A 71,628-nucleotide genomic window follows, 5' to 3' on the forward strand; every position below is an offset into this window, starting at 1 on the left:
CAAGCAAAAGTAAATGCTTAAAGAATTTACCTCTGTGTATACTCCTGCAAAACCACTTAGAAGTGCCATGACCTGCATAGGAATTACGGATTGGTTACAACAAGCTATTACAACCAATGACAACAATCAGGCTTTTCGGCACAATTCAGTTGATTAAGCTTCAAAATTGATATCCAAAAAAAAAAAGCTGAAAAATTCATCAACTCACAATGGCCATCACCCAACCTTGAACAGGAGTTTGAAGGACTTGATCAGAACTGCATATAGCCGCAATCATTCATAAGAAGCCATTGAAGAAAGAGAAAGAAATTTGAACTGATATAGAAGTCCAACAATCGAAACCAAAGCGGCATTTCCTTTTTGTCAACCAAGGTAGCATGAGTAAAGAATCCAAGCCGATAGAGAAATGAATTTCGGGTATAAGCAGAACATTAGCAGTTCAAAGTTCTCTCTGCAATTGGCTACAATCCAGGCAGCATATCATAATAGACTAAATGTGTTCCAACAAAATCCGAAATAAAATTTGAAGAACCCATGAGAACACAACTACAAGATAGTCAGGATTGAGGATCGCTCTTACGAAGAATTTAGTTGTGCTGTGGTGCATCCTGCACATAATAGAATGAAACCAGCCCATTGAATCTCGCTTAACCTGAAAGAAAATGACAATTAGATTAAAATATCTAAGCCCAATTGTCCAGCTCACTAAAGCATTTCTTATCATGTAAATTTCGAGGTTTTGACATTTTGTTCTTTTGTAAGTACTCGTTATAGTTCTATTTATAGATTTTAGTCCTGATCAGAAAAATAATGCCATTGGGGATATCTGACAAAAATGATAAATTAGCTTTACTTATTCAAAGTTTGGCCCCTCTTTTGTATAAAGACCATAATTCCCAGGGTAAATGGCAGAAAGACTTACTTCTTCTTAAGAATGATCCGATATAACACACCAGTGCTGATAATATTCAGGTTTTTCAATATTTGATACCCCGGAGCATCGACATAAGCAAAGATGTAATACTGCAAGTTAGAGTCATCTTTTAGAGACCAAAATACTAAAGCTGTCTACCTGGGAAAGAAAAAAAGAAAGAAGACGACTAAAGCTACTATTAATCTACTGCATGAGACCGAAGGCAAAAAAAAAATTACTTGAAGCAAATTTTTGACGAGGTAAAGTGCCGCAGGTATTGGGTAAACACTAACTTCATCCAGCGTCGTACTCAACCTAACAATATAAGGCACAAATCAAAGTTTTAGTCAAACCAGATTTTTGGAAGTTTGAAAACTCAGGGACAGAAAAAGAAACAAAAGATGGGAGGGAGATAGATGAAACAAATGACCTGTTATCTTCAGTAACACCTTCCCTTCTCCAGATTCTTAACAAGGCTGCAAGTGATAACGTACATTTCAAAGCCTCTACCTAATTCCAAAGAAGAAAACCAATGCTCAAAATTAAATTCTGTTACAATTAACGAAACAGCCACCATAGCTAACAATTTAATATATCTTCACATCTTGAAAATGTTGCATAACTGTCGCTCCAAGGATCTGTTTATGTCATTTAAATAATCTTAAGTGGAGAATAGTACTTCCTCACCGAGAAATTCGCAGTTGTAACACTGTACTCGTACTTTCCAGCTCTCTTGGACCAGACAATAAGGATTGCCTGTGAACTTGTAAGAATAGTCAATGCAAGTGTAACAATGGACCTATAACAATAAGGAATTGGCAGTCAACCAACTATTTTTTTTATCCTTTGCAATAGACACGATGCATTTAAACTAGTGTTATAGGCACATCTTACTTGCGCTTCCACTTAGATCGTTCACTAGAGATGCCTCCGAAGTTAGCAACATTACTAACCGAAACTGCAATGTCAATAGTTACTATGAGGACTAAGGAACACGCCGCGTAGCCTATTTAGTTCAAGGTCGAGAAAACGTACCACCCGGAAGAGCTTTCCCACCTCGGTTCTCTATATCATCACCAACTTCATCCTGCCAGTATCACATACGACCGTCAAAATTCAAGGTGCAAGCCGAATCTGACCTAAGAACTCAACCTTGAAATGGAAGACAACTCAAACAAAGCACATAAGCATAACAAGCGTTGTGCCTGCGCGATGCACGAAATATACATATTGACTCAATTGAATTTTTTTACTACTTCTTGTTTCTTTGTTCAATTTTAATAATCACACACTCTCAACCCAATTCCCCACTCCCTCAGGTAACACTTTGCCTTCTTTCAAAAAAACAAAACCGTAACTCTCTCTCCGTGTGTGTGGGCACATATCTCTCTCTCTCTCTCTCTCTCTCTCTCTCTCTCTCTCTCTCTCTCTCTCTCTCAATTTCAAAAAACAAAGACAGCAAAAGTCTTAAAAATTAGGTATGGGAGTTTAGAGGCTTGAGAAGCCCACTACATTTGTATATAGCATAGATAGATAGAAATTCTTAACGGAAAAACGGAGTTTTACGGGAAAAAAATCTCCCTTCTTGAGCTTGTGCAGGTTTTTCTCCAAGAGTCATTACACTTAAGAGCAAGTTTTTTTAAGGGTATAGAATGATTCAATATGAACATAAACAAGCGGAAAAAAAATCTTCTCTCATAAAATATTGTAAGGTATCAGAAACCAATCTAGGAAAACCAATAAGTACGGCACAAAAAATGCAAGCGAAGTCAACCTAAACTCATTACTCTAAATTTGGGGGAGCTGAAGTTAACCAGCATCCAATCTGACCCCAGAGAGAGAGAGAGAGAGAAGAGAGAGAATCAGAGTTATGCAAAGTGATAACGAAACTGAGAGAAAAGAGTATCGAGTACGAAACGGTAGATGCGCATTTCTAGGGTTTAATTGATTGGTGCAATCAAACAAGAGTACACATTGTATAGAAAGAATTACGGCGAAAAGAAAAACCTGATCTTTGATCTTTCGATACTCCATTGAAGCAAATCTGCTAGTAAAACTATTACTCCCACAGCAAAACCTGGTCTCTGATCTCTCTCTCTCTCTCTCTAACAATCCCCTTTCGCAATTCTGCGGGGGTTTGTTTCCCAGTTGTCGGTTTTGGAAATCAAAGAAAGAACTGAGTAGTGGAAATAGAGAAGCGGATCAAAAAAAAAAAAAAAAAATAGAGAAGCAAAATTCAGGTTTTCCTTTTGTCAGATCCGGAACTGAATTTTGAATTACTTGTAAATTGTTTCACTTTTAAAAATTCAATTTGTTTCCTTCCTTTTTGTTTTTTTTTAAAGGTTGGTAATATCCTTTTTCCATTTTATTGCTACTAACATGGAGTATCATTATACTAATACCCAAAATATATCGTTTTAATTCCCAAAAGATTTGAGGACATATTATTAGCTCGAAATGTATACTCATGGGTTCTATGAAACTATTACATTACAAAATCCCTTCCTCCGGGAAGACAATATGCCGAATAAATTTTTTGGGTAGCGATACAACCTTAGATTCAGATTTGTTTGATAGTCTTTTTTCTAAAATATCTTTAACGTCATATCGTACGATATAATATAAGTATGAGATAATAAAGATTATAAGTTTTTTTTTTTTTCATTCAAGAATGACATGAGATGATTTTACTCCTATCATTTATTTTTATACTTTTCAGATTTATTTTATAGTACATTTTTTAAAAATCCCAATCATTGTCTACGATATAATATAAGTACAAGATAATAGAACCATTGTTTCCATGTCTCATTCACTAAAAATCAAAGGAATGCCAAAATTCTAAATAAAAAAAACGCTAATTACCCCAATAAAAAAGAATAGTCATTCCATCAGAAAATTTAAAGAATTCCGATTGCATTCTCTTCACGGCAAAGATCGATGTGCTCTCTCTCCTCTCTCCCTTTCTCTACACCAGCTCATATACATATCTTTCGCCATGAAGGTGGATTAGTTTTATACTTCCATAAAATAAAAGAGACATCTCTATTTCTTCGTATTTCAGCTTTTATGAAGTTTCTTTCTAGTCTCGGGTAGACAGTTTCTATGGAGCGCCGTAGACCTTCCAAAAGGTAACAGAGATGTATAAAGGTTTTCTCGGTCCAGACGGAGATCAACCCGTGAGTGTAAAGGCAGAAGGGAGCTTGACTGTAAGACCCACCCGTTAGATTACAACATTCTCTCTTCCGCGCGCGTCACAAATTTCTGGGCCGGGCATCATCACGTGATGCTCCAACATCTCACAATATCACATTTTTTGTGGTACACAAAATATGAAAAAAAATAACAGTCATTTCGACCTTATACAATTTCATTTGCTTTTGATCTCCATTCCATTCTATTCCAATGTCGATTCTATCGCAATCAAGCATAGTGGTAGAGTATCGAACTCCATTATCTTAAATTGAAGAAAAGTAAACATAATATTAATTGAGATCTAATATTTCTTTTAGATGAAATAGAAAGAAAAAAAAAAGTGTATGGATTGAGATCCTAATGTAAACTTTATTTTTTCCCAAACGTAAGGGGAAAACGGATTTAATTCTTGAATGTTACTCAGGTAGCAATCTTATGAGTTAGCATTACGTTAAATTCAAAAGTCAATTTAGTTTTTTTCAGGTTTTCTCTTTCAAAATTATAAATAATAACTTCACTTCATATTTTAGAATAGAGCTAGCACTTCTCCCATTAAAAAAAAAATACGGGAGAGGTCCGGCCGGTTTCAATAATTTCAAGCTGTTTTCGGACTCATTATTGCAAATTTCGTAGAGATGTATCATGTATGAATCTTTTATAATCATTTTGATAGATATTGATTTGATATATAATGAAAATCATTTATCTTTAAATAAACGAGTCATAATTAATTTCAATAGGCGTCAATAAATTTTTTCCAATATCAATTTTATCCACTCATGTATTTCATGCTATCTAATTAATATAACTTTTAACATGATCAAACTTCCCAACAGATTTACATTATGATATGCAAAATTTTGATCGTTAAAGTAATCCTAAAAAGGAGGTCAAAAAGAAAACGAGTAATCCTGAAAGGAGCACAAAATTAGCACAAGTGGACCTCTATGGTCGTTTTGATTGTGTTCTCTTGATCTTCATAAAATTCGGGTCTAACTTTTACACATTTTTATTTTTTTTTAATCAATGGGGGAAGAATTCACAAAGTACAAGAACGTAGGCCCAGGTGAGAAAGTTCGTATAGGAGTCTTAAGACAAAGAATGACATTTTGTCTTTAAGATGAAAAATATGATGCGAATTTCTGTTTGACCAAAAGATGAAAAATATGATGTGAATTTCTGTTTGACCAAAAAAAATATGATGTGAAAATTTAATCTGAATTTTGTATTTATTTAGAGAGAATTAAAAAAAGACTGTGCCAAAATATAAGTGGTCTTGGAGCACAGATACATAATGTCCTAATACTTTTATCCATCACATATTGCTATGGGATTCATTATCAAATGCATGAAGCTCACAAAAATGTGGGGCGAATAAAGGTGGTGGCCCCCCAATGAATAATTACCCCTAAAGTTTACTGGGGCCCGACGTGTTGTCTAAGTGATACACAACACAGTGTAGTACATCATTTAAGCCGTTTGTTCGATAATTCAATAGTTCAGATTTTATCTCGACAATGATCGGTTCAAATGCTACACAATATCAAGATAAGATCTGAACCGTTAGATCGCCCAACGAATAATTGGAATGGTGCAGAGTATCGTGCTAGCTAGGCACCACAGCACCATCCCAAAAATTAGGCACCATCCCAAAAATTAGGCGGAGCCGCGGAGGAGGTAAATGAATTAGAGTGAGGTCAAACTTGTCAAAATTAAGGACCCCACCCCCCTCCACGTGTTCACACTCTCCCTCCCTCCTCCACCCCCGGAGGCCCGGAGAGAGAGAGAGAGAGAGAACGAATAAAAAACAGCCTGTACTGTCAGCTGTGACCAGCACATCTCACCTCCCTCCCCCCTCTCTCTCTCCTCCCCTTCTCTCTCCCTCTCCCCTTCTTTTCCACTTTAACACATTCCCCATATCCTCCCTACAAGATTCATTCCACTCTCTAAAACTTCCATTTCACTCTTCCATTCTCTTCTCTCTTCCTCAAAATCTGAAAGTTTTTGTGTTTCTCGCCCTGCGTGTGTGCTCAACACCCCTAACCAAAGACATGACCTCCATTTACGAGACCTTTCAAAAACGAACCACCTTCAATATCCCCTCCATGAAAAACCACTCCCTCCCCACATCCCACTCCCCCACCACCACCACCACGAAACCCGTATCCCACCTCCGCCGCCGCCTCTCCTCCTTCTCCCTGAACCTCCACCCCTCCCCGGACCGGATCACCTCCACCACCTCGTGGGTCTTCCGCCGGTCCAAATCGGTCTCCTCGATGGGCGAGAGCGCGGGGAGCTCGATCAAGGAGTGGTGGGAGTGGGGAGTGGGCTGGATCCTGTCGAAGAAGCCCACGTTCGCCAAGGACCTGGAGATGAACGAGCACGAGTCGTCGTTGCTGGGGTTGAACGCCAAGGGGACGTGGAAGCACGTGTTCTATAAGGTCAGATCTGAGTTCAGGAAGCTTGTCGGTGGGGATAACAACCTTGTTCTACCTCAAACTTTCAGGTACGATTCCGTTACTTAACTACGTACAACGGTTTTGGTCGGTCAATCTCGTACTGTACCAGCCGGTACCGTGACAGAACATGAACGGGCTTTATAAAATTATGTTCGAGCTTGACTTGTTTATGAGACAAACCGATCTGAAACGAGCCATAATCAGGCTGATATCGAGTAGTTGAATTTTTTAAACAAACTTATGAGCAGAGTAGTAGTTTATTCGAACTTGGTTCAAAAGCTTAACAAGCTCTCGTAAAGGCGTTCGAAATTGATTAGTTTATGTAAAATGTTGGCCGTCCTCGAACTTTTCAGGTACGATTCGGTGGCTTATTCGAAAAACTTCGACGACCGGAGGAGCAAAATGCAAGATTAATTCATTCGATCGATCTCCATCCGATCTGGGGATAGTAATTCGTTCTGGGGGATAGTACGTACCCACATATCTTTGTAAGTAATTCACCGTGATTCGGTTCGTAATTCGTGAAAAAAAATAAGGCTGTGAAGATCGATCGACTCTCCAAAATGGATCTAGCTCAACTGCTCAAGCACGTTTTTTGCATGCCATATTTTTCCTTTTTGTTTTCTTTGTATTTTTTTTTTGGTTATAAGGGACCTGTAAATTAGTTGTGTTGCCATAAATCTGGGATTAATTAAGTTGTACGAGGATTTATGATTAATTCTTTCATTTACTTGATTTGGTTTGTTTATGTAATTTTCTTTTAATTAAGTTTTCGCCTGCAATTTTCATTCATTGGTCCAACTTTGTTTTGCATGTATTGCTTTACTCTGCTTTTTGGCAGTTTTGCTTTCGGTAATTCGGATATTAAACTTGCTGAATCAGGGGCATCCGTCGAGTGGGGCCCGTTCCGATCACACTCTAATCTATCGAAAATGTTCATTTTGTACAGTTCGTTGAGTAGAACAAGTGGCTTTGAAGTTATCTTAATCTCGAATATTATTAAGTACCTGATTGAAACACATGTATATAACTCAGAAATAATGGGTTTCAAGAGATTTGAACTCGACAGGGCAGCACGGTGTTGCCCCTCCAAAGGACAGCACGTCCCTGATTCCTAAAGTTGCATACCCTATTATGGAAAGCGATGGATCCTCTCTCACTCAGATAATCTTTCAAAAATCAAAATAGCTTGTGTTTCTATTCTGAACCTCAGATTGCAAATGAGCTCTCAATTCTTGCGCTCGCGAAATTTAGTACAATTTAGAATGTGTTTCAGCGACACATGCACGTTTGTGCTCACACATCTGCACGCAGATTATGTACATCTTCTTTCTCCACCTCCGTAAACTCGACTATTCTTTTCTATTTTTGACATGATTGTTTAGAACAGTGATGACACCTTCACAAATTTTGGTGCACTGGCGGTTGGATGTGCACGTAGCTTCGATTAACCTCGGATGGATTTGAAACACATTACTACTAGTATTGAAATTTGTGTGCATGTTTCCTGAGGAATGAACAATTTTGATTATTGAAATCTACAAATGCGGTGAACAAGACCGGAGAGCATCAATAAATGATCGATCTATTCAGATTTAAGAGATTACAAACACTTGTTTTTATGCGTTTTATACTTTCAATAAAATTACCTTTACCTAATTTCGAAAACAACACTCTCAACCAAATAGTGACTAATCATTTGTTATGATGAAGAAGCCTTTACATTTAAGGCTCCAGAGCCCACCAATATCTTAAGCTCAATAGGTTGTGATTGAGAGTTAAATCTACCAAGTGTCGGTGCAGAGCTATGTGTCGGTGCATAGCTATATATGTGTCGGTGCTCAGTGATGTATATTATATGTACCGTATATAACGTTGTATAAAGATTATACTCCTATATTGGTGACCCTTCATTTTCAATTGGAATAATTAAATGAGTAAGCAAGTACTACCAATCAGTAATTAACTTGTATTTAAAAGAAATGGAATGGGTTCGGATTCTCTCCGGTCTATGTTTTGAACTAGATGGGGAAGTCTAAATTTGAATCATACATTGAAATAATCTATGGTTCAGATTTCCTTAGAGACTTTAATTGTAGCTATGAACAATCGAAATTTTAACTATTTCATTCGATCCAAATTGAAAAAATTGAGTACACAAGTAGTGGAGTACTATCAGTCAGTAACTTGTAGGAGTATTTAAAAGGAGATAGACTTATTCACAGAGCCGCTATAAACAGGTTGTTCACAGAGCTGCGCGATCTCAGCCGTCCGTTTGGATTTTGGACAGTCCAAAACACTCTTAGACGGTCGTGATTCACCTTCATAAACAACTGTTGACGGAACCCCTCCGGTAAAAAGATTTTCTCATTTAAAAGAAAAGGCATCAATCACTAGAACTGGAGTAAAAATATCTTGAGGGGCCAACAAAGAGCCATATATGCACATGGTTTAGCACATGCTGTCATGCATGCATGATCCCATAAGGCACCTCTAACACTTAATTAGCGGCTCCGTTTATAAGTCGATCTCAAAAAGTGTTTGAACAGAGTTGTACCACTAATTAGCTGATTAAAAAAATGAGCTGCACTAATTAAGGGTAAATAAATAAGGCCACAAATTGTTTTTGGTTAAAAATATACTACTCCCTCCGTTCCTTTTTAAATGTCCTGCTTCGTAACTCCAACTTATTAAAAAGATATCATCATTATACCTTTCACATCAACTTTTTCCTCCACTTTCCCTACTTACCCATCATCATTACACTTTTACTCACTAAAATTTTCAAAATGGAATATACTTTTAGGGACAAAATAGACAATACACCAACTTTTACCCACTAACTTTACAAAATAGACACTTATTAAGGGACAGCCCAAAATGGAATACTGGACTCTAAAAAAGGGACGGAGGGATTAGCTAATTTTAACTGATATATATGACTTTAAACTAATTAATTAGCTTGCAAATGAAACAAACACATCCACGCTGGAATTCTAATCTGAACATGGCTAGGCTTGCAGTGGTGCACATTATACATTACTGCTGTATTAAAAGTTTAAAACTATTCCTAATTATATTAATCTTTATGCATGTGAGCTGCACAACATTAAATTGTGTCCCTTTAGTGTGGCATAAACTAGCTAATTTGTTATCAAGACAGTTTAGCTATAATTAATGACCGTTTATTTAATTTTTCGTCAAAATTTTTGAGATCAATCATTCGTATTCACGAGATGTATCAGAAAAATATAAAACAATGGACCAGATTGAAAAAGGTCTAGTTAAGATGACGCTAAATAATATAATTAAGATAGTAATTGTTTCAAACTTTTTTAAACAAGAACTTCAAAAATGCGAACAATAATAACAAAACGTTAATTTAGAACAAAGAGTCCCTATTAGTCAAAGAATTGATCGAATGAAAGCATGATAACAGCTAGACACCTCAGTGATCATATAAAATTAAGTAACGAGCTTAATTACTCAGATCATCATAAGTTTGCAGGTTCAATATATATTCACTCTAAGAATAGAACTCTCGGGGTTACTGAAGTCTAGAGAATTGTCTAATCACCTATTTTCAGAGCTCCAAATTAGTTAAAATATTCGTAAGTTAATTCAAACACTCCAGTTATGTATATAGAAAATAATAAAATGGTTTGGTCCCTCTGTCTCAAGACTAAAGAAGGTGACGTGGTCGAATTAGTTCCAGCAATGTCAACGACAAGATATTTCAACAATGAATGGTTTCGTATTTTTAATTGAAAATAAAAGAAAAGGAAAAAGGAGAAGGTGTGTTGAGGTGGAAAAGGACCATTAATCAACTCGCAACCCTTAACCTAAAAGCCCGGTTTGATGTTGAGTCTCAAACTGTTTTAATAAAAGAAAAGAAAAAATTCATTGGACAAAGATGTTCGAACACATATTCGGATGAAATGTGTCCTGAGTTGCTTGGTACGTACATGTAGACCTCAAATATTCATTTGCATCGACTAGTCCATTTCAAACACGTTTATATGCAAATCTGTGGGTCTAAACATATGTACGTATCCAAGAATTTATAACACTCATCTTCATCAAATGATGAAGATCGCCACCCCATGAAATTGAGCTTTCCCCACCCATTCGCTTTGTTTACAATTATCTTACCATATGCTAATTTTCTGGTTAGAGTTCTAATTATATGTTTGATTCGCAGGGGAGAAGGAGCGATTAGATTGATTCTGATTGTATTTTGGGAATGAATCCTCTTCCGTACTAACTGTTTCGAGGAGGTGTCTCATAAATATGGATTCTACAAGAATACTCTTACCGATAGAAGTATATTATATTGTAAGACAAATGTAGACTATCTAGAAGTATATTATATTGTAAGACAAATGTAGACTGTCTAGGAATGAGAAGATCTCATCCCTAACAGTTTACACCCCTAATTGAAATTACTATTTAATCTCGAATGGTCGAATACCAAAACCTCGCAAAACACGAAGCTGCCAAAGTGAATGCAACTACATTTATTGATCTAGGAAAAAAATTCACAATCCTAAACCGATCAACTTTTCAACAAATATCTTCAACGACAATTTCAGCTTCGGTAGGATAAGACCTTTTGCTATCCAAAATCTGAAACAACTGCTACGAGTCCTTTTTTTACCGTAAGCGAATCGAAACCTAACAACCTAGCAAGTTGTAAGGCATTCCTGCCCAACATGGACTCAGGACATAGAACTGACAACAACCTCCCAAATGAATCGAAAATATCAGGAAGCGACACAAATATGGCCATACGAGGAGGGATTGGGAAAATTCTGAGCAATAATGCTAGTACCGCAAAGACTTAAACACATAATTACACAAACTCACTTACATCAAATATGTGGACCCCATTTGATATGAATGAGTTTTGTGTGATTATGAACGTAAGTGTTTATGGTTATTGCATTATTGAATTCATTTCTGAGGGGCTGCATAGGAGAGGGAGCTATTGCCACGTGGCAGATCAGATATGGAATATTCTTGTGGCTCTTATTAGTGAATTATTCCTTGGCTGCTCATAGTAAAGACAAGCTTTTGCTATATTTAACGTCGTACGCAATTCTTAGTTGTACTTTCTTCTAACTGAAGCCTTTCTTGCTCTGACAATAGTCTCTCTCTCTCTCTCTCTCTCTCTCTCTCTCTCTCTCTCTCCTTTGAAACGGATTATGTACGTCTGAAGTCAGTAGCAGAACAATAAAATGGCACTAATGTCATCTGCGAGTAACAGGGTTACCAATAACTACATCCTATTCCCCAACAACAGAACCCTTATTCACAGTCATAAATTCCAGCTTCATTGTCACAAAAGCTATCTTGTTAACAGCCTCAACACTAGTTTAAGCTCTAAATATAATCGAACAACCACCATCTCCGCCGTAAGTTCCTCCTCAGCACCACCAGACGTTGTTGAAATTGATGGGAGCAGCAGCTTGATTGCTTCTTCCACCATATCCTCCAGTAAGCTCTCGTGTCGATCTCCTATATGTTTCTCTGACTTGCTGTGTTTGGTTTGTTTTTTAAAAAATAGTAGGGGTAATTAGTGGGAAGAGATAAAAAGAAATATTGGAAGTATGGGGAATCTAGATGGAATCAGGGGGAATTTTTTGAAATTTTTTTTTTGAGAAGCAAACCAAACACAGCTAATTGTTTGAGATTTTGTATAGGAGTATTCGATGGATACCCAAGTTATGTATGCATGTTTTACATATGAGAAACAATAAGTATTTCTTTCTATGATTTCGAGTATCTGGGCTAGCTTACCAGCAATTCGTCTAATCGCGGGATTTCATAACCGCGCAAATATCCAATGGCATCATGATTTTTCAATTGACACCTCAAGTGTAATGTTTTGCACCCAATATTTTTTCCCTCAAGCATTGTTAGTTATAGTTAGTGCGATTTGAACTCCTGTCGAATAAATTGCGAGTACATGGTGCCTACCACACCACTTGCTAGTTTGTAGTTCAACTTGTAAAGCTCTTACTTCTCCCTAAACTGCTATTGTTCTAGTTTTGGACCCCGTAATCAAACATTCTGATTCCGCCCCTACTGACATGCTCCTACCCAGCCAACCCCTTGGATTTGAATGAGAACACTTCATTCAGTTACTGGGATTTTATTGCACCATCTCATTCTTAATTGGATTGTGGCTGTTCTATGAAATTGGAAAACTTTCTCTTCAGAATCTAGTAAATCTTAATTCTTTCTTTATTTCCTGCACCCAATCTTCCTATTCAGCTTGATCTTTTCTCTATGGTGTGGCTGTTGCTTCTAGTGTTTCCTTGTGAATATACAGTACTAGTTCACATTGAAACTCCTCTCCAAAACCACACTCTACACTAGAGTGGATTTAGTGCAAAGTATCACATCAACTTCAAAATCCATATCCGATGTCATACAAGCACAGCATAGGCGTCACATTAGCTGGATGGGTGTCTGAATTTTCTATCATGAGTGCTTTCCTTTGTAGTGCAATTTTTGGTCTAATTATCTTTATTTTCATTCTTCTGCACTATATCGGGTCAAGAATGGGTAGAATTTGCGAACAAAGTGTCAGGGGAATGGGATGGGTACGGGGCAGATTTTTCAAGCGAAGGAGAACCGATCGAGCTTCCAGAACAAGTAGTCCCCGAAGCTTTCCGGGAGTGGGAGGTCAAGGTGTTTGATTGGCAAACTCAATGCCCAACTCTTGCTCAGCCACAAGATTTCACTATTTTCTATAAACTGATAAAGCTACTCCCCACTGTTGGATGTGAAGCTGATGCTGCAACTCAGTACAGCATCGAAGAGAGGAATATAGGAGGTGCAGATAACTTTGCCTCTGCATTTGCGTATCAGTCTAGCGGATGCTATGCAGCCGTTTGGTCAATGAAGGACCATCCCACATACAGAATACTTGAGTTGGAACATTGCTTGGTTGATCCGCGAAGTCGGGAGTCACGGGTGAGGATAATTCAGGTTGTCCATGTTGAGAAGAGTAAGTTCATGTTGAAGAATATCAAGGTCTTCTGCGAGCAGTGGTATGGGCCTTTCAGAAACGGGGAGCAGCTAGGTGGATGTGCTATTCGTGACACTGCATTTGCTTCCACAGATGCCTTGACAAGTTCGGAAGTTACCGGTGTTTGGGAAGGCCTTCATGCTGTTGCCTGCTTCCAGAATTCTCAAACTGTGAGTTGGGAAATTTCTCGCCTTCCTTCCTTTCACTTTTTCTTCGAGATATTGTCATTGAACCTGAATATGTTCTTTTGCCAAGAAGGATGTTTTTGGTCATAAATTAGCCTTCGCACTTTAGTGCGTTTTGTCTAGTTGGTGGTAAATCAGCTGATCCATAGCGTAAAAAAAATCTCTCATCTAGTCGCTTTATGACTTGAGGTTAGTGAATAAATGATTTTGCCGAGGATACAGATGATACTTTCACATTGCAATACCTTCATTCTGAATGGGGCAAATGGGCAATAGGGAGCTTTAGTAACTCTTTTACACGAATAAAGTTCTCGAAGCAGGAAGTATGTGTGAACTTAGAAGATTGGAAATTTTCTTGTCCTATAACTTCTTATTGGTTATTCCTCCCACTAGACTTCGAGTTACTCGTATCCTGTGCAGCATAAAATATGCATAGTAAGTTGTAGTATTAGTATTTCGTTCAGTCTGTTGATGCTCATGAATTTAAAGCACTTGACATAACTCTGCTGCCCAATCTGATTTTGAGCTTTCACTTGCGCCAGAACACTGTTCAAGAGCTACTAGATGACAACGTGCGGAAGTCAGTGAGGGATGAAAACAATCTGGTATTGCTTCCAAAACAATTGTGGAGTTCAGTTAAAGACAGAGAAGATGAAACTTTCTGTGAGGTGGGATGGCTATTTGATCAGGGGCATGCTATTACGTCAAAATGCATCTTTTCACCTGATGCAGGGCTGAAGGCAAGTAACGCAAACATTCACACAGCCACACACATCCGAAGTGTAATCTTTTTAAATTTTGGTCGTAGTCAACAGTGTTACTAGTTGTAAATTTCTGATGTGAAATGGTAGCGATCCTGGTTAATAGGAAAGAAGTTAGCCTAGTCTACCAATATCTGCAGTGGGTTCCTTTCTTCTTTCGGGGTCATTTGATGGGTAGGCACAATACCTTATACCAGACTTCTCTTGGAGCAGCTTTCATCCTTTTATGGCTTTCGAACGCCCTAGTCAAACGCCCTAGTCATCTGACCTGTTTTACCTGGTGTTTCAGGACCCTAAGTGTTTGGACATATGGTTTGCGCTTCCTTAATACTATCAGAAAACTAAAATACGAGAACTCAATCCAAAGTTAATATGCTGATGCATCATCCTTCTTCACACCCGTATGAATGCTAAGGTGGATTGATAGATGTTGCAATGGAGTTTGTTGCCATCCCCCTAGATAATTATGATGTAGTTGTTTTAACATTGGCTACTGTTTCCTTTGCAGGAAATCGTAATCGCACATGAAACTTCAGCCGGGATACAATAGCATCTGAATCAGCAGCTTTGGAATCAATTACCAATCCAGCAGCATAAAGCATTTGCTCCATATCAAGGAAATACAAGTATCGCTCTTTCCGATAGAAAAAAAAAAGTGAAATGTAGTAGAATGGTTCGAGTGGAAGGGGGTAGCGTAATACTTCTGCTTCTGCTGATGTAAAAGCGAAACATGTAGTAGAACGGTTCGAGTTGAGGAGGTAGCATGAAAACACCGAATTGCAAGTATTATCCTACGGCTGTCCTAAATTTCTTATCTACCCTCCTCGCATTCATCATTGTTTGCAAGTCCTGCCCTCGATGTGTACGGGAGTTTGCTTTCTTCGCTATTATAATCTGAAAGTGCCTTGTTCTTAGCTTTGTTTTTGTACTGTACTGTACACATCCCCTTAGGCGCACAAACCACCGGGTGTGGCAGGCAGCAACACTTCAATAGGTCATTTTTCCTTTGTTCTGAGGCACATCCGGGTTAGTGTCGCCCTTACGTCAAACCTTGAAACCTTACCGTCTAACCTTCACTTCCACATCGTCTCACGTGATTTATAGGTTCATGGTTTACTCAATTCAATGGAAATAGCATTAAGGTCCAGAGTCATCAACACAATCTGAAGGATGAAAAGATCAGTAGAACAATACCCACTCCCCAACAATAAGCACAAAACACCAGAAAGTAATGTCAGCCTAAAAACAGCAGTATCATTACATGCTGAAATTACAAATCACTCGTTTTTCCAGTTACCCAGCAACTTAAAAGAACGACTGACAAATGCTAAACCGTTAAAACCCACAAGAAAAATCCAGGTAACTTTGGTAACCATCAAGAGCAGGGGAGCATCCATATGTTCTCCCCAGACACTTTACTGAACCTCCTCTCCTTGCTATGCCTGTACAACCTGCAGACGTGTAAGAATATGAGAGAGCCCAATCAGTCAATCGCACTTGACAAACAAATTACCACACAGAGGTAAACATGTTCTCTCCAAATAATAACCCTATTTTATACTGATGAAAAGTTCCAGTTTACTTTATGGTTTAGTTGCTGAAAACATGGGCTAAATGGTCACAAAGTCTCCTTTTCGAGTTTCCACTTCACATTCAACATATGAACCTACGCAGGAAGAAAGTTTTTCTCATATTTCATACCGAGGTCCCTCAAAAGTAACAAAATTCACATTTCTCTTGTCATGTAGCATGAGCATAAATGAGAATGATGGAATCCAAGCAACAAAGTATGAGTTGGTTGGATTCTAGAATGCCAATATTGCTCTTCACAATATGAAGACAAGCCTAGCCTATTAATAGCATTTTTAAAATAATCAATCGCCTCCTCTAACGATCATAAGAGCAATGGAACAAACTCTGAGAACTCAGAATTGGTTTTTCAGTCTGCCAGCTGTCCATAGAACTACTGTGTAATGAATTTTAAAGAAGCAAGGTTATCCAAAGGACTGTTAAAGCATCCAACTCCAAACCAATTGGCAAAGAGTGGAGAGGCCGCCCAGGCTCATATACTAGTTTTGGAGGAGATAATTAACCGATGTGGGACAAACTCCAACACTCCCCCGCATGTGCGACCCCCGACTCGTACGTGGAGAGGTAAACAAAGGATCCATAACATTTGGATCACAACAAACAACGGTGCACTTATGGCATAAACAAGGGGAACAAATTCTCCGAAACCCTAGCTCTGATACCATGTTAAAGCATCCAACTTCAAACCAATTGGCAAAAAGTGGAGAGGCCGCCCGGGCTCATATACTAGTTTTGGAGGAGATAATTAACCGATGTGGGACAAACTCCAACACCATACTCATATGATGCAAACAGACAAAACATTCGCAGCATGCAACTGTAATGCTTTGGCACCATTTCGCTACTGTACGTCATGATGCAAGCCAATCTCAGTACAGAAAACTTGAAAACCTCCATTAGTACTCATTTGATTAGCTCAATGATAGTTTATCAAAATCATCAGATTTCTCGTGTAAAACCCAGTAGTGAAGGGTTGGGTTTACCAAACAAAATCTAGGAAGGGGATTGTTGAAATGCATAAAGCTCAAAAATACATGCAACTTACATCTCTAGGAACAAGCTAACGAGCTCCTGGTGCGTCTCTCATGCTTATATTCAAACTGTTACGCATAGTCCGTCTTCCAATTCCTCCTACATTGCCTTTTTGCATCATAGCAACAAATTCCTGATAATCGATTGTTCCATCCTGAAATAACACATCAGAATCTAATTAGATGAAAAAAAAATTCCTCCAACCTTGCGGAGACAGATTTGCACGATCATTCCATTTTGTGCAATATAACAAGTTGTTAGCAAGGGATCCATCTGAAAGCCAGACTTTTGAAACTTATATAACATGATGTTCCTAGACATTTTTGGTCAATCAAAGTACAGTTTGGACACACATAAAGAGCCTAATAATTCTGACACAAAATGTGCACAACTGCGTAATCAGTGTATAGTTCTTTACAGTTGCAACTTGCAAGTCGCTACTGGTGTTCCTTCAAATTTTTTTCTCGATAAGTCTGACTCCATACTCAAGTATCAGGACTTACATTATCTAGATCAACTTCTCTAATAATATCTTCCAGAAAAACGTCCGTCATGTTATGTTCTGCCCAAGCCTGCTGGAGCTCATCTACTGTAATAGAACCGCTTCCATCTTTGTCAAAGTACCGAAATGCTGCCATGAGATGTTCCTCACGTTCTAGTTTGTTGAGGTGAACTGTTGCAGCTATGAATTCACCATAATCAATGGTCCCACTGTGGTCCACGTCAGCCTGCAAATAAACTGTGACTGCTCAGATACATAGACAATTGTTCCACACACATACAAAACGTGCACAATGACTTTAGAGGTCAAAACAACCCTTATATCCAAAATCCCAAAGGCAAGTCTAAAACTAAAACCCTTAAAAAAGAAAAAGAAAAAGGGAGATGTGACATATATATCACAAATCATATGTAACACGCTAGGATGACATCAGGAAGAATATAGCAGTTACTCTTTCATTTTATGACATGCTTAAAAAGAATGAAAATCATGTCAAGGAAGAAGATGCACAATCTTATTGATGTGTGAACTAAACAGGCTCCCAATGGTTTTGGCATCATAATTCATAGTATCAGAAGACTCACCCTATTCCACATAAGGTCCATCAACTACACTGTGGACTTAGCAAAATATTCTACACAAGAAATAGCCAGTGATTACCAAAGCATTTCAAACATCTCAATAAACTGGCCACATATATACCCTGTCCAAAATTCCCTCGTCTGACATCATCAAATTATAACTTTTATCGAAGAAAACAAAGTAAAAGGATAAGAGTTCCCAACCTTCCTGACTGGAGATGTTTAGCTCAAGGTTATTATGCACTTCTATTGAATAAGCAAGCAGATTTCAAATGAAAAGGTTGCCACGGCACACCACCCAGGTACAAAAGCAAAACAATAACATGAAATTGACATTAACTTCTTTTTTTCTGATGAGTGATAAATATAGAGAAAAGGCATAAGGGGATGCCACCCATGTACAAATTAGAGCATAGAACGAAAGGCCAAATAGCCGAGGAAAAAAAAAAAGGAGACCAAACAATAAATAGAACCTGTACACCTCTCTAAATGCCAAAAATATCTGACATGTCAAGGAATTTATCAAGGGTTGGTTTGCGCACCCTTGACTCCCAACTAGACAAACTAGAAAGGAAAACAAATGAAATTGACTTTATCTTAACCTTAACATCTATTATTGAGCAATAAAGTACATATATACATATATCTACGCGCGCACGCACACACATGTTCAAATTCTACAGCAACAGAACGCTCTAAGTATACTTGACAACAATCTTCTTACCGCATCCATAAGGTCACGTATCTCCGTGTCCTTTAAGGTGGAGCCATACTTTCTTAAGCCAGCTTTAAGTTCATCAAACGTGATAGCACCGCTGTTATCAGTATCCATTGCTTTAAACATCTCTCTTAAACCAGCAATCTCCTCCTCTGAGAGGCTTTCAGCTATCACCTGATGGCATCAAAAAGGCAAATTTAATTTCTGGTTGTATAAATGTCCAAGTAAAAGTCCTGTTGAAGGGTTATTCCACACCAGTGTTAAAATCAAGTAGTACTACTTTCTACAGAAAAGGTCAAAAAAGTGAGTTTATGAATCAAGCCTTTAAGATCTTCCCAAATGGTTTCATCAACCAGAATAATTACAAAGATGTAATGAGTGACAGAAAAACTAAAGCAGGAAAAAACATAATATGTGAATTTTCATGAGCAGATTTATTAAGGGAGGGACCAAAATGCTGCTGCAGAAACAAATACGAGAACGACGATAATTTATCCAGAGTCACCGCGTTTTGCAGTGTCAGCGAATGGTTAAGTTTGTCTGACTATCATTGACATGGTAAAATCCCTTTCGTCATCTACAAAAATAAAAACAGTGTCGGAGAACATATGTGAGATCAAGTGCATCATCATTTGGATCCATCAAGAAGGCCAAAAATGACGGTCATAGCTCCGCCCCTCAAACAGTAAAAGTACAAACCCGTGAAGCCATCTTGTATCATGTACTTAATTTACCACACATGACTCAACTAATCCTAGGAAAATAAGGGGCTATACAATAATCTCATCTACGTACCCTTAAAGCCATCTTCTTTAACTTGTTCATAGCAGAGAACTGTTTCAGACGAGAAAGCACAGCTGGATCCAGAGCTCTATCAGGAGCAACTCCATTTTCACATATCCAAGGATGACCTATAAGATTGTGATGAAAAATTAAAAATAATAAGTCAACCAGATCATTATCTTTCTTCAACCACAAATTGGGTGGGGGTGTGGTAGGGTGGGGGGAGGGAAAAACAGGACAAAGAACACTTGCATATGAGAATGATCCCATAGTAAATGTTCATCTCCCGTGCTCAATTTCCCTGAACAAACAACGTGAATGTAATCCATAGCATGCTCCAGAGAGTGCGAACTGCGAAGGACACAATAATTCATAAAATGGGCCAGAGATTCAACGAAAGTGCATCCATAATTTAAATGTCATCTAAGCATCAATTTAAACATGATTGTTGATCCTTGCTGCTTCCATTATCCTAAGGGGAACACCAGAAATATTATGCTTCTTCTCAATGCATACACAGGTCTTCATGCATTTATGCTAGCAAAAAGCATCATGCAAGCAGCAATCATAACTTGGTTACACAATGCTTGGTTGATTTCCGAATGTACTTCATACCCAATACAGAGAGCCAGTCACCATAAGGTTGTCCAACTTGCAAGTATCCATCCAAATTGGAGAGGGTAAAAATAACAGTCTAAGACAAATAAGAAGAAAGCTGAACATACATAATACTGCATGAGCAGTCAACCGCTCCGAAGGCCGAGAGCACAACATCTTCCGAATAAGATCCTTAGCACTGTCTGATATAATGGGCCATGGTTCTGAATCAAAGTCAATATGTCCCTTCAATACTGCATCAAATATCCCCTGTTGTGTTTCTGATATGAAAATAGAAAAAAATATCAGCAAATTGCCAAGACAAATGGATCATTCCTGCTCTTGCAACTAATCTACAATAACAAAGAAGACATACCTGCCCAAAAGGGTGGTACACCACTTAGCAGGATATATAGTATGACACCTGCTGTCCAGACGTCTGCTTCCGGCCCATAATGCTTCAAAAGGACTTCAGGAGCAACATAATATGGGCTTCCAACCACATCAGAGAAAACCTCACCTGAAGTAGCAGCAAGTACCATAAGTATTTTCTCTATTTTTTGAAGAATTTTTAACAAAGATATTCATTATTCATTATTCAGTTTGTAGTTTACTATATATGATATCTACAAACTATATGTGGAAACACCACAAGAATTTGATACTCCGTCGTTTCTTTACTATCTAAAGCAAGCAGATTTCACTTAAAAAAGAGCAGGCTGTCCAGTCTCACTGAAAATTGCATGTTCAGCTGTTAGCCATTTGACAGGCATTCACAAACAAATTCAACAAGCTCTAAAGGGTGCCATGAAAAAAAGATCATGTGTACACAAAAACAAAAAATCAGCCTAACAATAGGCTTTTTAGAATTTCAAAAGGCAGGAAAAAAAACTAGTGATATCAGTTGATTTTGTGATTGTATGAGAACAAAGAAGGTGAATATTGATTTATCAAAAAAAAAAAAAGAAGGGGAATATTAGGTCCCCCCCCAACTTTTCAATTTACCTGGCTTGAAGAAAACTGAAAGCCCAAAGTCGATGGCTTTGAGAGAGAAATCATCATCCCTGTTAACAAGCAAGAAATTCTCCGGCTTCAAATCTCTATGCATAACGCCAAGTGAATGGCATGCCTCAACAACGCCAACAATAATTTTGGTCAATTGCGCAGCATTTCTCTCACTATAATGTCCCCTCTGAATGATCCGGTCGAACAGTTCACCACCACCACAAAGCTCCATTACAATATGAACATACAATGGGTCCTCGTATGCTCCCTTAATGGTGACAATATTCTTGTGACCTGCCAAATGGTGCATTATCTGAATCTCCCTCCTTACATCCTCCACATCTTCTTTGGCTATCAACTTTCTCTTGGCAATAGATTTACAAGCGAAGTCGATGCCTGTGGAAGTCTCAGTGCACAAGTAAGTAGTACCAAACTGTCCTTGCCCTAATTTACGGCCCAATGTGTAAAGATCGCGAATGTTGGGAGTCTTATGACCCAAGACATAAAAAGACTGGTTATCGGGGCCACGTCTCATGGTGTTGCCGTCTTTCCTTGGACTAATAGGAGGGAGACCGTTAGTATTATGGTTGTTGTCTTTTTTAGGGGGGTCGTCCTTGGAGAATTCTTGAGCAATGAGCTGTTGAGAATTTAAGCTGGTGAGCGAGTTATCGGTATGACTAGAATGGGTTGCAGAAGAGTGACGCTTGGAAACGGACAGATCTTCGGGCTGATTGTAGCCCTGATAACTTTTCACTCGAAAAGAACCACGGCATGTATTGCCCATGAAACAATCTACAAATTCCAACACCCTTTTAAGCTCTATAGTTCAGAGCCCTTCTGCCATTCACTGATTCCTTACAATTACGCAGTAGTAACTGTAAACAAAACAACAAGTACAGATTAAGCCCTAAATCTCAGATCACAAACTGAAGAGACATCCTCCCTTTGCATTGTGAGAGGGAGAGAAAACAAGAATTGGGTGGCTTCTAAATTGATGAAATTTGGTGAGAAAGAAAATGGAACCCCCAAAAAACCCATCTTTTATTCTTTATTTCTCACCTGCTCAAGTTATCCAAAACAACTGATGGGATTATTCTTTTTTTTTTTTTCTTAATTTCTTGCAATTCAAAGGGGTTATTCTGAAAACAACATAAACTGGGAAAAAATGGAAGTACATCACATCAGATCGGATCACTTATCATCGGGCCAATTTCCAATCACAAATGATCCATAGCAAAAGAACAAATAATCTCTAGTTGTACATAAACTGGTATCAAGAAAATCAAGAAAATGAGAGAGAGAGAGAGAGAGAGAGAGAGTACCTTTGGTGAACCAAGTATAGATATTAACCTCCATTATTCTGAGAGTGAAATACTCGAATCTCTCATCCATCAAGACCTCTCCCCTTTCTGGGTTATTGCCTTTTTTGCTTTTTCTAAGTTTTTTTATATCAAGGCGTGTTGCCCAGAAACGTCGCTGGATTGGGTTGGCGGCGTTGGGCTGCTGGAGAGGACAAGCTTTTGCTCTCTCTCCTCTCTGCTAGTACTTTCAATATGCTGGAGTAATATTTTAGCATATCATATCACGCGGCTTTACGTAATTAACATTTTTTATTTTATTTTTCTATTTAATTTTGATAATTGGATATCCGGACCAACTCACATGTGTCTTGATTAACGCTAACGACATGGAATAACCTCCAGTAGCCTCAAGATTTACAAGATTGGGCTATCGTGGAAATGGAACCCACAGACGGAGCTAGCTTGGGGCGTATGGGGGCCACAACCCCCGCGTTGTTTCGTTTTTTTTTTTTTAAATTAATATTTTTTTTTGTCAAGAACACTTAAATATTGTACTTTATGTTGGATGAGATTTAAATCCTCTAAAAATGTACTCATCTTGGGTCTCAAAACCCCATCTCTCTCTCTGCGCTACGATCTCCCATAAGTTTTTTTTTCAATTATTAATCTCATTTCTCTTTTTAGCTCTCTCTACTTACTACTTAAAAAAGCTTCCTCAAAACCTCAACCATACAAACTATTAGATTTCCGAACCTTAAAATTTCAAAATCTTGTTGTTCATAGTTCGGCCCTTGCGTTTGTGAAATTCTGGTTCTGTAACTTTATTGAAAAACACTTATTGCTTTCTCATAATCACTCAGCTAAACCCCTTAGATTAAATTAACATTTCTATTACTGAGAGAGTCGGAATCTATTTTTTCGTTGCTAATTCGGCCTATTTAGCATTGCATCAAGTGTTTTAATATTTTTGCCGTCCTAAATTGTTTGTTTACTTTATACCTCTAAAAAATAAATCTATGTATTTTAGTTTTTTTTATATATAATATAAATATTTTTTGATAAGTTTTAATTAATTTAATTAAACAATAAATTTTAAAACTATAAAAATATCATTATAAATTGTAAAATATAGATGAACTTGAAAGTGACAGATGAAGAAATTTGATAGACAAATTGAAACCGAAAGGAGTAAATAAGAGTTTTTTTTTATGTAATTATTTTAACACGAAAAAAAAACTCTTCAAGTGATTTGAGATTAGATGCTAGGTTTCTAAGGACAAGTAAAATTTGACTAGGAAAATTTGTTTGACCGTTCGCAGTACTTTTCTTTGACTTTTCTCTTCTTTGACTTTTCTCTGTTCTTTGGGAGTATCAGATTTATGTAGTGCATCTTATTAGACCCGAAAATGCTACTCCCTCCGTTCTTTTTTTAGAGTTCGGTATTTTATTTTGGGCTGTACCTTAATAAGTGTCTATTTTGTAAAGTTAGTGGGTAAAAGTTGGTGAATTTTCCATTTTGCCCCTAAAAGTATATTCTTTTTTGAAAATATATAGTGAGTAAAAATGTAATGATGATGTTTTCATAGAGGGTAAGGAGGGAAAGTAGAGATAAAAGTTGATGTAAAAGGTATAATGATTATGTGTTTTTAATAAGTTAAAATTACGAAGCATGACATTTAAAAATGGACGGAGGGAGTATGATCATGACGGAGGCTTCACCGATCATGCAGCTACAGTTAGGCCTGTCAATGAACCGGATCCGATCCGAATCCAACAGATCCGGATCCGATAAGACCCAATCCGATCCGGATCCGATAAGACTCAAATCCGATAGTGGTAATCCGGATCCGAATCTGAAAAATCCGGATCCGATCCGAAAATCCGAATCCGATCCGGAAACTTTTTTTACTTCAAAAAATTTTAGCAAAAAAAAATATTTTCCGAAAAAAATAAAAAATAAAAATAAAAATACAACTTCTTAAACATTTTTTTTTTCAAAAAAAAAAATTACTATTTTTTAAAAAAAAATTTAAAAATTTTAAAAAATAAAGTTCGGATTCGGATTGATAACGGATTTAATCCGATCCGATCTGGATCCGATCCGATCCGTATTGAATTACCGGATTCGGATTATCGGATTATCGGATTGACTTTATCGGATCCGGATCGGATTTTTCGGATCGGATCCGGATTAGATCCGGTCCATTGACAGGCCTAGCTACAGTCATGCAGGGCTATTATGGGTCTCGTACAAGAAATTTAAGCCATTCAGTAATTTTGATAAAAAATGAAAGATTAAATCGAACACGTACATATATCGGGTTAAGCTAATTTTTCATGCGACCACTCATATATATTTTTAATTATTAAACTATTTGAATTTTTTGTACGGAATCCGTAGTGGACCTCACATGACCGCCCGTGTAAGGTCGATAAAGCTCATGTCGGTGGCTGTAGAAGGGTTGTATTAGACTCTTCAAACACCATTTCTCAATACGAAATGATAATCTGTAATTTTACTAAAGACAAACATTTAAAGCATAAAATAAGAAAGTAGAAGGTGAAAGATAAAACGGGGTATCTTTAGAAAACGAAAATTTATTAACTTAATTAGGCCACAATGCAAGTGGAGTGGAGTGAAGTTGGCATCCCTTATATACTCTCATGCATACGGGCAGGATCTGATACCCGTAACTCCCATCCCCCTCCCCCAAATCTTCTAGAATAATGCAGATTAAAATTAACGAATGGCAAAAGTAAAATAAAATTAGGCCATTGGTCGGTAAGTTTGAAGGGCCTGCTAATTTTAGAGAATTATACATGTGGTTTAAATTAGTGTAGGTATCTAGACTACATATGGTTTATTTTCTGAAAAAATTAGGAGTCCAAATTTATCTCCCAAATGAGCAAAGCATTTCTAAATTACTACACCATTATTTGGATAGAAAATTGTAAAGTATGTCAATTAGTATGGTACCGTTTTCCGATCTTCAGATATCTAGGAGGAGTAAGTGCCATGTTTTTTTCTTTGTATCCAAACTTTTTACTTTTACCTGTCCTTTTTTTTCCAATATGCCCACAATTCCAAAGTCCCTTTCCTTTTTCCTGAAGAAAGAAATGGATATCTTACGGTAAGGCTGCAAACGAATCGATCTTTTTCGCGAGCAGCTTAAAGCTCGGCTCGGTTTGATTTATTTAGTAAATAAACTGAGCTCGAGTTTTGGGTTCGTTACTAAATGAGCCGACCTCGACACTTAAAAGCTTGGCTCAGCTTGCCAAAGCTCGTTTGTATAGGCTCAGCTCATTTGAAAAGACTCGTTAAGTAAATTAGCTTAAGTGCTTGGCTGGTTTTTAGCTCAAGTTTTAGGCTTGATTCGTTTGCAAAATTAGCCAATCTCGGCTCGAGTTTTAGGCTCGTCTTTAACTGAGCTCAAATACAACAAAATTTAACTCAACTCATTTGCACCTCTACCTTTTGGAAGCATTTGCAGGGAGCCCTAGGTACCAATTCCATCTTCGCCCCATCTAACTTCAGTACCCCCCTATGGACCATTGTTTTTTCCCCCATAAACATGCGTTAATCATCTCAAACAAGAGCAAAAATAAAAAATAATAATGGGGCTTTCATTAGCCGCAAGAAGGGTATCAATTAACTTTCTCAGAAATTGAACCTACAACTTGCCTTTCAAAAAAAAAAAACCTACAACTTCTTTGCACCTAGTTACAGGCTTACAGCTACACAATTATCGAATCAAGCGCATCGATAGATAGATCGAATTTCTAATCACTGAACCATGCCCAAAATAATTCCCCCCCAACGTATTTTACAAACAAATAGTTCTGCGTGCTAAGAATCATTTAACATGAATTTCCTCAGTTAAAGGAAAATATATGAAAAATGGTAGTATAAGTACCTTCCAATATATACAATTCCAGTCAACAGAATGATCAAACTAACCAACCACTCCAAAAGAATTCCTGTCAAACTTCAAACGACCTCAAAGTACACCAAACATCTTCCAAAACAAGAGGAACTAGAAATTTGGGGTAGAGGCAGAAGAAGAAAATAAAAGGGATGCAATGAAAATACCTAATCAAAAAAATTTACAACTGTTTGTTGTACAGTTGCTTCTACTGATACACAGGGAGATCAGTTACAGATTTTTGGGACTCTTCTCCAACTGGGAAGTTGCTACTTCAGGCTCCGGCCCAACTTCATCGACATTTTTGGGACTCTTCTCCAATTGCGAAGTTGCTACTTCAGGCTCCGTCCAAACTTCATCGACCATCTTCAACCATCTTCCAAAAGTAACTATACCTGCACAAGCAAATGTTTAGAACCTCAAGTAAAATGATGAGAGAATGAACAGAAAATTGATGTATACTATCGTGTGTCTGTGGTTAATTCAAGATGAAAGCCATTCGCTACCAAGTTTCCTTGCTTCAAAGCCACTATCACTTTCTCTTTGAAACCAGTACTTCCTAAATCATAGCAACAGTTAATTATGCTGCGAAAAAAACATTCAACAGTGTCTTTTTTCCGTCATTGTTTTCGGGTAGTCCATTCTTGAATGTCAGCAACATGCATAATTTTCAAAGGACTGATCCATATCTCATGCTTATCTGAGGGTTGGCAGTTCGCGAAAATGGGCTCTCTCGCCCACCTGTGCATTTCCTGGAGCGGGACCCATATATACCCAATATTTTCTTTTCCCCCAAAACCCTAAACATATCCCCCAAAACCCTAGTCTCCTATCCCCCTTAAAACCCTACTATTCCCATCTCGCGCAACCCCACACTCCTCCCACAGACCGTAAATCCCCACAATGGTGTTGTCTGGATTTTTCCGCCGCAAGACCTTACTCCGTCTGCAAATCCCCTTTCATCTGGCCTTTGCCGCCACCGTACCCCCTTCCTCCGACCTTCTTTGCCGCCGAACACCCCTCCTTCGGCCTTCTCCGCCGCCTTACTCCACTTCTCCAGCCTTCTTCGCACCCTAACCCTTCGTCTTCCGTCTTCTTGGTCGCCAAACTCCCTCCTCAACCCTTGTTGGCCCTAGAAGCATTTTCTGCAGATTTTACTTGGCCAAACCAAAGAAGACCAAGAGGGAAAAAGTCAAAATCGGCTCTCGATCAACTTGTTTAGAACATGAACGAGAGGGCGATGACCATGCTTGAAAAGATCCATTCAGGAGTCATTCTCATCTACGCCAAGCACAATAACTTTCTCACCATTCTCTGATTTTACAGAGATTTAGAGTATATTTTATAGAGTTTTTACAAATCTTTGCATTTATAAATTGGCGGCATGGTGGTCTCAAGATTTGGGACTGGTTTTGTAGTAAGCCGTTTCTGAGCACTAGTAACTACCCATATCTTGTGGCCATTTTGACCATATTTTGTGCCCATATGGAGAATTGTCTGTGCAGTGCTCGGAAACGACTTACTACAAAACCAGTCCCAAATCCTGAGTGCACCACCATGCCTCCAATTTGGGCAACAAACATATGCAAAGATTTATAAAATATACTGTAAATCTCTGTAAAATTAGAGAATGGTGAGACATTTATTGTGCTTGGCATCGATGAGAATGACTCCTGAACGGATCTTTTCAAGCATGGTCATTGTCCTCTAGCTCGTTCATGTCCTGAACGAGTTTATCGAGAGCTGATTTGGACTTTTTCCCTCTCGGCCTCTTAGTCTTATTTGGTTTGGCCGACTAAAATTTGTAGAAAAGCTTATGGGGCCGACAAGCGTTTGGCGACGAGAAGGAGGAAGACAGAGGGTTAGGGCACGAAGAAGGCTGGAAGAGTGGAGTTACACAGCGGAGAAGACCGGAGGAGGGGCGTTCGGCAGCAAATAAGGTCGGAGGAAGGGGGTATGGTGAAGGCTGGAGGAAGGGAATTTGCCGCCGGAGGAAGGTCTTGTGGTGGAAAAATCAAGACAACACCATTGTCGGGATTTAGGGTTTCTGTGGGAGGAGTGAGGGGCTGCCCGAGATGGGAATAGTAGTGTTTTAAGTGGGGATAGGAGACTACGGTTTGAGGCGATACGTTTTGGGGGGAAAAGAAAACATTGGGCATAAGTGGGCATAATAGTCTAGGGTTTCAGGGGACACGAATGGGCCAGAGAACCCATGTTCGCTAACTGCCAACTTTTGCCATGGGGATGGCTTTGAGGCTTGGATGGCTTTGAGTCCTTGAGGGCTTTCAAGTTAACCCTTGATGAGCTTTCAAGGCATTAAGAGAACGGCGCCCCTATAAAAAAAGACGATTACAAAAAGGCCCTATACCGTACCATTATTATGAGAATGATCAAAACCAATCTAAGAATCAAGACAACATCCAAAACCAGAGATCCATGTGGAGGCTACCCGTGTGATAATTTCAGTCGGTGCTCTCAATTATTTATGCATCCGTGTGAAAACTTAAGTTGATGAATGTATTTGCTATTCTATTATTCCCTTATGTTTTACTAACATTTTATTCTTTTCTCTGTACCAAAAATTTTTTTTTTTTGTCTATTTATAATATCCATTGCGAAAAGAGTTTAGTATAAGCATAGTATGACATTGATATTGGTTTATTAACATAATTTTATTTATCACGTTCTTACGTTCACTTCAATAGCATACTCGTCGCGTGTGCCTCCACTGCTAGTAGTAACATAAGGTCTTGTTGTTTAGGAAGGAAAAAGTGTATAGGGTGTCATCTTTCACCCTAACACACACACACATATTTATATTACTTAGAGAGAGAGAGAGAGAGAGTTACATGTATATTAGATAGGCGATGTGGGCCAAACCCACTTATTCTACTAACACTTCTAATAGGTCTCATTCTGAAAACTACTTTTATACTATGTACACCAATGAAAGAAAATATATCATTCTATAGGATCGTCAATGAAACATTAGGAATCTAGAAAAAAATTTAAAAATAACCAATTTGTTGAGTGTTAGTAAAAGATCGAGAATGTAATTTGAATTTTTTCGTTTGTGGTATCCTAATGTCACTATGTAGCACGGGCACGGACACGGACACGGGACACGGACACGATACCGACACCCCGACACGTAAATTTTCAGAAAATAGGGGAGACGACACGTTTGGGGACACGTCTATATATATATATATATCAAGAATAAAAAAAATTCAAATAAGATAAAAGTTAATAATATTATATCCATATAGCCTTGTTTTCACTTTTGCAGTACATAGTTTTCCAAGTCATTACATCTATTATCTATACCTTGCAACAAAAAGAGTCCCAAAAGTGTCCGAAAGTGTCCGCCAAAAGTGTCTGGAAAGTGTCCCCGAAGTGTCCGAATGTGTCTATCAAGTGTCTGGAAAGTGTCATACTCTAAATATTGCCCAAAATAACAGGACACTTTTAGAGAAGTGTCCGACACGTGTCGGCCGCGTGTCCGGTGCGTGTCGGTGTCCGACATTGGTACGTCACCCCCGGTGGAGTGTCGGTGCTACATAGAATTTGTGAGGAAGGTTAATTGCCAATCAATTAGCACATAACTACTTGGAATCCTGCATCAACAAAGGGGCATTTTCCGTGTTTGGTTCCCTAACTTAATCCCACCTAGAGGTGAAATAAATAATCACAAACAAGGCGAGGCACGGCTTATGCTTGACTTTTACCCAAAATCCAGGAACATTCCTGGATGCACTTATGGATACATAACTAGCTAGAAAACTTAAATGAAAGCTGGGCACCGATCGTCAGGTGTGGAGGTTTGGGATGGATGGTGTCGTTTAGGGAGGTGAGTGAGGAGGGTAACGCGCCTGTAGAGCCAGCCATCACCAACTCTTTGCTCTCTCTTTCTGCGTGTCTCAGCCAAAAATCTGATATAGGCTTTGTTTAAAGGAAGAGAAGAGGAAATGTTTGAGAGGAAAAATACTTAGAAGAAAGTGTGTTTCTTTCTCTTGTTTGGTTCGAAGAAAGGAAATGGGGAGGCAGTAAGAGAGAAAGGGGCTTTCTCTTTTCCAGAGGGAAAATGAAAGGACAACTCCTCTCTTCCGGAACATTCTTCCTCCTCTTCTTTGTTCAATATTCACTTGCTTCGTTCCACTTTTGGTTCCTCTCCGTTTTCTTCCCTCCTTTTCTCCTTCTAGACTTTTAAACTTCACCCCGTCCCATTAAACACTTTTAGAAGAAGTATACGTTTTGTTCTTATTAAAAAAAAAATCGCGTTTGTTATTTTGCACTAAATTTTTGTGAATTATTTGATTCATCTTGAAGAGACGAATCGAAAAAATAAAAAAGAATTACTTTTACCTAAATATTTTGAGAAATAATCGCTTTTAAGCAAAAAAGTCAACTCTTTCTTTTTTTTTTTTTACTTAAAAGTGGTTATATCTCAAAATATTTGGGTAAAAGTAAAAGTTGACCACAAAACTTACAAACGCGGAAAAAAATTGAATAAGAACAAAACGTGCACTTTTTTTAAAAGTTCTAAAAATGTTAGTGGAACGGGGCTCGTTTCCCTCCTAACCCATGAACCAAACAAATGCATAGGCCTTGGCATATATACTAGTAGTAGTAGTAAAAGGAGAGTTGAATTTTGTTCACCCTCCACTTCAGATGATGAATATTACTCTTCTTATTATTGGTTGAAATGATGAGGATCCCACCACAAAGTGATGTTATGCTTACCAAAAAAATGTATTGCAGGGGTGAGACCTACATCATTTTAAGAAGCGTAAACAAAATTGCACTCGAAAAAAGACCATGGTTGGGTTATACATTGGGCCAAAAGACTTTTGGGTTGGTTGGGCCTCGAACTGGGCTACAACATAGTTAGGAAGTTGGTTGGGCTATACCAAAGAATTAAAATGGGCTATTTGAATCGAATTGATTAAGTGAGGTTACGGTTGAGTTGAATTTCAACTGAGGCGGGTGCGTCTGGTAATAGTAATACTACGCGACCAAACCCAACACTAAGATAATGAAATCCACAAAAATTTAGGTTTGGACCATAAATTCTTTACTTGGCTAAATCTAATTTTTTTTAATAAAGCCGAAAGATTTGGCTTTTTAGTCGGATTTTTTTCTTTATTCAAAAAAAATTGTGTTTGGATCATAATTTTTTTACTTTTCTAATTCTTCTCGTCGAGTCAAACCAATAATTCACAAAAAAATTGAAGCGAAACTAACAAATGCAAAAAAGATTTGAATAAAGACAAAAAAAAGGCAGCTAATTGACTTATTTAGCCAAAAGGCCCTTGTTTTTAAAAAGTGACAACCGTGTAATTTTGTAAGAGTTACTCAAAACATGTTATATAATGGGGTATCAAGGAACTTTCTAGAAACCGTTAACCCCAAAGAATGACCAAGTGGTTCTGATTTGGAACTTAGATATTTGCTTCGTTTTAAGAACTTCGACCCTTCTTACCTACTTTGACAGTGTAAGTTGCCTTCCAAAGCATTTTCGGCTTTGAAAATTCTTTTTACATTTTCATTCTAGGTTTTGATACCAATCTAAATAGTAAAAACTTAAAAGAATATGGGCGCGTTGGATTAAAAAGCAGGGAGTGACTTTTTCTTTTGTAAATTTGCGTTAAACCTTTTGTGACTTAATGATTCGTTTCGACGAGAGGAACCCAAAAAGTTTAAAATTTTAATCGGAACCCATAATTTTTTTGAAAAAGACAAAAAACAAGTCAAAAGGCTATATTTTTAGATCCTGCGAGTTTAAGTTCTGTTTGGAGGGGTTTCCGCTACCGCCCATTGTAGACCCTACGAAACGTTCACTGTAGTAATCTAATCTGTTCATCTTATAGGGCCCGCAAAATAACATATATGTCCACCGAAAAAATTAGCTTGACCAGATTGAATTGGGCCATAGTCCACATTGGACGTGAACTAAACCCGACAGACGTAACTGTCACTGTTCTTACGAAAATCTAGTCAAGCAACCCAGATTAGTTATAAAATAAATAGCTTCTTCAGTTGACTAAGATTTATAAATTTTTTATGATTTTAAAAATATTATTTAATAAAATTAATTGAGATCTATCAAACAAAATTCATATTAAATATTTTTAACATTATAAATTGAAAAATAAAAATAATTTTTTGAAATATCCGAAATTATAACAGGGACTATTATTTAGGAACGGAGAGAGTATTTATAGCTTGTGTGCGAAAACCGAGTTTCCTAATAATATACTCCGTAGCCTGTGTGGGAAAACCATATTGCTTTGAATAGCTCCCCCCACCCAGTCCAGGAATAATGGCAAGGATCTAGGATGATACAGGGTCGGGTTTGATGTTCTGGAGCTCCGAACGCTGTCAAGCTTTCATATATCTCTTAATCTACCGTCAGCCCGGATCTGGGGACTATGTTGTGTAGCTCCGTGCTGCGCAGCCTTGACGGCATTGGTCCAACGATCAGAAACGTTCACCACGTAGAGCTCGTCAAGTTTTACATGTGTATGAAAAATCAACTTAATTAAATATCATTAAGTGTCTCATCGAAATATATATAACTTGAAAAAAGTGTGGCACAGCGAAAAAAGTGACGCTAGACTGCGAGACCGGCAAACATCTCAGTATTAGGACGCAACAACTTGGGATTCGTGACGCGAGAATGGCGAACATCCTAACCGTTCTCGTAGAGCTTGAATTATCTCAGCTCCAGAACTCTTTATAATAAATTAAAGAGCTTGCTTAGTGCTTATTAATTTACTAAGAAGTTGGACCCATATGCCACTGTGCACTGTCTGTGTTTTTAGATTTCGGTCTCATATGTAGGAATTGGTTTTATGAGCTTTAATGGCATGACTATTAATTTTGTTTACTTATACTTTAATGGCATGAGCTTTAATGGCATGACTATTAGGGTTCTGTTAGATATTGCCCAGTGGGCATTGCCTCGATACGGGATAATTCTCCCAACTATCCCGAAAAGTACCATCTACCGGTCTTTTACTTTTTTTTTATTCTCTTTTTCTGTGAACCTATGGGACACTAGCTGTCATATTTCTAGAAATGCCAATTTTAACCCGCGCGGGCGGAAAAATATCCCAACCTATTTTCTTGTTATTTGCCTTAATTAAATAACGAAAAAATAACAAGAAAATAGGTTGGGATATTTTTCGGCCCACGCGGGTTAAAATTGGCATTTCTAGAAATATGACAGCTAGTGTCCCATAGGTTCACAGAAAAAGAGCATAAAAAAAAAAAGTAAAAGACCGGTAGATGGTACTTTTCGGGACAGTTGGGAGAATTATCCCATATCGAGGCAATGCCCATTGTGCAATATCTAGCAAAACCCTTTTAGGGTTTACATTTTCAAACTCAAATATAATGAAAATAAAAAAATAAATTTGCGTAAATACATAATTTTTAAACTTAAAATTGCATTCTTAAAAAATAAGTATTTAATCTTGAATCTGGAACGGGTCGGGTCCCTTTCAGTATCGTATCTGCGTTGGGGCCCGCCGTCTCTAACATCACATGTAGGGATACTACGTGTATCATCAGAAACTTTCTCTCTGTATTCTAATACGAGAGGTGATATTCACACAGATAAAGGGTGAACAGATCGTGCACAGATCTTAATTGGGGTTCATTACGGGTTCCACATGAATGATCCGAACCGTTAATTAAATTTGAAACATTTTTCCAAGGCCTCTAGCAAAAAATCAGCTCAATCCAATACCTAGAAGTACTTGATTTAATCATCTAACTTTTCATTCAACTTTGAACTTGAATGAAAACTTATATGATTAAATCGAGTACTTCTAGGTATCGGATTGAATCGATTTTTTGCAAAGACCCTTGGAGGATCCATAGTGGACCCCACATCAAAATCTGTGCACGATCTGTGCACCCTTTGTCTGTGTTGACCGACTTATGCTTCTATTCTAATATAGACATTAGGGTTCATTTAGATGCGGGATAAGGATTGAGGGTACTATTTATAAATACGGGATAAAATAGTAGGGGGTATTGATTAATAAATGATGACCCATATTGGTGTGATGTTTATGAAGGGGAGATTAAATAATAGTTGGTTTGGATGAAGTATTAAAAATGAGGAGATAAAATAATATTTGGTTTGAATAAGGGATAAAATGGGGGATAATGTTGTTTTGTAGTTGAAATGGAGGAGGAGGGGATATTATTTTGGCCTTATACAGGAGTATTAATTAATAACACCCACCTCTATTGTGTGTGTGTATATAAGTATTAAAATTGCGTCATGAAGCCCATATTATTTATTGGAGTAGTATTGACCGTAAATTTGCTCTACCTTAGGATGCATGGATCGGGATTTCACACAATGCGGATGCAACACTACCCACATAATTAAGTATGCTAAATAAATTTTTGAACATGAATAGTGGGAGAAGTTTAATTCCTTTAGGCTTAATGTTCAAAGTGAGATCAATTGAAGATCCAATAAAATTTTGACTTTGGGTAGTATCGTGAATTTTTTTTTGAAAAAGTCATTTTGTTTGTGAGTAGAAAAAAATTATACTTCGTAAAGTTAATGGGAGTATATTCTTGGCTTATATGGATTTTTGTTCAGAGTTTACTGGGTCAATACCAATTAGCCTTGATTTATTAGAAAACTACAAATGAAGTTGTGAGGTACTTGTGACTTTGTGAGGAGCAAGAACTAAAAGTTGGTTTACATGCATGCTAATGATGCGAAATTGATTGTTATTAAGTTTAGATCTTCTCATGGTCTAGACAAATTTAGATCGTACTATGAATGACATAATTAGTGGGAGCTATGAAACTAGCCTAGCATGCAATTAATATGGGTCTCAAAGTTGTCGATGTTATTTTGAGACCATTATTAAGTTTACTTTGGCTACAGTTTTGTTCTCTAAGATAAAGATAAAAGCCGAATAAAGAATATCGACGTAAAGTACCTCATTAAGGGAGAGAAATAGTTCATAAACACAATTCGTGACCATTGAGTATAAAGTATTGAGCTAGTTATTTCCGGCAAAGTGTTTATGTCGTGTAATGAATACATGACTTTTAGCTCCTTTCGTATTTGTTTTCTCTCATATTGATGCTCAATTAAAGTTTTGTCACACTATAAGTATTCTTAGAAAATAGAGACGTACATGTGCACATAAGGTATGAAGTACGTATATAGTTATCCGTTGGGATAAATAAAGCGGATCCTAAGTGACTATTAGTTAGTCATGATTTATAGTCAATATACTACTCCAGTAAATAATATGGGCTTCATGAAGCAATTTTTATAAACGTTATGAACAAGTACAATGACCAAGAACAATATATCGATCTTGATGCTATAGAAAGTTGTAACGCTCCGACTTTCGGAAGCAATATAAAATAAAATCTTAAAAAAATTTGCTAAATAAATATAATTTTTCAAAATAAAGTTTAGCTATTACAGTCACAAGATAAATTTACTGATTCAAGATACATTAATTTCAGAGCTGACTCTAGGCTTGATACAAATCCGAAACATACTCGATCTTCGTTCCTGATATTCTTTCCGTGTTGAACTGCACCATCTTTGAATCCTCTCCAGTGAATCCTGCGCCCTCTGGCAAATTGATCGCCGAAGCAAACGATTTGCCAAGATACAAACGTATCCGTGAGTGATAAATCACCCAGTAGAATAATCCAACCCAACTACCCCTCTTACTTTACAGATAGCAAGCAGCAGGATAAATATAGTTCGAAGAAGTAAAACAGAGATTTCTCACATAAATTGATTTATTACTATCCATTATCTCTTTGTGTGATCTAAGATCCCTCCGCGAGATCTTTCCTCCCCAACCGCTAGCCATGCTCGGTCCCATGAGATCACTTCTCTTTACTGTCGCAGATACACCTAAGTTATATACTGAGTATGCATCCCAATAACTACAACAAGGGGAAAGCTTATCATGCCTGAATCACAACTAGGGTTCGCCTATCTTATATACCACCTCACAAATCACTTCACAATCATCACTGGACACCCGCCAGTCTATCAATTTATCACTGGACACCCGTCAGTTTCATTTTCATCACTGGACACCCGCCAGTTTCATTTTCATCACACAATTTATCACGGGACATCCGCCAGTTTTATTTTCATCAAACAATTTATTACTGGTGTTTTTATCACTGGACACGCGCCAGTTTTATTTTCATCACACAAATATTCACTGGTGTTTTTATCACTGGACACCCGCCAGTTTTATTTTCATCACACAATTTATTACTGGTGTTTTTATCACTGGACACCCGCCAGTTTTATTTTCATCACACAAATATTCACTGGTGTTTTTATCACTGGACACCCGCCAGTTTTATTTTCACTGGACACCCGCCAGTTTTATTTTCATCACACAATTTATCACTGGTGTTTTTATCACTGGACATCCGCCAGTTTTATTTTCATCACACATCTCGTCACAATCACCAAAATCCGTCTGCAGGCAATCTAAAAATAAAAACTTTCCAGTTTATCTATTATCTAGCATCGTCTAGATGAATTCTATTTCGCAATACCACTCCATGTCTCTAGGGTCCAATCTAACATTCAAATCAAATATCGATGCAATATACAACCAATCAATAATAATTAAAAAATTAATAAACAATAAAATCACGCAACTTTTTATGGATGGGCCATTGCCCTTAATTCCGTATGGCCAAGACAATAATAAGAGTAAGAGCTTTTTAAAAGAATTTTAAAAAAAATATTTTTCTAGGCTCTCATTAATTAATTCTAAGATAATAGATTAATTAAAAATTAATAAACTACATTAATTAGATAAAAATATTGAAATATTTATCATGACCTAAATAAGAGTCCTACAGGTCCTACGCAACCAGTGGAGTGTCAAAAGTTGGGTTCGGAGGGTCATGAGATTTATTTAAATAAAGACGTTAAATAAAGTGGCCGAAAGTGAAGTAAATAGATAATAAATAATTTACTAATTAAAATATGTTGAGGTTAACAAAGTTTCATCTTCAGAATATAGAGAGTGGAAATAAAATTATTCGGGCATTTATAATAACGTTTATAAGGTCGTAAAGAATTTTTGATTGAAAACGCTATAGAAATAACAATAAATAGTAAATTAAATAAAAAAATATTATTTTAACAAGATATCATCTTTGAGATGCAAGAAGTCTAGAAAAAATTAGTTTGGGTGTTAAAACGTTGTTTGGAAGGTCGCAAAGATTTTTCGTTAGTAAACTTGATAGATAACTAATAAATAATTCAATAAATAGATAATTAAATAAAAAAATGATTTTCACAAGTTATGATCTTTCAGGTGTGAAAAGTCTAGAAAAAATAGTTCGGGGGTCAAAACAATGTTCGAAATGTTGAAAAGTTGTTTCGAAACATTTAAAAACAACTAAATCTACCAGATAAATTAAACTGATATTATTAATACGTTTTATACTAAGTTGATATTACATTGTAAGAAAATAAGATCAGATCAGTAGTTTTTCATAATAATAATATCAGACGGATTGTAAAATAAATATCAAAAAGGTCATCTTCTTCGAAAATAATTACAAATAAAGTGTTGGGGTCAAAAATAATATTAAATTGGTGAATACGGCAGAAAACGCTCATTGAACTATATTTTTTTCGTTCGGGACATAGGGTTAAGCATATAAACACTTAATATACTTAGAGAAGAGGTTAGAATGGATTATAATACCTTGAATCGAATCGAATTGATTTAAAAAAAATGAATCTTGAATTTTGGGGAAGAAGAATTCGGGTTCTTTGATCGGGAGACTTTGGAACCAAATTGGACGATGCTTGGTGATGCTAGGAGTAGTAGGAAGAGATTGGAATGGTCGAATTGAGTTTCGGTTGGGTCTTGGTACGAAACCCACTTTTCTCTCTCTTTCTTTCTCTCTCTAAAACTCCATGGATTGGAATTTGATGTTCTCTGGTTTTTCTCTCTCTTTTGGACTGGTGGGGCGTGGGGAATATTTGTGGTGTAAATTTCGTTGGTCAATGGGGTGGGGTATTTATAGGAGAATTTTGGTGGAAGAGAATGAGAGTGAATTTAATGGGGTTGGGTTCATGGGATTTGGAATAGACGAATTTGGCTTGGTTTTAGGATTATGGAGGAAGTAGAGACTGAGTAGGAGATGGAGAGACGGAAAGAGTTTGAGGTGAGGGAGGAGAAGGAGTGTGCATGTACGCATGTATGTGTAGAAAATTTTAAAAAAAAGAATGCATGTATATATTGTATTAAAAAAAAAGAATTGCATTAAGGAAAATAATTCTAATAATATTATATTTAGAAAAAAAAATTGGGTCAAAAATCCGGGTCGTTACAAAAGTAGAATTTTACTTCAAAATTACTACTATTCATTAGAGGGAAAAACTTTAACGTTCTTGTGGGTAGAGGTGCAACACGCATGAATTTATGCAACACTTTATGAATAAGATAAATAATCTAAACAATGAGAACAAATTCTTCATACCTGTGAGCATAGGAAAAACTTATTCTCGACTTCCAAATAATTATCTTACTCAACTTAAGTCACAAAAATAAGAACCTCCTCGCATGACCGAGTTATTATTTTTGTGAATTAACTTCAACTTCTGTGCTAATTTTTAACTGAAATAAGTAAATCCAAACCTCCCTGTGGGCAAAGGCTGCAATACACACTGAATCTTCTCAAAGTAAAATCCATAATCTGAAGACATAGGGAAATTTTTTCTGTTTTGATGTTGAATTTACCATTTTTCCCAAACAAATCAACAAAATTAATTATTTTCATGTGGGTAAAAATAATCAATTTTATCAATTCATGCTTCATGGTTGATGCCATTTAACACAATCTGCACATGACTTTACTTCATATGGAACATCGTAATATTTCAAATTGCTATGGCTAATCTCAAAATACTACAACGTTCAAGTCACTTGAAAATGCACCAACCAAAATTTATTGGTATACAATAAGGCTTGACATCCCATATGGAAATTCCACTTGCCCAAATTCATATCTCGAAATGATTAATGATTCACCCGTCAGGACTACATGAACCGTTACAAGTCTTCGTCAACGGTCTGTTTCAGTATGAATTCTCTTCGTAGTAAAACAACACAAAAGAATCAGTTAATCCAAGGCTTAAACATGGTACCGTTAATCCAAGGCCACTCTTAACAGTAAATAATGGCCAGTACTCACGACCTTTTACCAAGTATATGTGTGTCATTTCTCAAAAGACACTTAGCAACCAAGCAATGTGTCTCTTGCAATAAGTGATACCTATTGACAACAAGTCAACAACCAAGTGCCAACAATTGGAACCGTATCTTCCAAATTTCAAAAAAACGCAAACGCAATTCCGTGACTGATTTAAGTCTAATTAATAGATACCACACATTCTTACTTAGACCTGTCTAAAAGCTGCAGTGGTCAGTGGCGGCTCCAGGAATTTGTGATTGGGTGTTCAGAAATTACCTTAACTCTACTAACTGATACTCCTATATTAACTAATAATATATGTACAAAATCTCATATAATTGTATAAGTAGGGTCAAAAAACATAACTTTTATTCTTAAAAAATTAACTACGAGGCGAAATGCTTAAAAATATATAACTATATTTTTTAACAAAAATTTAATTTTTTTGAAAGTTATTGTATTTCATAGTATATTGGGTTTTGAGAATGGAGGGGGTAAAATTTTACAGTTGTCTAAGATGAGGAATTATATTTTGTGAAAACATTTAAACAACGTATTAATCTACTAAAATCTTTTCGAAAGAAATTGTAGCGAGCATTTTGGAGTTAATTTTCTTGAAAATATGTTGTTCTTCAAAATGACATGATGAGATTTTCTATTGTAGTCTTAAGTTTGAAGAAATATTATTCAAGTTAACAGGATTTGCAATGTAGTTGAATTTTTTTTTTAAAGCTTTGTCCATATTTTTATAAGCTAATTAGAAAAAATAAATAAAGTAGTTATTGTCATGAATGCAAAATTAATACATTTAGACCATTGAGAATAAAGATATGGAGAGAGAATGCAGAACATAATACTTACACCAATAGATTTTTCTTTTCACTTTCCTTTTACGATTTTTTTATTATAATTATGAGCTTTATTTAAGGTAATGTGTTAGATGTTCAAATATGAATTATCTGGATAGATGGGCTGTAATTGTGTTGTGATTGAGTGTTCAATTAGTTTTGGATTAGGTGTTCAATTCTTTTTGGGTTAGGTGTTCAATTCTTTTAGACTTGGGTGTTCATTGATATTTGCATTGGGTGTTCAAAGAAATGCTAGCCCATAATTTTCACATGTATTCTAAACAAAAAAAATTTGTTCGGGTGTTCAGTTGACCATGGAAGAGTGTACATAGAGCCGCCCCTGGCAGTGGTCAAACAGAATCACATTTACCCTTCAAGCATCCAAATTCTCAGGGATAGCAATAGAATAAAGAATGAGAAACGACAATGCTTCGCCTTCAAATATAAGGTTTAAAACCCCAAGCGTAGGGCTAGGTCGTCGGTAGCATAATATCCGAAAGTCCGGGATCGTACCCACAGAGAATTCGAATGTAGCTTAATCGGATTGTAGGTTTTGTAAGGTGGATTGTGGCGTTTAAGACGGCCAACTTGGTTTTGCTTTGAAACGATGAAAATTGCCAAGGCAATTGACTAGGATAACGCTTAATAAACGAAAAGGAGGCAAGTCTAGGGATCGTCTAACCTTTGACTTAAGCCGTTACCGGTTCTCAATATAACTCAGGCGAGAGCCACGACCGCGTGCTCACGCCCGGAGAATTTAGCTTTAATGACTACGTTTATCAAAAGATGTGATTAACCGGAATTAAATCAACCTATTTTTGCTAATGTATCTAACACGTAGGGGGCCACGAGCCCTCAATATGTCGCTTGCCAAGACCGCTTGACTAAACTTCATACCAAGGAGTTAACACGCCTCGCTTAGACCAAAAAGGCTAGATTAATGAAATTCCGAAAACCAAGATTTTAAGCCCGAAGGTTTGAGAACCAAATAACCACCTAAGTACTCGGGAAAGATTACCCCGAGACTTGGCCTATCAACTACTCACACATAGCTAAAGCATGAAAGAAAGCATAAAATCGAGACATGACTTTTAACCGATGAAAACGAAAACAAACTTGATATTATAAAAGATCTAGTCCGTAGGAACAACTTTAATAAACGAGAAATTAACAAACGAGAATTACTTACTTGAGTTCTTAGAAATTACACTAGAAAAGCTTGAAAGAACATTAATGGAAGAAAAATTAAAGCTATTAATTAACTACATAACAAAGGGGAGAGAGGAGACCCCTATTTATACACAATGGGTTTCTCTCTCCTCAAATATCTAAAAACATACTATAAAAGGCAAGTATTCCATAAATGGAAAGCCCAAAAAGCAGCAAATATCTGGCCGGAAGCTCTCCGTATCGATACAGAATAAGCAAAGTATCGATACCACAACGTTAAGCTGAAAAGGCCAATCTCCCGTAACAATCCCGTATCGATACAGATTATGGCCGTATCGATACGGGAAGCTCTGCTTGGAAAGGTAACAAACGCGTATCGATACGGTCCAAAATCCGTATCGATACGGGGAGCTTATCTCTGGTCTTCAGGCCAGCCTCCCAATCTTGACACCCGACGGCCGTTGGCTTGCCCGATGCTTCTCACCTTCGTTCTTTGGTCACTTTGGCACCAGTCCCACCGGGCGATGATTCTTGAATTAACTTGGGGGTTGGCTTTGCACTCAAAATACGCCTTTTAAGGGCGTTTTGCCTGAAACACTTAACAAACTACCTTACGAGCAATATCGAATAAAAACGACAATTAAAAGCTAAAAACACTTCTAACTAACGGACTTAAGCACCACGATCAAGCAATCTTAGGTGCGTATCAGACAACACTAATTCTCATTGCCGAAAGTCACGTAAATTTCAGTGAGCAATATGAAGAAGCAAAACAAGTGCTTCGATTGACTTTATCGGCAAACCCATGATGCCCAAGACCAATACTGAAATGGATTGTGATACAAAAAAATATTTCGTCTATATGAATTCGAAAAAGCAGTGAATGTTTCCGATAAGTTTCGATAATCAACTAATTCATACTAAACACAATGACATGAAGGTTGGCTTTGATACCAAATGATAAACTTATGTGGGAGAATCAAAATCGATACGCAGCGGAGAAATACTTACCTTCTACCATGGTGTTTAAGTCTTAAGAAGTTCGGAAACCGTTTCGATCTTGAACCAATATGGTCCACCAACATAAACTCCCACTAAATGATTTTGGAGAGCAATGGGTAGGATTTCCAATCTAACCTATATAAATGTTTTCCACACATGTAACTTGATGGTAATCACATGCCTTTATATAGATAGATCATGACCCTTTTTCCAATGGACACAACCCTTCATACTTCCTTCCATCAAAGAAGTAATAAGACATCTATTCATTAATAGTGGCAACCTTACACATGAATGGTCACTAAACCCATTCATGGATAGTCACCACATCTATTTACAAATAGTCACAAAACCTTTTCATGAATAGTCACCAATTATATATAGGCAATATTTTATTTAATAATACCTATATTTTAGTTACGAATATAAATACTATAATATATAAATAGGATTGATGTGGCATGTGAGCCACATAAATAAATTTCAACATTTGTGTGTGCTTGTAGCATTATTGTTTGAAAATGGTAGAAGTAATTTACTTGTGAGAAAAAAAACTTCTGCTTCAACTTTTTTTAATTTGAAAAGTGTATTGTTTTTCTACTATGTTTTAACAGTGCTACAACTGCAAATAGTGTTGGAATTATTCAACACTATGTCGCACGGTTTTAGATACAATCACATCTGTATTTACATACAAACTACGGAATATCATCATCTTAAAATTGGGTTCTTTTTCGTACCCAATTTCATTCTAAATTCGAAAATTGGGGGGTTTTTTTCGTTTCGGCAATCAGCGGTTGAGATATATTTTTAATCTTTGACCGGTAAAAAAAAAGATTAACTTTAATCCGGATCGTCCAAAACACTTTTAGATGGCCGAGATGCGCGTCTACTTTAAAACAACAATGCTACAAACACACACAAATACTTACATACACACACTCATAATAGAGGTGGGACTCACACACACTGACTTTATTATGAGTATGTATAAGTGTTTGTGTATTTGTGTGTATTTGTAACATTGTTGTTTGAAAATTGTAATTTACTTGTAAGAAAAAAACTTCTGCTTCGACTTTTTTTAATTTGAAAAGAGTATTGTTTTTCTACTATTTTTTAACAGTGCTACACCTGTAAATAGTGTCGGAATTATTCAACACTATGCACGGTTTTAGATACAATCTCGTCTGTATTTATATACAAAATACAGAATATAATTATCTTAAAATTGGGTTCTTTTCCGTACACAATTTCAATCTAAATTCGAAAATTGGGTTCTTTTCCGTTTCAGTAATCAACGGTTGAGATATGTTTTCAATCTTTGACCGGTAAGAAAAAAGATTAACTTTAATGTAGATCATCCAAAGCATTTTTGGACGGCTGAGATGTGCGTCTATTTATTGCGCTTCGTAAATAAGTGATTGGAAACGTGAAAACTTTATTTTAACTAGTGCATGCCCGTGCCTGAAGGCACGGCGCAACGTATCTAAAGGCACGTTGCTAGTACATGCCTGAAGGCACGACTCCACGATCAACACACTGCAAAATAAATATTGGATATTGACCCCAATATAACAACCTCGGGCCAAGAGTAAGATTATAAGAACCAACATTTTAAAATTTAAACATACCAGCCATTGCTCTACATCAACTAAATCAGTAGGGGATGAAAAACAATAATGGAAACTCTTTTTGGTACTGGTTTTGGCCTTTTGGTTTAATTTATAAAAATGAGAGAACAATAAGAGTAGGGGACGAAAATTATCATCCTTCTAATTTGGTGTTTTTTATTTATGCAGTCTTGTACCTGAGAAAAAAAAGATGAAACAACTATTGTTCACACATACACTGCATGGACTTACACATTTTTCAACTTAATTAAATGGATGGTCAATAGCCAATACTTGACTGCCTAATCATCAAGAACTTTCCACTTTGATATTCCTCGATTGATTAATGCGGCGTTATAGTTAGAAAAAAAAGAGCCAAAACCTGACAGGAAAATCAGCATTAACTTTCCACTTGAAAACCATTTTGAGCCACCGCTGGGCCCAACGATACTTTCCACTCAGTTTACTAGTTCTAAATTGCTTTCAGCCACTTCAAAACGATATTGCTGAATTGAAAACGATATTGCTGAATAAACGATATTAATGAATTGAAATCGATTTTGAGCCACTGGTGGGCCCAACAATACTTTCCACTCAGTTTTCTTACGAAAACTCAATTTTCTAAATTGCTTTCAAGCTTCGACGACCATTTTTTCGAACGCACGAGACTTCTCATTAGACCCTCATTCACAAATCTACTAGTGTGCAATATCATTTAAAATAGAAAAGAATTTTGTAAATAAACAATATGGAACAAAAGACAAACACAATATTTTACTATAAATACACATCAAAGTCCCAACATTATAAATATCCCCAAGTTCTATTGGAGAAGGCACACCACTCCTCTTCCCTCTAGGCTCTCATAAAGCATCTCAGTCCCTCAAGCAGAATGCTAAACTTCGATCTCAGGCTTCTTGTCCCGGCGCTTTTGAAGTTCATCCTCTACCTTGTCAACCGACAACAAGCGAACCCTTGGCTTCCTTCCGTCCCCAATTCCAATCTGGATTGGGAAATTGGGTTCTTTTCTGTTGTAATTCTAATGCTCTTCCTCATCACCTCCGTCACGCTCCGTCTTACCGTGACGCCTGAGCATATCAGAGTTCGAATCGCTGATCGCTTCTCTTTCTTCTTGGTTATTGCACTGCTGGGGCCGGTTTTCCTGCCAGAACCCGTTTTCTGGTTTGGCTACATACTCATCCTTTCTACCTTCCCTTGGCACGATTATCTTTCGGAATTATTGGCGCGATTTCTTCTCTTGATTTGGGTCGTCTTGCGTGGGATTCCTGTTCTCATTATTAGTGTCCAGATCGATCAACAAAATGAAAGAGAAACTAATCCTCCTCCTCAAGTTGAAGATGTAGCTGTTGACATTGAAATGGGAGGGAACCCAATGTTTCCCGAGCCTTGAGATTGGGGGCATTGAATAATACTCTCTCGTTCCACTTTGGTTGTTCACTTTTTTTTTTTTTTTAGGCTTTGTTTGTTCACTTTTTGATTTTCCATTATTTTTTATAAATAGGTCCATGAGATTCACTTGGGGTCTACACAAATAATCTGAGTTGTTCATTATTTTTAATTTTTTTTGAGTCACTCCAACAAAAATAAACTCAATCGGATATTTATAAATATTTAATCCAAACTTTTAAATTTTCATTTAAAATTGAGGATCTTGAATTATGAAAAAAAATTTGACGATTGAATCAAGTCTGTACATGTATTTGATTGAGTTTTTTTTTTTTACTGCCTGACTCAAAAAAGTTATCTTAAAGTTAATGAAAAACTCAGATTATTTGTGGAGACCCCAAAGTGGGTCTCAAAGATATGTCTCTCCATATAGATTTTCTGTTTTGATTTTTGAACAGCTTGGTTGAAAGAAAAAGAAAGTCGCTGATGTCATTTGTCTGTATTAGGTACACGTGGTTGTGTTTGTAATTGGTACAGTGTTTTGTTTGTAATATACTCCCTCAGTTTTATTTTTATTGTTCATTTTTAAATTACGTGTTATTTTTTAATTATTTATATCTTTTAATCTATAATATTTTTTATAATTTTGAAAATTTTGTATTATAGAACTAATCGAGATCTATCAAACAAGATTCATATTACATATTTTTCAAGATTCACACTAAAAGATAGAAGCAAAAGACATAAAAGAGATAAACAAAATAATAGATAATGAAAACGGAGTGAGTATTTCCCTTTTATTTGAAAGTAAAATATTTTTTTTTATGTAAAATTCTTTCTATGTAAAATGATTTTGCAAGAAATAAAAGTTTTTTTTTTTTTTTGATATTAGGTTGATAGTTATTCCATACAAAAAGCTTTTTTTATGAGAAAAATTTTGTCCTCCCGAAAGAAAACTGCACATGCACAAGATGAAATAATGCCCTACCGGTCTGTCGTCTTTGATGAGAAAATATAGGGTTAAATCATGCGTGAATGAGATTGGAACTTTGGGTTTGGGACTGTGGTCCGTGAGGGTCCTGAGGGATCTTGGCAAAGCACTAACGTAATTACTCGAGCAGAAAAGACAAAGTTCAGAAAATGATTTACGACATTTTTAAGGGAAAAACATTTTCAATCATATAAAATAAAAATATGTTTTCGGGTCTTTGCAAAAAAAAAAAAAAAAAGACAAGAAAATAAGAAATAACGCACAAACAAACGGAGTCTTTTGACACGTGATTTTTTCCTTTGCCAAAATCGCCTCTCTCTCTCTCTCTCTCGCTCGCTCGCTCGCTCGTGTTGAGATCTTGCGCCTAAAAGCTTCTGAATTCAACCGAATTGTTTCTTTCCAGATCAGGTCAGTCCGCCGTCGATTCATTCCTAGTGTATCGCTCTAGGGTTTGAAAATGTAGGCTTTTACTGTATTTGGCTTTGGGGATATCAGCTCTTGATTTGGATTTGCCTAGCAAGAAATAAGATTACTGCTGGATTAACTGATTTTTTTTCTTCGATTCTTGCTCTCAAGTTTTTTCTTTTGGTTGTTGTTATGAAAGTCAACTATAGGAATTGGAACATGTGACGCGTAAAACGTAGGCTTGACTGAGTTTTGATTCGTATGCCTCAATTTTGAGCATTCTAATTCAGCCCCGCTTACGAGTATTGCCTGAGTTGTTCTGTTGGATTCGATTAAGTTGTAGTTTTTTTCATTCGTTAATCATAATCTACTCTATCCTAGGGGACTTGGGAGGGGATGGGGTGCTTATGGGAATCGAACCTTGCCCATATGCATGAGAGTATAAGAGAGGCACCAACTGCACTCGACTCCACTTGCAATTAAGTTGTAGACTTGTAGTTAATTACCCAATCATTTCGTTACCTTTGATTCCATCTGATTATATGGAAAATGCAGTGTAAAATATGATATCTTGTTTCCTTAAGAAGCTGCACCTGGGTTTTTATTTTCCTCATGCGTTTGAGATTCTAAACAGTGAAGAACACGGGTTCTTATTCTCCTTCTAGTTATTTCATTTTCTATCTGCTGAGAAAACAGAAGAAAAAAAGGAAAGAAAGAGAAGAGAGAAGATGGGGACGAGACCTTGACCAATGGGTTGGTGCTTGGTTGTGTTGAGAGGTGTGAAGAGAAATTTTTGGGAGCCGGGTGGGTACCACATGGCCATGCCCACGTGGTGCCCAAGAAGCCCATCCGGGCCGTCCAAATGTGTGTTGGACGGCCCAGATTGAAACCATCTCTCTCCTCTCACCCCACCTCTCTCTCTCTCTTCTCTTTCTCTCTCCTTTAACTCTCTCCAACTCCGAGCTGTCCAAAACCGAAATGGACGGCCCGGATGCTCTGCTTGGGCACCAAGTGGTGCCCGCTCGGCACTCAAAAATTTCTCGTGGAAGTGAGCTGAAAAAGTGAGAAGAAGGACAGGAAGAAACACAAGTGAGAGAAAGAAGTGGGTGTGGAAAATGAGTTAGGTGAAACTGGTTAGGAAGAGAAGAGGGAGAGGAAAGACATAGCTGAGAATCCAATTGGGACTGGATTTAGTCTGCTCCATCTTTTTCCTCTCAGCAGCTCCATTCAAGTCTCCAACTGCAGGTGCTCATGGGTTTTCTGTTTTCCATACAAACACAAACCAATATATCTATGCATTACGTTTAATTTGGGTAAATTGTGGAGCTTTTAGATATTATTGCTGTAATTTTGATGTTGCTTGTGGTCTGGAATGTGCAAGTGGAACTGTTCAGCGGCCAAATAGCTTGGGTTTGGGCTTAACTTCTTGTTTTTCTTTCAGAGGTGTGTTGATAATAACGTAATTTTGTTTCTCTCAAGACCTTGATGGAGTGTTGAGCAGGTTTGTTTGTGAATGTTATAGAGTTTCATAGTCATACTAATTCAGTTCTCTTGGCTGGAGAGAGGATTTTTGCCCATATATGATGTTATCCTCTTCGTCACCAAATGAGAAGCTTACTACGTCATTGCAAACCATCTGTTTGTCTCCTGTTGTGACTGTAAGCGCTACTCTTTCCCGGTAAAAACCTATCTGTAAAAAGCCTTCCTAAGCTCCAGCCGTAGTAAACCGTAATTGTAATCCGTCCCCTCAACATCGGAGTAATTACCACTTCAAAGTATCTTCTTTTCTTTCTTTTAGTTGAGTTTTGGCAAGACTATCTCAAGATATAGTATCTTTTCTCCTTTTTCTTTTAACCCATTTTAGCCGTTCTTTTTCCTCCATGGAATTCAATCTTGAACCTATCTTCCTCTTTCTGGACTGAGAATACTGTCTTTGTTTCTCTATTAAGACTGGAAGTTCATCTCAAGGAACTAGACAAGTCTTCGTATACGATTTATTACTTGGTTAGAAGCAGCATATTGAATTTCGCATCACTTGAAAATGAATTTTTATGCATAGAGAATTCTCAGTAAAATGAAAGCCAATTGGATCATATGCTTCCTGGCTAGATTTTGATGCCATCTATGCTCCATGGGTACGCTACACGGGGACTTTTGTGAATGTTTTATGTACCTGCGTCGAATGTTCAGGACTGGAATGAATTCTGAGTTTTTTTTGGACATGGGTAATAGTCTAATTGAAGATATTCACAACATATACCCTCTTTTGAGTTTATCACATAACTGAATATCAAGCTGGGTATGTGAAGGCGCAGGGGAGTGTTCAATTCTCTTTCATAATTCTGTCGCGAGGTGCAGAATTCTCACTCTCTCTGCTTTTTATATTCTATGTTGATCTTATTTGTAATGCATCTCTTGGCTTTCCGAGTTTGGAACCTCAGTATTTGTATGTTTATGCTCCATGCCTACCTACCAATCTACTTCATCTGTATCATGTTGATTGTGGAAATGCCTCATTGGATTTCCTTGTGTTAGACTTATCTGTGAGTAGGGCTGCAAACGAGCCAAGCCGAGTCGAGCTTTGACATGCTCGGGCTCGGCTCGTGAAAAAATAGACCAGCTCGAGCTCGGCTCGTGGTTCATTTCCTCAGCTCGAGCTCGGCTCGCAGAAGCTCGAACATCACGCGTGAGACCAGCTCGGCGTTCAAAGACTGGTCACTTTAGTTATATAGGACTCTTTGTCTATAAATGTTTTAAAGGTTTCCAATGTGGAACTTGTGTTGAATGCCGTTCCTTTGCTTTTACTTATGACTACTTGTCCCACATCGAAAAGCTTGTGACTCTCCAGCCATTCATTTGATATAAATTCTTCCACTCCCTTTGCTTTTTTGCATCAGCTATCTGCGCATGAAATGATGACACATGGCAGCTTTGGATGATGCCCAAAAATGTAGGAAGTTAACAAGTTTACACCTTCCTAGCATTGAATAGTCATATTGACTATGTGTAGTGCTTGGCTCGCGAGCCCATCTGAGCCGAGCTCTAGGTAGCTCGGTCTCGGCTGGTTTAAGAAACGAGCTTAGGAATATGGCTCAAGCTCATTCTTTTACCATTTGAGTCGAGCTTTAACAAGCCATTCTCGAGCCGAGCTTCGAGTAGCTCGCGAGCCGCTCGGCTCATAAACAGCCCTATCTGTGAGTCAGCTATGTGGGTTCTTGCCTCTTGCCTCTTCCCTCTGAATCTTCAAATTTTAATGCGGCTTATTCCAAGTTTTTGATCTTTTAGTTCTGGATAGCTCAAATGACGGATAGCCTTGGTACAAGCACTATGCTTGGGAATCATATTTTTCAACTGCATACTTCTTCCCAACTCGAATGGCTCTTATACTTAGCAAAGACAAAATCACAATGTTGAGTGCATTATAAGTTTTTTTTTTTTTTTTGAAAACCAGAGTTGCATGTATGCTACTCCCTGACTTCAATCTGGTTTTATACTTTCAGTGGATTTCTTGCAAGTGATTTCCATCCTGGGTTACATTCTGTCTGGCGTTGCGATTTGAGCATAACTTTGTAATTATGTATCCTTGTTCTAGATCTGTGTTACTTCATGGTAAATTACTTGCTTAAAGTTTGAATGAAAGTAATACCGCTGTTTGACTATTGTTCCCCTAATTCCATCAATGCGAGGAAGTTCCACTTCAGATAGGTTGTTTTACTTCATGTTGAACCCCCCCCGGTTCACCACAACAGGAAGTATTAGAGTAAGGACAAGTGAAGAGACAATTTTCTGAGTTAAAGCAAAAGGGTTAACCACCTGAAAAGGAAAACTGTATATTGTGCTAGCCAGTATGACTTGGGAGTGAAATAGGCATGTTTTGAAAATTTGGTTTTATGTATTATGAATTGGCTAATTTGTGAACTCCATTAGTTAGCCCTTTATCTTTATCCTTTTATTTGTAAAATTTTATAGGCAAGCTGAGCTGTTGGAAAGGAAAAGATTGAAAAAGCTTCAGCGGAAGGAACTGAAAATGAAAGGGCAAGCAAATGGAGAGAAGGTAGATCTAAAGGACATCTCTGCTGATTTATTGGACAGTCCACCATCTGCAGAAATATCCAGTTAGAACGTCCTAGAAACAACCACAGAACATGTCCCTTCACCTTTTGAGCCTGTCCAAACTTGTAGGTTGTAGCGGTGAAGAACGATACTGAAGCTCAAAGTGGATTCAGCCTCGAACACTCAGATTTAGGCGCCTTTCCAAATGCTGAACGCCAAATGGTACATGCAGTGTTCTAAAAGGCGGCCGCCTAGGCCGATTAGTCCCCTCCTAGGCTCTAGGCGGTGGTCTGATGCCTAGATTAGACAGCCGACTAGTCGGGTGCCTAGTCCCCGCCTATGTGCTAGGCGGCCGACTATTCGGCACCTAGGTGCTAGGCGGCCCTTTTCCACCCGTCTAGCGCCTAGCGATTTTTAGAACATTGGGTACATGGAAATCACCAAGTTTTGGACGTAACGGCTTTTATTCAACTCAGAATCTCTAGTTCAGACCAGGAAACTAAAAAAGGAAAACGAGGGAAAGATCTTGAAATCCATATTGTTGACAGAGGATGTAGCCAAAATGGATCAACTTACCAGTGAGGTGATGATTGGTTTTATATCAGTCCCACTTGGTTACTGTACTTCCCACCGGCAGGATGATGATCTGATTGAAGCGCAAGAGCATTGCAGTACAGAGCATGCAATTTTGAAGCACACAGAAATTGATTCTGTCCATGGTGGTTCCCAATCCACGGTTAAGCTTCGGAGGCCAGTGAGCTGGCACGAAGTCAGAGGTCCATTGCCGGTCCAAAATGGCAAAGAGGACGTAATAACAGGAGGAAAGGACCATGGCCGAATGGTGCCAAGTGAAACTTGTCTATGATCTTGTGCTTCGGGTGATAATGAGGCTGATTCTCACCCCGCAGTGACCAAAAGTGCTCCTGCAGAAGGATTGCTGTTCTCCAGCAATGCTGCAAAAGCTTTTCTTGCACAGAGTATGGTTATAATTCTATCATTTAGTCCCTCTCTGCTATGCTTATAACCTGAGAATTGCTTGTGGTCCATTAGAGGATTTCCAATTCACAATGGTTAAAATAACATGTCAGAGCCAAACTTTGGCTCTAGAGTATCCAAAATGCTAAAGTATGGCTACCTTCTGTTGCTAGAAATGCTTTTCCTTCTCTGCTATACTTGTAACTTGACAATTCTTTATCAGGTTCATGATTTGTGTGTTGCTTCTAAAATCCAATGTCAATTATTTGGATATAAAAGGACGAAGCTCTCGTTGTCTACATGTTTAGTTAAGAGTGGAAAGCTGCCGATCAAAGAAGATAATGAGCGGAAAGCTGTGCATGTGGCCTTAGAGAGAATAATAGAAGACAGTTGAAGGGAATGGCGAAGATCAGTTCTTGCTTGATTATTTGATTTTAGAAGTTCTAATCTCAATTTAAGTGGGTTTCAATTTTGTTTGGTTTTTCGCATGCTGCCTCAGAGAGAATGATGATAGAAGACGCTTCAGTTGAAGGGAACGGGGAAAATCAGCTCTTGCTTGATTATTTAATTTCTTAAGTTGTTCTAATCTCAATTTAAGGGATTCGGGGGTGCTATAGTGCACCCCGTGTAGTGCATGTGTAGGGCAGTGACAACCATTATCAATCAACGGTTCAGATCAAAAATCAATTATGATCGATAAATCGTTCATAATTAAAAATTATATTTCAATCATTCATTGTTAAAATCGATGGTCAGGTGCGCACAGGATTTCCCAATTCCAATTTAAGTGGGTTTTAATCTGTTCATAATTTATGCACAGATTCCAAACGCAAAGTGTTTTGCTAAATGAATTATAGTGTCACAGATTCTTCAATTTTGGTTGGCATATCCCCTAACCTGACCCGGGGACCCTGCCGAGCGGCACCCCTGCCGAGCGGGTGCCGAGCGGCCAATCCGGCCGTTCATCTCGGAATCAACGGCCCGAATCAAAACATCTTTTTCCTTTTCTTTTTCTTTTTTTTTAAATCCGTTCCGTACCTTTACATTCGGGCCATCCAAAACACTTTTGGACGGCCGAGATGCGCTCGGCACCGCTGCCAAGCACCTCTGCTTGGCAGCATCTCCCAATCCCCCCTTAACCTGAGGTGATCTATGAAGAATGAGGATGAGGATGAGCAACATGGCTCCGTTTTGTGCAACATCCAAATGAACCATTTTTGCGCGAGTATCTAGTACACATTCAATTGTTATAATCTGCGGAAACTAAATCCCAAACTGGTCCCCTTGATTTGAATTCCCAGCCGGCAAAAAGAAAATAGCTATCTCAACTCATAAACTGGCAACAAATCACAAGTTTAATATGGGCCAAAACACCATCAACAGACAATATGTGAACGACCCGTCAGAGAACTAGGAGTGGTGGCGCAGACAGTAGAGGAGGCCGAATAAGATTCCTGCGTTGGTCTATCTCGATGCAACCAATGTTCCAATGTTCCATCCTTGCTTTTATTTTGGTCAGCGCATTTAAAAACTGAAGGACAACAAAAAGCTTAAATAAATGGGAAGAGATGAGGATCGAAGAAGATGATGAGGTGAGGACTGACTTCCTTCTTGTCCTCCCACCTCTCTCTCTCAACGACCGTTTTTCCTTTCTCTCCCTCTCTCATACGGTGTTGTTGCCTATTTGATACGCCTATTAGGCATTCCTAGATGTATACATATACTCATATATACAAGGCCCTTATACTAAGAGCACTCTTGGTAGCAGTCCGGTTTAAGTCAGGGATCGCTGATTTTGTTATGGTCTGCACCTCATTGTTCCATATCGAATTTCGATTATGGATGTCGTTTGTCTGTATTAGGTACACGGGGTGTTTTTGTAATTGGCCCTATGTAGGATGCAATCCAGTGTTACATTTGTTTTCTTACAAACTTAATGCATTTATGAATCATATCGAACGATATCTGATCAACGTGATTTTTGACGTGGTTAAAGTTCTCGACGATCTCTAAAGATTGAACGGCTCCGATCATTGTTATAGACACAAAAAGGTCCCACGAATGGTCCAAACTAGACCGAACTGGTTGGAAGAAAACTGGACGTGATCCTCCCCATCCATAAACACTGTTGCATTACCGTCATTATGATTTTCTTTTAAGAGAAAAACAAGAAGATTTACTGCGTTTAATCGTGCGTGTCCAAAAGTATTTTTAACGGTCGATATTGAAAATTAATTTTTATCGGTTAAAAAATAGAAAATACATCTCATTGCGCGAATGAACATATGAGATTGAGTATAGCCGTGAAAAAGTTTCTCTCCCTACCTTTGCCAAAATCGCCTCTCTCTCTCTCTCTCTCTCTCTCTCTCTCGCGTGTTGAGATTGAGCTCTCAAAGCTTCTAAATTCAACCGAATCGTTTCTTTCTGGAACAAGAGGGACTAGAAATTTGGGGTAAAGGCAGAAGAAGAAAATAAAAGGGATAAAATGAAAATACCTAATCAAAAAAATTTACAGCTGTTCTTTATACGGTTGCTTCTACTGATACACAGGGAGATCAGTTACGGATTTTTGGGACTCTTCTCCAGCTGCGAAGTTGCTACTTCAGGCTCCGTCCCAACGTCATCGACATTTTTGGGACTCTTCTCCAACTGCGAAGTTGCTACTTCAGGCGATCTGTCCCAACTTCATCGACCATCTTCAAAAAGTAACTATGCCTGCACAAGCAAATGTTTAGAACCTCAAGTAAAATGATAAGAGAATGAACAGAAAATTGATGTATACTATCGTGTGTCCGTGGTTAATTCAGGATGAAAGGCAGTTGCTACCAAGTTTCCTTGCTTCACAGCCCCGATAACTTTTTCTTCGGAACCAGTACTTCCTGAATCATTTCAACAATTAATTGTGCTGCGACAAAAACTGATATGATGCTACCGGAAAGCCCGTGGTTTAAAAGTCACAAACATTCAACACTGTCTTTTTTCTGCCATTGTTTTCAGGTAGTCCATTCTTGAATGTCAGCACATTTTTCCTACACCATTTCCATATTTCATGCTTAACGTGCATAATCTTCAAAGGAGTGATCCATAACTCATGCTTATCTGAGGGTTGTGCCAAGATTGAAAAACTAACAGTTGTATTTGGTCATGATATGGGGTGAGACACCAGTGACATCCACCACCATATGCAGAGAGGAAGCCCCGATTTGTCTCATCAAAAATATTCGGGTAAAAGTAATTTTTTTATTTTTCCGATTCGTCTTGATGAGACGAATCGGAAAACCAAAAGAGTGAGGCACAAAACTAACAAACGAAAAAAATTCAAATAAGGATAAAAACCAAAAAGTAAAACAATATAGATCGAGGATCAAAAAAAAAAAAAATGGTATATATCTTTTTCCTTTCCCCCCTGCCCCATGAACCAAACAACCTACGGGGGAATTTTTTTATTTTCCTTTCCTTTTCCCCATTTTCTTCAAGTTCCAAACAAATGCAGAGGCCTTGGCATATATACGAGAAGTAAAAAGACCATGGTTGGGTTATACACAGGGCCAAAAGACTTTTGAGTCGGGTTAGGATTGGGTTGGGCCTTGAACTGGGTTACAAAATGGTTAGGAAGTTGGTTGGGCTATACAAAAGAATTAGAATGGGCTATTTGAATCGAATTGATTAAGTGAGGTTACGGTTCAGTTGAATTTCAACTGATGCGGGCGTCTGGTAATAGTAATACTACGCGACCAAACCCAACACTTGGATACTGAAATCCACAAAAATTTAGGTTTGTACCATAAATTTTTTACTTGGCCAGACCTTTTTTTTTTTTTACTTTTCTAATTCCTCTCATCGAGTTGAACCAATAATCCACAAAAGATTGACGCGAAACTAATAAAAGCGATTTTTTTTAATAAAGACCAAAAATTAAGCCAATTAACTTATTTAGCTAAAATACCCTTGTTTTTAAAAAGTGATAACTGTGTGAGTAGTAATTCTGTAAAAGTTACTCAAAACATGTTACTATATATTGGGGTATCAACCAATTGGGGGACGGTATTGTGCAGTGGTGTGTGCAGCACCGCATTGCGCACCTCTGAGTCCTCGGATCGTGCATCAAAAGGCTCGGATCTCATCTCGGCAATGAATGACTCTCGATCGTTGGTTAACGAGATAAGATTCGAGCCGTCGGATGCACAATTTGACGGCTCGAACGTGTGCAGCATGGTGCTGTGCACCTTACTGCACAGTACCAACCCAAAGTCCAGTATCAACCATACGGTGTCTGGGAACTTCCTAGAAACTGAAGGAATGACCAAGTGGTTCTACCATGAACTACGAGGTTTGCTCGGTAATAAGGTCTCAAAGTTTAAATCTTCATACCAAACAATAACTCTTCTTATGGATGCCATTGGCTGAACTTCGACTCTTCTTAGCTACTAATTTGTAACTCATTTATGGTGGAACCATGGAAGCCTTAAGCAGTCCATTAGGAAGGTAATAGTTAAAAGAGATGTATTAGGCCATCCATATTGGTATAATCAAATGCCAATTGTTTTTTAAGTTAATAATGTTGGTGCAAAAGATTACTCACAATGGTATAATCAAACTTAGCAACATCCTTAGAAATAATCAAATTTTGGGCTTTGGATAATCAAAACTAACAATCTTTTTCAATAATCAAAATTTGTGAATCCTATACCACATAAGTTAACTAGTTCTAAAATTTGTATACACATGTGTTTCAACTAGTATTTTCTTCTTCCATTCTTCGCCCACCTTTTTTTTTTTTTGGTTAAAAAAATAAAATTGAAGAATAAAATTTTTATGTAGCCAAGCTTTTTCGCTACTTTATATCTTTTTCACTTCGCCAACAAACTATTTCTCTTTCTTTTCTCCAAAAGTGAAACTCATATCTCTCGATCATCTACAATTCAATTCATCGTCGCCGGATTAAGGTATTTCACTCTTCTTTCTTGTTTCTACTATCCACCCCCGAAAAAAAGAAGAAAGAAAAAATCATAATAGGAGGGAAGGAAATCACCGATTGTTTTTTCAAAATTAAGAGAGGGAATCGATATATTTTAACTCATAAAAAACGTAAATGGAGGAAAGTGAATGACGAGAAACAGGGGAGAGAGAGAATGAAATTGTAGTGAACCCCATATTTTGATTATGGACTAGAAGTGACCATTGCTTGACCGATTCCTAGACCTAAAATAATGGGTTGCCCCAAGCGTAGGGCGGAAACCGATGCAGCATAATATCCGGTAAGACCGGAGTCGAATCCACAAAGACGGTAATGTGTGCTGACTAAAAATTCGGGTTGTTATAATTTAAATGGGCTCTTAGGTAGCCACCCCTTTGTCGTTTTGATTGAGATTAATTAAAACCTAAGAAATTGATTGTACTTTTCAGATAATTAAAAGAAAGGTACGATCGTAGGGTTCATAGCACTTATAACTAGTCCGGATTAACCTGCTCAGTTTGGAGTTCTTAAAAACGTTCAATTTTACATTGAAAAAGATACCCCGTAAGATGCGAAACCCTATGGTCGCCGTATACCCATGCGCAGCGAATAATGAGTTTTGGATCCCCATTCTCCCGTTCACATGGGCTCCGACAATGCCCGGATTCGTCCGCGGAAAGTATTTTCCAGTCTAACATCGGTTTTTCATTGTTTGATAAAAGGAGCAGTGCCCGAACTAGTCATAACGTGCTAATCACCCCACGACCTTACCAAAACGACTACTCACTGATCATTATGCATAAAATAAAAAAAAACTCTAACTTGAAACGTGCTGTTATTGTGCGAGATGAAAAATAAACAGAAAATCTAAGTTAAACAAGAACCAACGAAAAACTTTTATTAAAAACAGAAATTAAAACTAGTTACCGAAATACGAGTAATTGAACAAGACATCAAAAACTTAAAAGGAAGAAAGAATACTAAACAATATTGCCGGAGCCCTATTCTTCGTTTCGTCCGTGCTTTTCTTTTTTCTTCCGAAAGCTGCTGTAGCCTTTTCCCTTTTTTCCTTCGTAACCTACTATAGTCAGTAGGTGAATTATTTATATAGGGTTGAGGGCTTTAATTACACAAAGGCCCTTGAACTTCAAGAAATAATAAATGAGCCACTCAATTTTGGATCATTTCGCATTTTTATCCCAAACGTCTTTAAAATCTTCTTTTTATCCAAAGTCTCGGACAACGGGCTCGAACAACCTATAAACAACAAAAGAACAAAATAAAAATCAATTAACCAAAATAAATGACTAACAAATGTAGTTTGGAGGGCCAAAATATGTATATTTTGGCACTTATCAACCATAGTGAAGCTTAACATTATTAAGTTTAGCAACCTCTTAAGTGAATAATCAAAAGCTGATGTGTCAACTTTTGGTTATTCTTTTTTTATTATACCACTGTGGATGGCCTTAGGACATTAATAATGGTATAATTAAAAGTCAATTGTTTGTAAAGTTAACAATGTTGGTACAAAAGATGGCTCACAATGCTATAATCAAATTTAGCAATATCCTTAGAAATAATCAAATTTTGGGTTTTGGATAACCAAAACTAACAATTTTTTTCAATAATCAAAATTTGTGAACCTCGCACCACATTAGTTAACTGGTTCCAAAATTTGTATGCATGTATGTTTTAACTGGTATTTTTCCTCATCTTCTTTTCTGCTTTGTATCTTCTTCACTTCACCCACAAACTGTTCCTCTTATTTCCTTCCAAAAAATGAAGCTCATATCTCTCGATCATCTACAGACTACAATTCAACCCATCATCACCAAATTAAGGTATTTCACTCTTCTTTTTCGTTTCTATTTATTCCTCTTTTGTTTCTATTTCACTAGCGCTTCATCTTCATCTTGCAAGTAATTTGTTTTCCTTGTTTTCTTTTGATTTTCTTCCATTTGGCTTTGGAATTGTGATTGTTATTCTATCGTTTGGGAAGGAGAGGTGCTCAAAAATTCCATGAAAAGGGAAGGAGAATGGGAGGGGAAGCTCTGAAGCTTCTGATTTTCCCTTAAATAAAGGAGGGAATCGATAGATTTCCCCCCCCCCCCCCCCCAACCCCCCCAAAAAAAAAATTAATAATAGAAGGAAAGGAAGTCACCAATTTTCCCCTTAGAAATAAGGGAGGAAATCAATATATTTTTGCTCAAAAAAAACGTTATGGAGGGAAGTGAATGGAGGGAAACAGATGGGGAAAAAGAGTGTGAAATTGGAGTGAACCTCTTATTTTGGTTATAGACTTAAAGTGACCATTGTGGACCCAACATTGTTAAGTTTAGCAACCTCTTAAATAAATACGGAGTAATCAAAAACTGATGTGTCAACTTTTGGTTATCCAGTTTTAATTATACCACTGTGGATGCCTTACAATCCACTTAGAACTTTAATAGTGTCATAGAAAAACCATTGCACGGCTACAACAGGACCCACAAAGGGTCATTCTTTATCGCGTCTAATTTTTGTTCAATGGGAATTGATTTCTGAAAGAATTGTTGTAAGGTCCATTATAGGGTTTTTATAACATGTCCAGTCCACCTTATATTTTCAAAACACCTATAATCCAGCCCATTATTTTTGTTAAAGCCTCGGGTCCAGCTTCATTTTTTGACTGGACAAAATTGCTCTTTCTTTTAAGTTTAAACGGTATCCCTGCAACTACTACATTACAACCACTACGAATCGAATCTCTCTCCTCCTCCACCATGGCTACCACAACTCTCCTCCTCGTCCTTTCTCTCATCCCTCTATCTCTCTCCTCCCCCCTCCCTACCGACGCCGTCCTCAATGCCACTGTAACGCACCCCCTCATCATTGCTCACCACCACCTTGCACCACTGATCACCGAGCCCACCACCTCCTCACAACCAAAACCACCACCACCGTAACTCACCACCACCACCACCACCACCTACAGACCTTAGTAGCACCGCTGAGCACCACTGGGTCACCACTGTCGTGCTCACCATCATCATAGCCGAGCTCCATGCGACTCCAACTTGCAACCGCGGAGTCCTGCAGAAGCACCGCCTTGAGATTTCCGAAGCACCACAGTGATCTACGGCCCCCATATACTCTTCCCTGAGCCTTAATTCGCGTATTGAGGTAGTTTCCCGGCAACCCTTAACTTGATCTACGTTTTAATGGAGTTTGGACCTATTTAAATTGTGATGTAGATGGTGACCTGTTATTAAATAAATATTTACTATTTAGTCCTATTTGTGCTAAAAAATGATTGATAGGTCCTAAATGCATCCCATAAACTGTTAGTTTAGTGTTTAAAAGTGAAATTGTAAATGTTATGAGTTGTTTGATGCATGTTCAAACACCACCACTAAGAAGAATTGAGACTGCAAATTTAGGCACCTTTTTAAATTTAGATTGCGAATTGTTAAATGAACACTAAGGCCAAGGAGAATTTAGACCTCAAATTTCGGCATTTTAGATGGTTTAGGGTTTACGCACTTCAGGATTAGGGTTTAGGCACTTCGTAAATTTAGATTGCAAATTTAGACACTTCTGTAAATTTGGACTGCAAATTGTTAAATAAACATTAACACCAAGGAGAATTTAAACTGCACATTTAGGCAAATTTAGAATGCAAATTTGGAGTTTTGACTAATGTCAAGAGAATTATTATTTTAAAAAAAACATTAATATTGGTTTATTACTATTTTAAGTAGGATAGTCACTTTGGGTTTACTTTAGGCATTTAGGGTTTAGACTGCGAATTATTGAATGAACATCAACGCTGAGGAGAATTTAGACTGCAAATTATTAAATGAACACTAACGCCAATGAGAATTTAGGCTGCAAATTTGTTAAATGAATACCAACGCTAGAGAAAATTTAGGCTGCAAATAAAGACACTTTTGTAAACTTTGCATTCTAAAAGTGCAAATTTGCAGTACACGCAAATTTAGACTGCAAATTATTAAATGAACACTAATGCCAATGAGAATTTAGACTGCAAATTTGTTAAATGAACATCAACGCCAGAGAAAATATAGACTGCTAATTTGCACTTTTAGATTGCAAATAAATGCACTTTTGTAAAGAAGAAGTAGTGGTGGTGGAGTGATGGCGGTGGCGTGGTGGTGACGGTGGTGGTGTTGGTGATGGTGGAGTGGTGGTGGTGGTGACGGTGGTGGTGATTGTGGTGGCAGCATGGTGGTGGTCATTGTGGTAGTGGCGGCGGCGTTGTGGTGGCGGTGGCGGTGTGGTGGTTGTCATTTCGGTGGTGGCGGCAACAGTGGTAGTGGTAATTGTGGTGGAGGTGGCGGCGTGGTGGAGGTGGGTGGAGGTAGCGGTGTGGTAGTGGCGGCGGCGGTGATGGTGGTGGTGGTGGCGGCGGCGGCAAAGTGGTGGTGGTAGTTATGTGGTTGCAACAATATCGAAAAAAATGAAAAAATACATTTTTTGTATTAGCCAAACAAGACCCTTATTTATTTTATATAGGGCATTTTTATTATTAGAATTATTAGTGGATTAGAAGTATTTGAAACTTTAGAAGTGAACTAAGTGGATTAGAAACATGCTATAGTGGACTTATCAAAAATTCTCCCTATAAAATTTTAGTAACACCCAACAATGTTATGCAACAAGTTATTTGTAGTCACCCCTTCGTAAAGAACAAGAGAGTGCTTACGAGGAATTATTCAACGTGAAACCCCTTTAAATTAATAACTTGCATAACTTTGTTGGGTTAAAGGGGGGAAAAAAGTGAAGATTTTCAGACAGGGGTGGCCCATGTTCCTATACGCCAACTGCTTGTTCTGTCCATGACATATTTCTGTTGATTACATGTGATAGTAAATACTAAATACAAAAGTGTTAGGTACCCAAAAAAAATATATCCCAAAATTATCTTGAATAGACTTTTAAAGATATTTATCTTGAATATTTCTTTGGAGTACGTAGCATTGCTGTAGTGAATAAAAATGTTGATGTGAATGAACCATTGCTCATGTGGACATCCCAAATAAAAAGCTAAAAACAGGTGGCATCGACATGTACAAGTTGTTATCCTACTCCTCTTAAATAAGAATCAGTTTTGTGTGGTCTCGCTTGGCTTTTTAAAGGTTGTTTTTGAGTTTTGGTGTGGTCTCACTTGGCTTTTTAAAGGTTGTTTTTGAGTTTTGGTGTGGTCTTTGAGTTTTGGTGTGGTCTCACTTGGCTTTTTAAAGGTTGTTTTTGAGTTTTGGTGTGGTCTCACTTGGCCTTTTAAAGGTTGTTTTTGAGTTTTGGTGTGGTCTCACTTGGCTTTTTAAATGTTGTTTTTGAGTTGGGGGTTGCGTGGCAGGGGGGTGTGGACATTTGTTTTTGGGTTTCGCTTGTTATATAAAAGAAGAAGACAGGTACAAGCTAATTCTTTAAAAATAAAAGTGAATGAGATGTGGAGATATTCAACGTTTTGGAAACACTCGACATACATGACAGAAACTCACAAAATAGGAGAAAATAATCACAGACGTTATTCAAAGTTGATTCGAGATAATTGATCATGTTAATTTAGTTGCGATTGACCTTGTTAATTTAGTTAAATGTCAATTTAGTTGCGATTGATCATGTTAAGTTGTTAAATGTCAATTTAGTTGCGAAAATCTAGCCACGCAACCAATCCGAGATTAGTTATAAAAAATGAATATCTTTCTCCCGTTGACAAAAACAGCAACAACAACAACCCAAGATTAGTTATAAAATATTGTTACGAGGCAGGAGGCAGCAAAACAATTCGCAGCTACCCTACCATGTACTGCCATCTGTGCATCCTACGTAAGTTCCGATTGAGGAATGGTGCATACACTACACATTTTCACTACACCATCCATTACATTCTTTATGGGATTCATTTCGGGTCTAACAAAAAATACAGAAAAATATTCATAAATTTTAAAATAATATTTAGGGGGCCTCGTAAAAAATCAGCTCTAACGGGTATCGATAAATATTATTTCTGAGTTTGTATGTTCGAAACTGCGCAGTTGAGCATTTTCACTCCTATAAATTTAGAAATAATACTTACCGATACCGGTTAAAGCTGATTTTTTGCAGGGCCCCCTAAAATATTATTTTAAAATTTATGGATATTTTTCTGTATTTTTTGTTGGACCCGAAATGAATCCCATAAAGAATGTAGTGGATAGTATAGTGAAAGTGTGTAGTGTATATAGCATTCCTGTTTCCGATTTGAGGCATGGCAGCAAAGAATAATGTTTCGACCATATCATGGGCAGTTGACTCAAATACGCGTAATATGTTTTCTCCTTCCCCCTAACATATACGAACTCTTATACGCGTAATTTGCATATACTCTTGTGGAGGTAAGACGCCATGCATGCAATCCATCACAATTGGCAGAAATGTTATGTACACAACAATCCAAATACAATACCAAGCACTCACATTCTTAACGAGAATCGAATCTCACCTTCCGTGTGGAAGGAATCAGGAAGTGTACAGACAAACTTTATGGGACGGAGGTAGTAATATTTACATAATAGACAGAATTTGTATTGCTTGGGATTCGCTAAGCACAAATCCGAATCTGTTTGCCTTACCGTAAGTCTGTCTTTTTATCCATACCGTAAGTCTGTTCACACAGACTTTTCTCATACAGATCACGCACAGATCCGCAAAATGATTTGAGTCATCATTAAATGTAAAACATTTTTTCAAGGACCCCCACAAAAAATCAGCTCAATCTGATACCTATTGGTGCTTGATTCAATCATCTAACTTTTCATTATTCTGAAATTTGAATGAAAAGTTAAATGATTAAATTGAACACCTATAAGTATCAGATTGAGCTGATTCTACGAGGGAGCCCTTGAAAAATGTTTTACATTTAATAAACGGCTCAGATCAATTATGTGAGATTCGTAGTGGATCCCACAAAAAATCTATGCAAAAAATCTGTGCATTTTTAATGTGTGTGTAGCATTATTGTTTGCCTTAATTATACGGTAATATTCTCCCTGGTAATATACTCCTTCTGTTCCTAAATGAGAGTTCACTTTCTTTTATTTTATCTTGTTTATATCTTTCAATTTATAATTTTTTTACGATTTTAAAAATTTTGCCTAATAAAACTAATTGAAATCTATAAACAAGATCCATATTTGATATATTTAGTATTATAGATTGAAAGATATAAATAATTTTTTGAAATTTTCGAAATAGTAACATGGACTCTTATTTAGGAACAGAGAGGGTATTTAATAGCTTGTGTGCAAAAACCCAATTTCCTAATAATATTATTTGATATGCCATAAATTTTTCAGTGTTAAGTGGGTACCACATGGTGCTCGCTCGGCGCATCCGGATCGTCCATTCCAGATTTGGAGAGAGAAAAAAGAGATAGAAAGAGGAGAGAGAGTAGTGGGGTGAGAGGAGAGAGAGAGAGTGTTTCAATTTGAGCCGTCCAATACACTTTTAGACGGTTCAGATAGACTACTCGGACACCACGTGGGCACGGCCACGTGGTACTCAGGTGGCATTGAAAAATTTCTCCTATGTGGGAAAACCAAGTAGTTTTTTGATCCGCGGGAAAACCAAATATTGCTTTGGACTAGTATATGCGAAGGATCTACAAGACCGGGTCGGGTTTGATGTTTTGGAGCTCCGAACGCCGTGAACCAACAGATATTATTATAATCAATATTGGACATCAAACCTTACTATCCATATTCTAATACGGATACTATAATTATCAGTAATCCTTTCTATCTCCATATTCTAATACAAAAACCTTTCTATTCATATTTTCTAATACAGAAAAAATAGTTTGTAAATACAATTATCATTGCAACAAAGTATATATTTAATAGCTTGTGTTGGAAAATCTATGCCCAATAACATACCTGAATCTGCCCAATAATACATTTAATAGCTTGTGTTGGAAAACTTATTTTGCTATATATATTTTTCGGTCAAAAGGAAATTAACTTATTTTGCTATATATACTCCATTGTGGAGAGCATTTTTCTCCACTCCCCTTCCCTCTAACTATATTTTCTGTAGTTCTCCTTCAAGCATCTCAGCAAGCCAGAATGCATAACTTCGACCTCAGGCTTCTTGTCCCCGCGCTTTTGAATTTCATCCTCTACCTCGTCAACCAACAGCTTCCTTTCATCCCCAATTTCAATCTGAATTCCAAAATTGGGTTATTTTCCATTGTAATTCTAATGCTCTTCCTCATCACCTCAGTCACGCTTCGTCTTACTGTGACGTCTGAGCGTATCCGAGTTCGAATAGCTGATCGCTTCTCTTTCTTCTTGGCTATTACACTGCTGGGGTCGGTTTTCCTGGCAGAACCCGTTTTCTGGTTTGGCTACATAGTCATCCTTTCTATCTTCCCTTGGCACGATTCTCTTTCGAAATTATTGGCGCGATTTCTGCTCTCGATTTGGGTTGTCTTGCGTGGGATTCCTCTTCTCATTATTACTTGTAATGTCCAAATCCACCAACAAAATGAAACAGAAACTAATCCTCCTCCTCCTCAGGTTGAAGATGTAGCTGGTGACATTGAAATGGGGGGGAACTCAATTTTGCCCGAGCCAGAGCCTATTACTGTTGTTGCTGCGCAGCCTTGAGATTGGGGCATTGAACTATACTCTCTCCGTTCCGGTTTATTTGTCAACTTTTTGATTTTTTATTGTATTTGATGTTTGTTCATTTTTAGAAGATCTAGAAAAAAGTTCTCCACAAATAAGTCCATGTGATTCAATTTGGGATCTCCGCAAACAATTTGTGTTGATTATTAATTTTAAATTTTTTGAGTCCCTCCAACAAAAACTAGCTCAATCGGATATTTGTAAATACTTAATCCAATCTTTCAAATATTTATTTGAAATTGAGGATAATCTTGAATTCTTAAAAAAAAAAAGTTAGACAGTTGAATCAAGCCTCTACATGTATTTGATTGAGTTTTTTTTACTGCATGACTAAAAAACTTATTTTAAAATTAATGATCATTCGAATTATTTGTGAAGACCCCGAAGTGAGCCTCAAAGGCCCGTCTGTCTTATAGATTTTGTGTTTTGATTTCTGTATTTAGACCGCTGAGTTCAAAAAGTTCCAAGAATAAAGGAAGTCGCGGGAACTTTTGATATGGATGTCGTTTGTCTGTACTTTAAGTAGTTAGGTTACACGGGGGGGTTTGTAATTGGTACAGTGTTTTGTTCGTACTGTAATATACAATTTCCCTTTCTCCCTGTGCTGCGTCGGACCCAATTTCTTCGTGCATGGCTTGGGAATCCTTGCTAGTACTGTATATGAGTGCAATGCTACGTAGGTTTTGTGGAGTATAATTTTAAAATATTGCCCTGATTTCGGTCACACACGTGGATGAGGTTGGAATTGTGGCTAGTGAAGAAGCTCTGTAAAATATAAAGTAATTAGTCGTGCAGCGAAAACCAAAGATCGAAATTATTTATGACTTTCTTAAGCGAAAAACATTTTCAATCATATAAAGTAAATTTTTTTTTTTTTTGGTCTTTTATAAGAAAAAATAACGCACAAACAAACGGAGGCCTTTTTAACACAGGTTTTTCCTTTGCCAAAATCGATCGCCTCTCTCTCTCTCTCATGTTGAGATCGTGCGCTCTAAGCTTCTGAATTCAACCGAATCGTTTCTTTCCGGATTAGGTCAGTCCCCCGTCGATTCGTTCCTAGTGTATCGCAAATGTACGCTTTTACTGTATTTGGCTTTGGGGATATCACCTCTTTGATTTCGATTTTCCTATCAAGAAATAAGATTACTGCTGGATTAACTGATTCTTTTGCTTCGATTCTTGCCCTCAAGGTTTTTTTTCTTCTTTTGGTTGTTGCTATGAAAGTCAACTATAGGATTTGGAACATGTGACGTGTAAAACGTAGGCTTTACTGAGTTTCGATTCATATGCCTCAATTTTGAGCATTCTAATTCAGCTCCGCTTTACGAGTGTTGCCTGGGTTGTTCTGTTGGATTCGATCAGGTTATAGTTAATTATCCAATTATTTAGTTACCTTTGATTCGATCTGATTATATGTAAAATGCAGTTTAAAATATGAGATCTTGTTTCCTTAAAAGCTGCACCTGGGTTTTAATTTTCCTTGTGCATTTGAGATTCTAAAACAGTGAAGAACACGGGTTCTTATTCTCCTTCTAGTTATTTCATTTTCTATTGCTGAGAAAACGGCAGAAAAAATGGAAAGAAAGAGAAGAGAGTAGACGGGGACGAGACCTTGACCAACGGGTTGGTGCTTGATTGTGTTGAGGATAAGTGAGAAGAAGAAGGACAGGAAGAAACACAAGTGAGAGAAAGAAGTGGGTGCGGAAAATGGGTTAGGTGAAACTGGTTAGAAAGAGAAGACGGAGAGGAAAGTCATAGCTGCGAATCCAAAAGGGACTGGATTTAGTCTGCTCCATCTTTTTCCTCTCAAGTCTCCAACTGCAGGTGCTCATGGGTTTTCTGTTTTCCTACAAACGGGGCAAACCAATATATCTATGCATTAATTTGGGTAAATTGTGGAGCTTTTACGTATTATTTCTCTAATTTCGATGTTGCTCGTGGTCGGGAATGTGCAAGTGGAACTTTTTAGCGGTCAAACAGCTTGGGTATGGGCTTAACTTCTTGTTTTTCTTTCAATGGTGTGTGGATAATAGTGTAAGATTTTGTTCTCTTAAGACCTTGATGGAGTGTTGAGCAGGTTTGTTTGTTTGTTTGTGAACTAATTCAGTTCTCTCGGTTGGAGAGAGAATTTTTGGCCATATATGATATTATCCTCTTCGTCACCAAATGAGAAGCTTACTACTTCACTGCAAACCATCTGTGTGTCTCCTGACATACCTTTTTGGAGTAATTACCAGTTACCACTTCAAATTCGAAGTATCGTCTTTTCTTTCTTTTTGTTGAATTAATCATCCTGTATCTTTTCTCCTTTTTCTTTAACCCCATTTTAGCCATTCTTTTTCCTCCATGGAATTCAATCTTGAACCTATATATCTTCTTCTTTCTGGACTGAGAAATCCCTGTCTTCATTTCTCCATTAAGACTGGAAGTTAATCTCGAGGAACCAGACCAGTGTTCGTATATGATTTATTACTTGGTTAGAAGCATCATCTTGAATTTCCCTTCACTTGAAAATTAAAAAATTTTATGTATAGAGAATTCTCAGTAAAAGTAAAAGCCAGTTGGATCGTATGCTTCCTGGCTAGATTTTGACACCATTCCGCTACATGGGGACGCTGCATGGGAACTTTTCTAAATGTTTTAAAAGTTCCTGCTTTGGATGCTCATGACTCGAATGGATTCTGAGTATTTTTCGGACATGGGTAATATAAGATATTCACAACATCTACCCCATTTTTTAGTTTATCACATAACTGAACATCGAAAAGGGTATGTGAATGTAGGGGTTCGATTTAGGAGGGACCTTGGCCTGAACTAGTACTTCTCTTCCGCTGCTCTGTTCCTCCGCCGCTTGAACCTGCAACAAATCACTAAGGCTGGAATAGCCTAGTGACCCTCCGACGATCAAGTTAGATGTAAGGAGAGTTGCTTTTAGGTCTAGGGTTAGGGAAAGATGGCATACCTCTCAAAGATGAGTATCCCTTTGTATTTATAGACCTAGGTTAACTTGGGCTCCAAGTTAGTGCGTGGAAGTCACGCTTAGGTAACCGCCCTCGGTGACGTCATAGATGACGCACGGGATAAGACGGTTACGAAGCACATGGGCAGACCCTGCCCAGATGATCCTTTTCGCCACGTGTCGCTCTTGGTCCCCTCCTGCTATGCTACATTCTGCCAAGAGACTCTAACGGAATGCACACCTCGGTAATTAACCAAAGTGTCAACAGGAGGTCTGACGCCGAGCGACTAAAAAGGAGAATATACACTGTCCGGTCTGATATGAGACCTCGGTTAATGGTGGTCCGGTTAGATAACCGAGGCCAGTACCGAAACCTCCACAGTGAAGGTGCAGGGCAGTGTCCAATTCTCTTTTCATAATTCTGTCGCGAGGTGCAGAATTCTCACTTGCCCTCTGCTTTTTCTATTCTACGTTAATCTTATTTCTTATACATCTCTTGGCTTTCCGAGTTTGGAACCTCTGTATTTGTACTTTTATGCTCGATTCCTACCTACCAATCTACTTCATCTGTATCATGTTGATTGTGGAAATGCCTCAATGGATTTACTTGTGCTAGACTTATCTCTGAGTAGGGCTACAAACGAGCCAAGTCGAGTTGAGCTTTGACATGCTTGGGCTCGGCTCGTGAAAAAATAGACCAGGCTCGAGCTCAAAATGAGCTGTGAAAGTTGGGCTCTATGTTACCAGGGGACTCTACTATCTTAGCGAATTACGTTTTGGTATGAACAACGGTTCATACCAAAACCTAGAACATTACGGTAAATTTAGCGATCCAAAACGATCCTCTTAGTTTTCCCCAAAATGTCAACTTATAATGGTAAAAATAGAGAGAAAATAGAATTTTGATAGGAGAAAGTGTAAAAAGTTCTTTACTCCTAGAAATGTCTTGTGTATGAATTATTTGACAAACAATGTTTAGTGGCACTGGATATTTATCGCTTGGAAAAATAAGTTCAAATTTTGTTATTTGTAGAATCCTACCCTTAGCGTACCACAATTTAAGCATTTGGTGTACCGCATTCCCGTTTCCATTCCTCATACCAGAACAATCCGCGCGTTTCAGATAACATACGTTGGGCTCAAGCTCGGCTCGTGGTTCATTTCCTCAGGTCAAGCTCGGCTCGTGCAAGCTCGAACATCACGCGTGAGACCAGCTCGGCGTTGAAAGGTTGGGCGCTTTAGTTATGAAGGACTCTTTGTCTATAAATGTTTTGAAGTTCTCCGATGTGGAACTGGTGTTGAATGCCATTCCTTTGCTTTTACTTATGACTACTTGTCCCTCATCAAAAAACTTGCGACTCTCCAGCCATTCATTTGCTATAAATTCTTGCATCATGTGCACACGAAATAATGACACATGGGAGCTTTGTATGATGCCTAAAAGTAGACGTGGTAATTTCAATTCATATTTTTAAATTCATCTAAATTCTTCCATTTATAATCCAATGCAATCCGTTCATATAAATATATATTTACATAGGTTTAGGTGGATTGAAAACGGGTTCAATATGGATTAGAATTAAAAGACTCATTGCCCGTTCTTTTAATCGGTTCCCGCTTAACTCAATTGATTTCCACAGCTGACCCACCACCCTCTCCACCGCGGCCTTCCCCATCCCCATTCCCTGGAATGTAAATGCTCCTCGATTGAGTAATTCAGCCTCGGCTCCCGCTGTGCGACGTCATCGACGACGGGGAGGCAGACCCACGCCTCAAAGCCATCAAATCCGTTGTCCGTCGCTCTGATTCTGAGCTCCACCTCGCCGCCCAAACCCTTATGAACCTCGTGAAGCGAGACCACTTCCAGGTATTAGGATACTAGTCCGGTAGGTTGACTTCCGGCGGTGCTGCTGCTGTGCGACGTCCTCCCCAAATGTAGAGAGAGAAAGTTGTGGCGGAGAATTCAAGAAACATACACAATAGTATTTGTTAAGATGGTCTATTTTAAGTATTTTCTCATCACCGCCTTGATTTTTTCACAAAGCTGGCTTTGAAAGGTTTAAACTTTAATTGGGGAATGGAGAATTTAGGCTCTGTTTGATGAATTGATATCGGAATGAAGGGTTTTGGGGTTGTGTTCTCTTCTGATGATCTTAATTCCTTAGTTTTGAAACTTGGATTTCCTTGTCGGTTATTTTGTTTTAGGAGATTATTAATGCTCTGCTTTTATTTTCTCGGATATGTGCTGAAAACAGCTTAAAATAGCCGGAAAAAAATGTAACTTTTGGAAAACTCCATTGGAAAATGAGAGAAAAGGAAGTAAAACGGGTCGTGTCTGGTGGGTTTGGATATGACTTGACCCATATTTGATCCGACTCGTTTCAATCCTTACTATTGACCCATATTTGACCCGTCCACATTCAACCCACAACCCGCCCAAACCCGCCTATTTGCCACTTCTACCTAAAAGGATTGGAAGTTAACGATTACACCTTCCTAGCTAGTTCCTAGTACTGAATAGTCATATTGACTATGTATAGTGCTTGGCTCGCAAGCCCCTCCGAGCCGAGCGGTACGTAGCTCGGGCTTGGCTCATTTAACAAATGAGCTTAGGAATATGGCTTGAGCTCGTTTGTTTACCATTCGAGTTGAGCTTGAACAAGGCATTCTCGAGCCGAGCTTCGAGTTGCTCGCAAGCCGCTTGGCTCATTTACAGCCCTATCTTTGAGTCTGTGACTATGTGGGCT

General features: G+C 37.8%; 4 protein-coding genes and 2 long non-coding RNA genes across 10 annotated transcripts in view; 3 read left to right on the forward strand and 3 right to left on the reverse strand.

Moving 5' to 3' along the window:
- Positions 1–3,100, reverse strand: part of LOC131325514 (CMP-sialic acid transporter 2-like) — a 5,391-nt gene extending 2,291 nt beyond the window's left edge. The window contains exons 1-10 of one of the 2 annotated variants that reach the window (XM_058357818.1): positions 2,921–3,100; positions 1,949–2,000; positions 1,808–1,871; positions 1,601–1,712; positions 1,344–1,423; positions 1,153–1,228; positions 923–1,023; positions 581–652; positions 209–257; positions 31–72 (exon numbers count right to left, since the gene is read on the reverse strand). In XM_058357818.1, the coding sequence (XP_058213801.1) occupies positions 31–72; positions 209–257; positions 581–652; positions 923–1,023; positions 1,153–1,228; positions 1,344–1,423; positions 1,601–1,712; positions 1,808–1,871; positions 1,949–2,000; positions 2,921–2,947 (675 nt within the window). In that variant the 5' untranslated portion in view covers positions 2,948–3,100. Of the gene's footprint in view, positions 1–30; positions 73–208; positions 258–580; positions 653–922; positions 1,024–1,152; positions 1,229–1,343; positions 1,424–1,600; positions 1,713–1,807; positions 1,872–1,944; positions 2,001–2,920 lie in introns of both variants that reach the window. The other variant, XM_058357819.1, reaches the window with a different exon arrangement.
- A 2,801-nt stretch (positions 3,101–5,901) lies between these two features.
- On the forward strand, positions 5,902–7,335 carry LOC131325515 (uncharacterized). The gene is made up of 2 exons (XM_058357820.1): positions 5,902–6,614; positions 6,921–7,335. Exons 1-2 carry the CDS (start codon positions 6,160–6,162, stop codon positions 6,979–6,981), a joined length of 516 nt encoding a protein of 171 aa, XP_058213803.1. The 5' UTR covers positions 5,902–6,159; the 3' UTR covers positions 6,982–7,335.
- Positions 7,336–11,664: 4,329 nt separating this feature from the next.
- On the forward strand, positions 11,665–15,464 carry LOC131325517 (uncharacterized). Its single transcript, XM_058357822.1, has 4 exons — positions 11,665–12,063; positions 13,133–13,773; positions 14,331–14,528; positions 15,058–15,464. The coding sequence occupies exons 1-4, from the start codon at positions 11,805–11,807 to the stop codon at positions 15,097–15,099; spliced, it is 1,140 nt and encodes a 379-aa protein (XP_058213805.1). The 5' UTR covers positions 11,665–11,804; the 3' UTR covers positions 15,100–15,464.
- Positions 15,465–15,661: 197 nt separating this feature from the next.
- LOC131325516 (calcium-dependent protein kinase 26-like) lies at positions 15,662–22,915 on the reverse strand. The gene is made up of 9 exons (XM_058357821.1): positions 22,680–22,915; positions 21,358–22,232; positions 20,729–20,872; positions 20,481–20,633; positions 19,768–19,883; positions 18,979–19,146; positions 17,675–17,899; positions 17,185–17,325; positions 15,662–16,000 (listed from the first exon to the last, which is right to left on the reverse strand). The coding sequence occupies exons 2-8, from the start codon at positions 22,139–22,141 to the stop codon at positions 17,200–17,202; spliced, it is 1,716 nt and encodes a 571-aa protein (XP_058213804.1). The 5' UTR covers positions 22,142–22,232; positions 22,680–22,915; the 3' UTR covers positions 15,662–16,000; positions 17,185–17,199.
- A 3,806-nt stretch (positions 22,916–26,721) lies between these two features.
- Positions 26,722–28,078, reverse strand: LOC131325518 (uncharacterized). Its single transcript, XR_009199726.1, has 2 exons — positions 27,088–28,078; positions 26,722–26,976 (listed from the first exon to the last, which is right to left on the reverse strand). It is a non-coding gene; the product is annotated as an uncharacterized LOC131325518 (long non-coding RNA).
- Positions 28,079–47,271: 19,193 nt separating this feature from the next.
- Positions 47,272–52,541, forward strand: LOC131325519 (uncharacterized). 4 transcript variants are annotated; one of them, XR_009199729.1, is made up of 3 exons: positions 47,272–48,041; positions 48,325–48,507; positions 50,949–52,541. It is a non-coding gene; the product is annotated as an uncharacterized LOC131325519 (long non-coding RNA). The 4 variants fall into 4 exon arrangements; XR_009199728.1 differs by lacking the exon at positions 47,272–48,041 and having other exon boundaries at positions 48,048–48,507; XR_009199730.1 differs by lacking the exon at positions 47,272–48,041 and having other exon boundaries at positions 48,048–48,507; positions 50,953–52,541.
- The last annotated feature ends 19,087 nt before the right edge of the window (positions 52,542–71,628 follow it).

Source organism: Rhododendron vialii, chromosome 5a (assembly GCF_030253575.1).
Source record: "Rhododendron vialii isolate Sample 1 chromosome 5a, ASM3025357v1".
Lineage (NCBI taxonomy): Eukaryota > Viridiplantae > Streptophyta > Magnoliopsida > Ericales > Ericaceae > Rhododendron > Rhododendron vialii.

What these genes read in the sequence shown, in the direction of transcription:
- LOC131325517 (XM_058357822.1), top strand. Translation starts at nt 11,805, where the DNA reads ATGGCACTAATGTCATCTGCGAGTAACAGGGTTACCAATAACTACATC. An exon ending in TTCTTCCACCATATCCTCCA is followed by an intron (nt 12,064 to 13,132) that starts GTAAGCTCTCGT and finishes TATCGGGTCAAG; the next exon opens with AATGGGTAGAATTTGCGAAC. An exon ending in CACCTGATGCAGGGCTGAAG is followed by an intron (nt 14,529 to 15,057) that starts GCAAGTAACGCA and finishes TTTCCTTTGCAG; the next exon opens with GAAATCGTAATCGCACATGA.
- LOC131325516 (XM_058357821.1), bottom strand. Translation starts at nt 22,141, where the DNA reads ATGGGCAATACATGCCGTGGTTCTTTTCGAGTGAAAAGTTATCAGGGC. An exon ending in TACGTGACCTTATGGATGCG is followed by an intron (nt 17,900 to 18,978) that starts GTAAGAAGATTG and finishes GTTTATTTGCAG; the next exon opens with GCTGACGTGGACCACAGTGG. An exon ending in GAGAAGTTGATCTAGATAAT is followed by an intron (nt 17,326 to 17,674) that starts GTAAGTCCTGAT and finishes GTGTTATTTCAG; the next exon opens with GATGGAACAATCGATTATCA.
- LOC131325515 (XM_058357820.1), top strand. Translation starts at nt 6,160, where the DNA reads ATGACCTCCATTTACGAGACCTTTCAAAAACGAACCACCTTCAATATC. An exon ending in GTTCTACCTCAAACTTTCAG is followed by an intron (nt 6,615 to 6,920) that starts GTACGATTCCGT and finishes CGAACTTTTCAG; the next exon opens with GTACGATTCGGTGGCTTATT.